Source organism: Schistocerca gregaria, chromosome 1, assembly GCF_023897955.1.
Source record: "Schistocerca gregaria isolate iqSchGreg1 chromosome 1, iqSchGreg1.2, whole genome shotgun sequence".
In the NCBI taxonomy this organism is placed as follows: domain Eukaryota; kingdom Metazoa; phylum Arthropoda; class Insecta; order Orthoptera; family Acrididae; genus Schistocerca; species Schistocerca gregaria.
Window position 1 is genome coordinate 47,953,174 of NC_064920.1, and position 71,906 is coordinate 48,025,079.

The 71,906-nt window shown below is 48.8% G+C and overlaps 7 non-coding genes across 7 annotated transcripts; all 7 read left to right on the plus strand.

Annotated features, from left to right (window-relative positions):
- The first annotated feature begins 8,759 nt into the window (after positions 1 to 8,759).
- Trnan-auu (transfer RNA asparagine (anticodon AUU)) lies at positions 8,760 to 8,831 on the plus strand. Its single transcript has one exon. It is a non-coding gene; the product is annotated as a tRNA-Asn (tRNA).
- A 1,443-nt stretch (positions 8,832 to 10,274) lies between these two features.
- Trnak-cuu (transfer RNA lysine (anticodon CUU)) lies at positions 10,275 to 10,346 on the plus strand. The gene has a single exon. It is a non-coding gene; the product is annotated as a tRNA-Lys (tRNA).
- A 21,370-nt stretch (positions 10,347 to 31,716) lies between these two features.
- Positions 31,717 to 31,789, plus strand: Trnak-cuu (transfer RNA lysine (anticodon CUU)). Its single transcript has one exon. It is a non-coding gene; the product is annotated as a tRNA-Lys (tRNA).
- A 1,453-nt stretch (positions 31,790 to 33,242) lies between these two features.
- Positions 33,243 to 33,315, plus strand: Trnak-cuu (transfer RNA lysine (anticodon CUU)). Its single transcript has one exon. It is a non-coding gene; the product is annotated as a tRNA-Lys (tRNA).
- Positions 33,316 to 37,812: 4,497 nt separating this feature from the next.
- On the plus strand, positions 37,813 to 37,885 carry Trnak-cuu (transfer RNA lysine (anticodon CUU)). The gene has a single exon. It is a non-coding gene; the product is annotated as a tRNA-Lys (tRNA).
- A 9,453-nt stretch (positions 37,886 to 47,338) lies between these two features.
- On the plus strand, positions 47,339 to 47,408 carry Trnak-cuu (transfer RNA lysine (anticodon CUU)). Its single transcript has one exon. It is a non-coding gene; the product is annotated as a tRNA-Lys (tRNA).
- Positions 47,409 to 60,878: 13,470 nt separating this feature from the next.
- Positions 60,879 to 60,951, plus strand: Trnak-cuu (transfer RNA lysine (anticodon CUU)). The gene has a single exon. It is a non-coding gene; the product is annotated as a tRNA-Lys (tRNA).
- The last annotated feature ends 10,955 nt before the right edge of the window (positions 60,952 to 71,906 follow it).

Genomic DNA, 71,906 nt, shown 5'->3' on the forward strand with positions numbered 1-71,906 from the left:
ATCGTCACACCGCTCTGGGTGTCACCTTTTACCGATGTCCGCTTCAGACCATGACCTACAATTGGAAGAAAGTACTGGATACAATCAGAGGAGCCACAATACTCAATCAGACCAGACATCTGAACATTAAACAACGAATCAGAATAATTAATTGGTCCATTTTATCAAAAGCTATATATATAGGTCAAATATTGCCAGTTTCGAAACCCATTGCCAAACGTATAATGAGTATCATTTGCCGATTTATATGGACAGGGAATATTTTTAGAGTAGCAGTCGGTACAGTTACGTTACCTTCCGCTGAAGGTGGCCTAGGTTTAACAGATATATGGCGGAAGACTACGGCGTTATATATAAAGAGGACCCTACAAATTATCGAAAAACATCCACATAGTATTACAGCCAGGCTGTATCGACTCCTACAGCCAGAAAATTTACGTCCACCCATAAATATAGGCGGAATTAATTATAAATTGAAATATATTCGCCAGTTCTTTTTAGAGATTAGCTACATGGACAGTATTGTCACGAATCCACAATCAAGGAATTGCAGGAAATTAATGGAACTCTTAACAACGAAAGAACATGTCAACAAAATGGAGTGCAGATATCCCGACAAAGACTGGAAAAGAATTTGGAAAAATATTAGTAATCGTGAACTGTCTTCCGACATTCAGGCAACCTGGTACCGAGTTGTTAATAACGTAGTTTCCACTAACGAAAAGTTGCACTCCATTGGTCTTAGTGACACGATTGTGTGCATCCGATGTGACGCAGTTGACACATTGATCCACCGCTTTCTCTGTGGCGGATACGCCGAAATATGGAGGGGACTCCAACGGCGGGTAGCCTTTATCACCAGAACTGTTAGTACTGAGATCAATGTTGAAAAATTACTCTTCCCCGATGGTGTTTTCTTCCCTGTCCAGAAAACCAATGCTGTGTTGTGGTTGTTTGGCAATTATGTACATTACGTTATATCTGAACACGGCAATGACCGTGTTTTAGAATACGAACTATACGAACGAGCAAAATATTATCAGATATGTACGCGCAGGGACCACAAAAAAACTTTTGGTAACATGTTACACATTCTGTTTCAGAGACAAGGGATTGGATAAACATCTTAATAGCCCTCGTCTACGAAAAATGTAGTCACAGGCCAAAGTAGGGGATCGCTGTTGAGGGTGAAGTACGGTGGGGACTTCGTGTGCCCCAGGGCCGCTACGGTAGCCGTGAAGGCCTCGGACAGAACCCCGAAACGGCACTGCGACTTCACACTTACTGCTGGATGAACCCCATATCTCCAGCAACTACATTCATCTATGATGATTTTCCAGGATCTCGGTAATATCGGAAGGTGGTTTCGTTGCACACAATGCAGTGGAAGCTTCTTGCACATGTTCCTCAGTTACAATCTTTCTATTTTTGTTTAATTTTTTTCAGTATGAAGCAAGAGTGACAATTTATTAATTCCCAAGAAGCCTTAATTTTTCAATTTTCAGTTCTACGGAGGAGAAGCCTCACATGGCGAAGAAGCGAAACATCATTTCATTTCCCTAACTGTCACAGTAAATTTGAAAAAAAAAATCAGTCGATATAGCATAGAAGCTCGCCGAAGAAGGCACAAAAGGAGAGCGAATGGATGGGCTGTGTGGGGAGAAGGGAGGCCCAACAAAAAAAAAAAAAAAAAAAAAAAAAAAAAAAAAAGTGGTAGAGCACTGGTGTAGTAAACCAGGGGTGGTAAGTTCCATCCTCAGAGGAGGAAGACGAATTTTGGAAATCAGTTTCGCGTCGTGGCCGTATATCACACAGTATCTGTGATGACGAACAGTTAGCGACAGGCGTTTTATTAAGAATTACTCTCAGATGTGATTAAGGCGAATGGCGCAGATAAAGCATTTGCCAAAGCGGTACAGCATAAGGTGGGACGAAGCAGTCTGAATTACATTTTATAGATGTATTTCTCACATATCTCAGAGCCTCTCGCGGTCGTCGTCGTCGTCGTCGTCGTCGTCGTCGCCGTCGTCGTCGCCGCCGCCGCCCCTTCTGCAGAAGTAGCAAATGGCCATCGTAGGAAATGCGGCGAGGGTCGCCCTGCCTTCGATTCCGAATGCACAAAGTGTGTGGTCTTGTTTCCCAGTCTATATTTGGTCGATCTCGTAAGAGGTTGAATGTAACGAATGGGTGGGAAAGAGCAAGGGGCAGCGGCTGTGCAGAACGAAAACACAATTCCTCAGAGTTTGAGCGTTTCGAGATGACTCGTATACAAGTTATAGTTGGTCGTCAGTGACCTTGTGGCCTAATGGATCAGGCGCCAGACTTCGGATCTGAAGATTATAGGCTCGAATCCTGTCACGCTCGTGTAATTCCAATTCTGAAAAAGAAACATACCGTTTTGATGTAGCAATTGAGCAGTACGAAACCGTCTGAATGTTGCTGTTGACAATTTTTTGCTTGGAGTTGCTCTTGAGCTTGAAACACACACAACAAGACCGGTGTTAACTCGCGAAATGGTCGGCAGGGTGCCGTCACTGCGAGTTTGGAATGGCACTTGCACATCTAAAACAACGTCGGAGAGTAACTCGTTCGGCTTTTGAGTCACATCAAGTATGTATGTTAATTTTGACGCCACTAGCTCTACATGTTATCATGCAATTCCTTTACCTCTCAGAAATGATTATGAAATAAAAGTGAAGTACGTGACGAGTGTGACGTTAGGAAAACATTAGGCAGCATGGAGAGATTCTGTATGGGACCACCCAACCCAATCGAGTACTGTGTGACGTGCTACCTGGCAGGTATTATCCGAGGCAGCTGGCTACCTCAGTCGGTAGAGCGTGAGACTCTTAATACCAGGGTCGTGGGTTCGAGCCCCACACTGAGCCAAACGGAATTTTGTTCCGCTGCAGATGTAAATTACCGTTTTTCTGATTAACTTGATGTAATGTAAATAGCAACTTTAAACTTTGCCTACGTCTCTGTCAGTCGCAAGGAAACTGTATTTGAAGGTGAAGGTGATTTTGTAGACATGTGTGAAAGACATGTTCTGAAATGCAAGTGTTGTTGTTTGGAGAGCACATCGGTTACGTGTCAGATGTGTATCCAAGCAGTAATGGGTCGCCATAGCTGCAAATATTAGAAGCAAATATGAAGTGTTGTCAGCTGAAGTCTGATGATGCAGGCGACCGTAATGCTGAAGTACGTAAGATTACCGCTAGGCCGGTCCTTCTTTAGCTCAGTGGTAGTGCACTGGTGTAGTAAACCGGGGGTCGTAAGTTCCATCCTCAGAGGAGGAAGACGAATTTTGGAAATCAGTTTCGCGTTGTGGCCATATAGCAAACAGTACCTGTGATGACGAACGATTAGCCACAGGCGTTTTATTAAGAATTACTCTCAGATGTGATTAAGGCGAATGGCGCAGATAAAGCATTTGCCAAAGCGGTACAGCATAAGGTGGGACGAAGCAGTCTGAATTACATTTTATACATGTATTTCTCACATACCTCAGAGCCTCTCGCGGTCGTCGTCGTTGTCGTCGTCGTCGCCGCCGCCGCCGCTTCTGCAGAAGTAGCAAATGGCCATCGTAGGAAATGCGGCGAGGGTCGCCCTGCCTTCGATTCCGAATGCACAAAGTGTGTGTTCTTGTTTCCCAGTCTATATTTTGTCGGTCTCGTAAGAGGTTGAATGTAACGAATGGGTGGGAAAGAGCAAGGGGCAGCGGCTGTGCAGAACGAAAACACAAATCCTCAGGGGTGTGAGCGTTTCGAGATGAGTCGTATACAAGTTATAGTTGGTCGTCAGTGACCGTGTGGCCTAATGGATCTTCATGCCCTAGCCCTGTATCTGAAACGCTCATGGCAGATACTGACCGCCAGCGAGGACACCGTCACGAAGCAGCTCTATCAACTGTCCCGCCCCCGCAATATATCTCCGCCAGTGGACATTGGCCACGTCGGCCCGCACTTTCAGCATATAGCACTGTATTACCTTGAAAGTAGCTATCTCGACGACGAGCTTTCCAAGAAGCCGACGGTAAAACTGTACCGCCACTTACTTCGGCCGTCACTGCCTGGCCCCTTGGAAAAGAAGTATCCGGCTTGCAATTGGTCCCTCGTTTGGGCTAACATCCATAATCCAACGCTTCCGACAGATGTCCGCTCCAAATGGTATGACGTGGTCGCTGACACTATTCCGACGAAAGAAAAGCGGCACAGGATTAATCTTGCACCCAGTCCCTACTGCGACTTGTGCCACATGGTTGAGACTATTGCACATCTGTTTGTCTGCAAGGATCAAGTGCACATCTGGAATTGGACGCGCAAAAAACTTGCTGTGCTCAACCGGACTGCACCTCATGCGATTCAGATCCACGACATTCTGCGCCCGGAATACCGACTCTTCCCTGCAGCCAAACATAACAGATACCTATGGCTTATGGGACATTTTATCCACTATATTCTGTCCGGCAGTGCGCCTAATGTCTTAGATTTTCAAGTATATCTCTCACACCAACACTATCGCACAACCAACCAATATGGGCACCGGTATCAGTCAACATTTCAAAATTTTCTTCACATCGTCCTTGAGATGAAGTAGGACGTGGATAACATGAATATCGGTTATAACAATTCGTTTTTCCTGAACTATAGTCAAGGTTATACTCACTGCAAAGACTTCCATTTGTCTCATTGTGATTCTGAATAAAGCAACGTATGAGATCAAGAATATGTCCTTTCCAGGAGCAGTTATTTCTACGACATATTAAATTTGGTGTATTTTGCATGAAACAAAAGCGCAAAACAGACAGCAGAAACGCGCAAAGAAGATGGATAGAAAACAAACGAATATACAAATTACAACGAACAAAAAAAAACTAAAACAAAAACAAAAAACAAAAAAATGGATAAGGCGTCGGACTCCAAAAAAAAATTGATAAGAAAAAAAAAAGTGGTTAAGGCGTTGGACTGCTAATCCAATTTTAAAAAAAAAAGTGGTAGAGCACTGCTCTAATAAACCAGGCATCGTAAGTTCCATCCTCACAGGAGAAAGATGAATTAAAAAAAAAAAAAATGATCAGGCGCCGGACTTCAGATCTGAAGATTACAGCCTCGAATCCTGTCACGTTCGTGTTTTTCCAATTCTGAAAAAGAAACATACCGTTTTGATGTAGCAATTGAGCAGTACGAAACCGTCTGAATGTTGCTGTTGACAATTTTTTGCTTGGAGTTGCTCTTGAGCTTGAAACACACACACAACAAGACCGGTGTTAACTAGCGTAATGGTCGGCAGGGTGCCGTCACCGCGAGTTTTGACTGGCACTTGCACATCTAAAACAACGTCGGAGAGTAACTCGTTCGGCATTTGAGTCACATCAAGTATGTGTGTTAATTTTGACGCCACTAGCTCTGCATGTTTTCATGCAATTCCTTTACCTCTCAGAAATGATTATGAAATAAAAGTGAAGTACGTGACGAGTGTGACGATAGGAAAGCATTAGGCAGCATGGAGAGATTCTGTATGGGACCACCCAACCCAAACGAGTCCTGTGTGACGTGCTACCTGGCAAGTTATAACAGAGGAAGCCGGCTAGCTCAGTCGGTAGAGCGTGAGGCTCTTAATCCCAGGGTCGTGGGTTCGAGCCCCACACTGAGACAAACGGAATTTTGTTCCGCTGTAGATGTAAATTACCGTTTTTTCTGATTAACGTGATGTAATGTAAATAGCAACTTTAAACTTTGCCTACGTCTCTGTCAGTAGCAAGGAAACTGTATTTGAAGGTGAAGGTGATTTTGTAGACATGTGTGAAAGACATGTTCTGAAATGCAAGTGTTGTTGTTTGGAGAGCACATCGGTTACGTGTCAGAGGTGTAGCCAAGCAGTAATGGGTCGCCATAGCTGCAAATATTAGAAGCTAATATGAAGTGTTGTCAGCTGAAGTCTGATGATGCAGGCGACCGTAAGGCCGAAGTACGCAAGAGTACCGCTAGGCCGCGCCTCTTTAGCTCAGTGGTAGAGCACTGGTGTAGTAAACCAGGGGTCGTAAGTTCCATCCTCAGAGGAGGAAGACGAATTTTGGAAATCAGTTTCGCGTCGTGGCCGTATAGGAAACAGTATCTGTGATGACGAACAATTAGCGACAGGCGTTGTATTAAGAACTACTCTCAGATGTGATTAAGGCGAATGGCGCAGATAAAGCATTTGCCAAAGCGGTACAGCATAAGGTGGGACGAGGCAGTCTGAATTACATTTTATACATGTATTTCTCACATATCTCAGAGCCTCTCGCGGTCGTCGTCGTCGTCGTCGTCGTCGTCGTCGTCGTCGTCGCCGCCGCTTCTGCAGAAGTAGCAAATGGCCATCGTAGGAAATGCGGCGAGGGTCGCCCTGCCTTCGATTCCGAATGCGCAAAGTGTGTGGTCTTGTTTCCCAGTCTATATTTGGTCGGTCTCGTAAGAGGTTGAATGTAACGAATGGGTGGGAAAGAGCAAGGGGCAGCGGCTGTGCAGAACGAAAACACAATTCCTCAGAGTTTGAGCGTTTCGAGATGACTCGTATACAAGTTATAGTTGGTCGTCAGTGACCTTGTGGCCTAATGGATCAGGCGCCAGACTTCGGATCTGAAGATTATAGGCTCGAATCCTGTCACGCTCGTGTAATTCCAATTCTGAAAAAGAAACATACCGTTTTGATGTAGCAATTGAGCAGTACGAAACCGTCTGAATGTTGCTGTTGACAATTTTTTGCTTGGAGTTGCTCTTGAGCTTGAAACACACACAACAAGACCGGTGTTAACTCGCGAAATGGTCGGCAGGGTGCCGTCACTGCGAGTTTGGAATGGCACTTGCACATCTAAAACAACGTCGGAAAGTAACTCGTTCGGCTTTTGAGTCACATCAAGTATGTATGTTAATTTTGACGCCACTAGCTCTACATGTTATCATGCAATTCCTTTACCTCTCAGAAATGATTATGAAATAAAAGTGAAGTACGTGACGAGTGTGACGTTAGGAAAACATTAGGCAGCATGGAGAGATTCTGTATGGGACCACCCAACCCAATCGAGTACTGTGTGACGTGCTACCTGGCAGGTATTATCCGAGGCAGCTGGCTACCTCAGTCGGTAGAGCGTGAGACTCTTAATACCAGGGTCGTGGGTTCGAGCCCCACACTGAGCCAAACGGAATTTTGTTCCGCTGCAGATGTAAATTACCGTTTTTCTGATTAACTTGATGTAATGTAAATAGCAACTTTAAACTTTGCCTACGTCTCTGTCAGTCGCAAGGAAACTGTATTTGAAGGTGAAGGTGATTTTGTAGACATGTGTGAAAGACATGTTCTGAAATGCAAGTGTTGTTGTTTGGAGAGCACATCGGTTACGTGTCAGATGTGTATCCAAGCAGTAATGGGTCGCCATAGCTGCAAATATTAGAAGCAAATATGAAGTGTTGTCAGCTGAAGTCTGATGATGCAGGCGACCGTAATGCTGAAGTACGTAAGATTGCCGCTAGCCCGGTCCTTCTTTAGCTCAGTGGTAGTGCACTGGTGTAGTAAACCGGGGGTCGTAAGTTCCATCCTCAGAGGAGGAAGACGAATTTTGGAAATCAGTTTCGCGTTGTGGCCATATAGCCCGGTCCTTCTTTAGCTCAGTGGTAGTGCACTGGTGTAGTAAACCGGGGGTCGTAAGTTCCATCCTCAGAGGAGGAAGACGAATTTTGGAAATCAGTTTCGCGTTGTGGCCATATAGCAAACAGTACCTGTGATGACGAACGATTAGCCACAGGCGTTTTATTAAGAATTACTCTCAGATGTGATTAAGGCGAATGGCGCAGATAAAGCATTTGCCAAAGCGGTACAGCATAAGGTGGGACGAAGCAGTCTGAATTACATTTTATACATGTATTTCTCACATACCTCAGAGCCTCTCGCGGTCGTCGTCGTCGTCGTCGTCGTCGTCGTCGTTCGTCGTCGTCGTCGTCGCCGCCGCCGCTTCTGCAGAAGTAGCAAATGGCCATCGTAGGAAATGCGGCGAGGGTCGCCCTGCCTTAGATTCCGAATGCACAAAGTGTGTGGTCTTGTTTCCCAGTCTATATTTTGTCGGTCTCGTAAGAGGTTGAATGTAACGAATGGGTGGGAAAGAGCAAGGGGCAGCGGCTGTGCAGAACGAAAACACAATTCCTCAGAGTGTGAGCGTTTCGAGATGAGTCGTATACAAGTTATAGTTGGTCGTCAGTGACCTTGTGGCCTAATGGATCAGGCGCCAGACTTCGGATCTGAAGATTATAGGCTCGAATCCTGTCACGCTCGTGTAATTCCAATTCTGAAAAAGAAACATACCGTTTTGATGTAGCAATTGAGCAGTACGAAACCGTCTGAATGTTGCTGTTGACAATTTTTTGCTTGGAGTTGCTCTTGAGCTTGAAACACACACAACAAGACCGGTGTTAACTCGCGAAATGGTCGGCAGGGTGCCGTCACTGCGAGTTTGGAATGGCACTTGCACATCTAAAACAACGTCGGGAAGTAACTCGTTCGGCTTTTGAGTCACATCAAGTATGTATGTTAATTTTGACGCCACTAGCTCTGCATGTTATCATACAATTCCTTTACCTCTCAGAAATGATTATGAAATAAAAGTGAAGTACGTGACGAGTGTGACGTTAGGAAAACATTAGGCAGCATGGAGAGATTCTGTATGGGACCACCCAACCCAAGCGAGTACTGTGTGGCGTTCTACCTGGCAGGTATTAACCGCGGCAGCCGGCTAGCTCAGTCGGTAGAGCGTGAGACTATTAATGCCATGGTCGTGGGTTCGAGCCCCACACTGAGCCAAACGGAATTTTGTTCCGCTGTAGATGTAAATTACCGTTTTTCTGATTAACGTGATGTAATGTAAATAGCAACTTTAATCTTTGCCTACGTCTCTGTCAGTAGCAAGGAAACTGTAATTGAAGGTGAAGGTGATTTTGTAGACATGTGTGAAACACATGTTCTGAAATGCAAGTGTTGTTGTTTGGAGAGCACATCGGTTACGTGTCAGAGGTGTAGCCAAGCAGTAATGGGTCGCCATAGCTGCAAATATTAGAAGCTAATATGAAGTGTTGTCAGCTGAAGGCTGATGATGCAGACGACCGTAAGGCCGAAGTACGCAATAGTACCGCTAGCCCGCGCCTCTTTAGCTCAGTGGTAGAGCACTGGTGTAGTAAACCAGGGGTCGTAAGTTCCATCCTCAGAGGAGGAAGACGAATTTTGGAAATCAGTTTCGCGTCGTGGCCGTATAGCAAACACTATCCGTGATGACGAACAATTAGCGACAGGCGTTCTATTAAGAACTACTCTCAGATGTGATTAAGGCGAATGGCGCAGATAAAGCAATTGCCAAAGCGGTACAGCATAAGGTGGGACGAGGCAGTCTGAATTACATTTTATACATGTATTTCTCACATATCTCAGAGCCTCTCGCGGTCGTCGTCGTCGTCGTCGTCGTCGTCGTCGTCGCCGCCGCTTCTGCAGAAGTAGCAAATGGCCATCGTAGGAAATGCGGCGAGGGTCGCCCTGCCTTCGATTCCGAATGCACAAAGTGTGTGGTCTTGTTTCCCAGTCTATATTTGGTCGGTCTCGTAAGAGGTTGAATGTAACGAATGGGTGGGAAAGAGCAAGGGGCAGCGGCTGTGCAGAACGAAAACACAATTCCTCAGAGTGTGAGCGTTTCGAGATGAGTCGTATACAAGTTATAGTTTGTCGTCAGTGACCGTGTGGCCTAATGGATCAGGCGCCGGACTTCGGATCTGAAGATTACAGGCTCGAATCCTGTCACGCTCGTGTTTTTCCAATTCTGAAAAAGAAACATACCGTTTTGATGTAGCAATTGAGCAGTACGAAACCGTCTGAATGTTGCTGTTGACAATTTTTTGCTTGGAGTTGCTCTTGAGCTTGAAACACACACAACAAGACCGGTGTTAACTAGCGAAATGGTCGGCAGGGTACCGTCACCGCGAGTTTTGACTGGCACTTGCACATCTAAAACAACTTCGGAAAGTAACTCGTTCGGCTTTTGAGTCACATCAAGTATGTGTGTTAATTTTGACGCCACTAGCTCTGCATGTTGTCATGCAATTCCTTTACCTCTCAGAAATGATTATGAAATAAAAGTGAAGTACGTGACGAGTGTGACGTTAGGAAAACATTAGGCAGCATGGAGAGATTCTGTATGGGACCACCCAACCCAAACGAGTACTGTGTGGCGTTCTACCTGGCAGGTATTAACCGCGGCAGCCGGCTAGCTCAGTAGGTAGAGCGTGAGACTCTTAATCCCAGGGTCGTGGGTTCGAGCCCCACACTGAGCCAAACGGAATTTTGTTCCGCTGCAGATGTAAATTACCGTTTTTCTGATTAACGTGATGTAATGTAAATAGCAACTTTAAACTTTGCCTACGTCTCTGTCAGTAGCAAGGAAACTGTAATTGAAGGTGAAGGTGATTTTGTAGACATGTGTGAAAGACATGTTCTGAAATGCAAGTGTTGTTGTTTGGAGAGCACATCGGTTACGTGTCAGATGTGTAGCCAAGCAGTAATGGGTCGCCATAGCTGCAAATATTAGAAGGAAAAATGAAGTGTTGTCAGCTGAAGTCTGATGATGCAGACGACCGTAAGGCCGAAGTACGCAAGAGTACTGCTAGGCCGCCCCTCTTTAGCTCAGTGGTAGAGCACTGGTGTAGTAAACCAGGGGACTTAAGTTCCATCCCCAGAGGAGGAAGACGAATTTTGGAAATCAGTTTCGCGTCGTGGCCGTATAGCTAACAGTATCTGTGATGACGAACAATTAGCGACAGGCGTTTTATTAAGAACTACTCTCAGATGTGATTAAGGCGAATGGCGCAGATAAAGCATTTGCCAAAGCGGTACAGCATAAGGTGGGAGAAGGCAGTCTGAATTACATTTTATAGATGTATTTCTCACATATCTCAGAGCCTCTCGCGGTCGTCGTCGTCGTCGTCGTCGCCGCCACCGCTTCTGCAGAAGTAGCAAATGGCCATCGTAGGAAATGCGGCGATGGACGCCCTGCCTTCGATTCCGAATGCACAAAGTGTGTGGTCTTGTTCCCCAGTCTTAATTTGGTCGGTCTCGTAAGAGGTTGAATGTAACGAATGGGTGGGAAAGAGCAAGGGGCAGCGGCTGTGCAGAACGAAAAACAATTCCTCAGAGTGTGAGCGTTTCGAGATGAGTCGTACACAAGTTATAGTTGGTCGTCAGTGACCATGTGGCCTAATGGATCAGGTGTCGGACTTCGGATCTGAAGATTACAGGCTCGAATCATGTCACGCTCGTGTTTTTCCAATTCTGAAAAAGAAACATACCGTTTTGATGTAGCAATTGAGCAGTACGAAACCGTCTGAATGTTGCTGTTGACAATTTTTTGCTTGGAGTTTCTCTTGAGCTTGAAACACACACAACAAGACCGGTGTTAACTAGTGAAATGGTCGGCAGGGTGCCGTCACCGCGAGTTTTGACTGGCACTTGCACATCTAAAACAACGTCGGAAAGTAACTCGTTCGGCTTTTGAGTCACATCAAGTATGTGTGTTAATTTTGACGCCACTAGCTCTGCATGTTATCATGCAATTCCTTTACCTCTCAGAAATGATTATGAAATAAAAGTGAAGTACGTGACGAGTGTGACGTTAGGAAAACATTAGGCAGCATGGAGAGATTCTGTATGGGACCACCCAACCCAAACGAGTACTGTGTGGCGTTCTACCTGGCAGGTATTAACCGCGGCAGCCGGCTAGCTCAGTAGGGCGCAGTCTGCCTGCGGCAGCGGTGGTGAGCGGACCTCCAGGGCCAGCGCGCTGCGGCAGGAAGTGTTTACGTCAGGCGGTGAGTCGCGTGCTTACCGCGTCTGCTTATTAGTATTCGTTCCGTTCTGTAGGATCTGATATGGAATTATGAATCCGACTAACAGGAAAGATACCTTGAAGTTTACCTTTGATAGGAACTTTTCGAAACCAAATTCGTTTGAAGTTGAAGCATGGGTAGAGGAAACAGCTAAGATTACTTTTGATGACATTGTATGGATAAATTTCTCTATCGTGACTAGTGTTGTTTATGTGAAATTAACGTCCTCTGAACTGTGTGATAGAATTGTGGAGTCCAGTGGAGGTGTACTGAAGTTTAAACATAGCGATGGTACCGTCAGTGACGTCAGCATTACGCATGCTGGACTGGGCATCCGAACGGCACGTATTTTCGAACTCCCGTTTGAAATAACAGCCGCGCAAATAAATTCTGCATTGACACCTTACGGGAGGGTCATTAACAATTTTGCGGAGCGTTGGTCCAAAGCCCACAAATTTCCGGTGCTTAACGGCGTCAGGCAGGTTAAGATCGATATACAGAAGCACATACCTTCATATATTTACGTAGGTGGACATCGCGGAATTGTCATATATGATGGGCAGCCAAAAACGTGTGCCGGCTGTGGTGCGCCCGGCCACGTGCGCTCTGAATGTATACAAAGACGGGTGACGCAGATACCTGTCGGTGAAGCCGCTAGCCCCCCTGTGACGACGGCACTGCCACTGACATACGCTGTCGCGGCTTCTGGTCTTCCACCCGCGACCCCGCCTGTAGATGCCCCTCGTTTGAATGATGTTTTGGCCGATAACGTCAAAGAACCGAGTGCTGACGCGGCACCGCCGCTACCACACTCAGAGATGGAGGTAACGACGGATGACTCCCCAGTGGTTGATGCCACTGGTACTGAGGATGAAGCAGACGCTGTGTTCCCGGCGGATCAACCCCAGAGTCAACAGTCCACTTCGGATGTTGATGATACTGCGAACCCTAACAGGAAGCCTTCCAAAAAGAAGCGGAGACTTGCACATCAACGAGCCAATCAGCTCGCCCCACAGCTCCGCGACAAAGCGAAACGAATAAGCAGCCAAATGTGTCAGAACACTTCTGAACCCTCTGAAGTTGGTCTCCCTGCGTCTGGTCGAATGGACATTGATCCTGTAGTGTCTCCCCCTGTGAATCCACGACGGGTGGAAGATAGTGATACCTCGAGTAGAGTCGTTTTGCCGGATACCCACGCTCAAGGAAACGCAGGATCGCTTTTGTCAGAGGCCACTCTCACTGGGAATTGGGCACAGGAAATGGAAGTATTGGATGCGAGCAATGATGCGGCTGTCATGCGGACCATTGAGACGGAATCTTCGGCACCCCCCACAGAGCAGCATACACCAACCGTACCGGGAACTACAGGAACTCCGACTGACGCGCTTGGCCTCAATTTCGTTAGCCATCCTTCTAAGACTGTTTAATTAATAGTATGTGCCTTCTCCCATGAACGAGCCCCAAGCCTATAAAATTGCCACGTTAAACATCAATAAGATACAGTCGTACTGGCGGCTCCGTAATTTACAAGATTTTGTATACGCAGCGGATATCGATATTCTGTTACTTCAAGAAGTCGCTGCGATTGAACTTGACCGAATAACTGGTTATACTACTCTCTCCAATTCCGGGAGCGGTGCGAATTTAGGGACAGCGATTCTGTTAAAAGAAGGGATTGTAGCGACCGACGCAGAAAAACTGCCTGATCATAGAGGGATCGCTGTCACTTTCCATCGGACACGCATAATCAATGTTTACGCCCCGTCCGGCAGTAGCAATAGGCGTGCTAGGGCTGAGTTCTTCACAAGCGCCATAGTCCCACTTTTTAGGGGAACCTACGATCGTATAATTTTTGCGGGTGACTTCAATTGTGTCTTAAGTCCAAAAGACCAGACGCCTAATTTTAACAAATCTGGAGAACTAGAACGTATCGTCCAAGAAATGAACCTCATTGACACATGGGAGCATACGCACGGAGCGGCACCTGGGTTCACTCATGTCACGAACCACTCTGCAAGCCGGCTAGACAGAATCTATGTATCGGCGTGTATGAAGACTCAAGTCCTCCAATCCGAAGTTTGGCCCACAATTTTTTCCGATCATGCCGCATATATTTGTACTGTTAACATGGTCAAGCAAGGCACATTTCGCGGCAGAGGTTTCTGGAAACTTAACAATGCTCTCCTTAACGATGTTGACTGTCACCGTGTCTTTAACGAAACATGGGAGGCATGTGAACGACGGGTTGCACAGTATGCCTTCGTTACTGAATGGTGGATAACACATGCCAAACCAACTTTATCAAAAATGTTTAAACGCTACGCTCGGGACAAATCCTGGTGGCAACGGCAAACGTCTGAGTTTTATTTTACTTGTCTCAGGGAGCTTTACCAGTCCGATGTGACTGTACCTGAAAATTTTATGCAGATTAAAAAAATTAAGGCAAAATTATTAAAACTTCAGCGGCAGCAGGCAGAAGGCTTTCAAATAAGGTCCAGGCCCCAGAATGTGATAGACGACGAAATGACATCCATGTTTCACGTCATTCGTGAAAATAAGAGGGGGCGGCGGAGATTAATAACTCGTCTTCAGTTGAGTGAAGGCGTTGCGCTCACGCGGCAACAAGACATACGGAACGCACTTCACAATCACTTGGCAGGTCTCCTGACAACGACACATACCGACGATGGAACTCACGATGAATTACTCAATAACTTGCAAAGGACTTTGGGTGCTGCTGAAGTCGAAACTCTCATGCGAGAAATTGATGAAGACGAATTGGATTCTGCGCTATCACGAAGTCCGAAAAATAAATCGCCGGGACCCGACGGTCTCACTGCCGAATTTTATCTTACTTTCTGCGACAAATTAAAGCCCAAGTTGTTGAGTATGTTTAATGAAATTTTACGGCCAGATTTTAATGTTCCTCAGGCTCTCGTGGAAGGCATCGTGGTTTTAATCCCTAAACGCCCAATGTGCAGTTCTGTTGACGATTTTCGGCCGCTTACTTTACTGAACAGTGACTACAAAATTTTAGCACGTATTATTTCTAATAGATTGAAAATGTTGATGAATACTGTCATTGGTCAGTACCAGACCAGTGTAGGTGTCGGTAGGACGATCTTCCAAAATTTGTCTCAATACAGGGACGTTATAGCCATTGCAGATGCGTGTAAGATACGGTGTGCGCTAGTTTCCCTTGACTTTTCAAAGGCATTCGACAGAGTAAACCATCAGTTTCTCATCCGGACGATGCATGCCATGGGATTTCCACTACGTTTTATCAATCTTATACATGAGCTCCTTCGTAAAGGAGTAACTCGACTCATGGTGAATGGCCAGCTGAGCGCATCAATTAATATTACTAATTCAGTGCGACAGGGATGCCCTATGTCGATGGCCTTGTTTGCCATTGCCATTGAGCCTTTGCTTGTCACCTTGACACAGCGTCTACAAGGATTAACCATCCACGGCATTAAGATTGTTTGTACTGCATATGCGGATGACGTCGGATTTTTGGTCATGGACGAAGGTGAAGTCGAGGAAGCCCTTCAGATCGTCAAAAACTACGAACTTGTTGCGGGTGCGAAGTTGAATGCCAGGAAATCTGGCATTATGAACATAGGACGCGGCATCTCGCTGCACCATCACGGTCAGTTGCAACTAATTTCTAAAATGAAATGCCTTGGTATTGAGTACAGAAGCAACATACAGCACACAATTGCGGTGAACTATAGGAATCTCCTGGCAAGTATGCGTGCTTGCATGCAGACCCACTACCTAAGAAGCCTTGATGAACTGCAGAAAGTCACCTTCGCTAATGTCTACCTCACCTCAAAGATTAACTACGTTGCACAAGTACTGCCCATGCCACAGGAGACAGCGAAGCGTATGATGTCCGCTCTAGGACATTTTGTCACACGTGGACACATTTTTAAAGTCAAGTACGATACGCTCACTCTCTCCACGACCGATGGAGGCTTAAATTTAACAGATGTTCGTTCCAAGTCACGAGCTTTGTACGTATGCACCACCTACAAACGGTGGAGGTCGTTACCGAACAGTCTAACGGCTCACTTGTTAACCGAAATAGCGCCGGCCTGCCTGCAGCCTCCTGTCTCTGTTCAACATATTCCGCCTGCGCTGACTCACTTTAAGAGCTTTTTCATTGAGTTCAGTTACGTACGGTCAACTCTCCCAGAAAATGAGCTTTCCGTGGTGAAGTTAGTTTATAATAAACTACTGGCAACCAAGAACAGGAACAACATCGAACACAAATACCCCAATCATCGCTGGCCAGTGATATGGAAAAACATACATAGCCGTGATTTACCAACGTCAGTGAAAGCCTCTTGGTACAGGGTCGTGAACCGTAAAATAAGTACCAATTCACGACTTCATGCTCTACATTTGGCTGACTCACCTTTGTGCCTAACGTGCAACTTGCCTGATACTGATGAACATCGTTTTCTGTGCACCACTGTCCAAGCAGTTTGGCCATGCATTCGCCGAAAACTGGCTACGATTATGAGGACTTCCCAGCTTTGTATTAAACCTGAAGATTTCCTGTATCCGGATTCAGTGCCGTACCCGAACACCAAACGGAACTCTGTCAATTGGTTGAAGGGTCATTATGTTCATTATTTACAGACGCAAGAACCCAAGAGTGAGGCGGCGTTCTGTCTTTACCTGGCATTACAGTTTCACATACTTTCACAGACGAGACATTACAGGAAACGATATGCGAATTTTTTAGAAGTCGTTCTTCGATGAAAGAAGTATTTTTTTCTTTCCTTCATTCTACATTGCTTTGTTTTTTCTCTTTTCTTCTTCAAATGTCACAGTGACGTATACTGAACAGTGTTACGACAAGGACTATTTTATTTTCTTCTGTTTTTCTAGCGGACCAGAGTTCCTTTTTCATTTTCTATTAAAAAAAAAAAAAATATTCTACTTTGTCACCATTGCGGGACTATGCAATAGGTTTAGAAGTATCTTTGGTTTGGAAATCGGAATAGTTCAGAAGAATAAGTAATTCAGAAATCATGGCAGATGAAGCCGACGCCGACGAAGGCGATTTATGGCGAGCGCAAGGCGGGGCTGAAGGGCTGAAGGGGAGGAAGGAGGCACTAAAAAAAAAAAAAAAAAAAAAAAAAAAAAAAAAAAAAAAAAAAAAAAGTAGGTAGAGCGCGAGACTCTTAATCCCAGGGTCGTGGGTTCGAGCCCCACACTGAGCCAAACGGAATTTTGTTCCGCTGCAGATGTAAATTACCGTTTTTCTGATTAACGTGATGTAATGTAAATAGCAACTTTAAACTTTGCCTACGTCTCTGTCAGTAGCAAGGAAACTGTATTTGAAGGTGAAGGTGATTTTGTAGACATGTGTGAAAGACATGTTCTGAAATGCAAGTGTTGTTGTTTGGAGAGCACATCGGTTACGTGTCAGATGTGTAGCCAAGCAGTAATGGGTCGCCATAGCTGCAAATATTAGAAGCTAATATGAAGTGTTGTCAGCTGAAGTCTGATGATGCAGACGACCGTAAGGCCGAAGTACGCAAGAGTAACGCTAGGCCGCGCCTCTTTAGCCCAGTGGTAGAGCACTGGTGTAGTAAACCAGGGCTCGTAAGTTCCATCCTCAGAGGAGGAAGACGAATTTTGGAAATCAGTTTCGCGTCGTGGCCGTATAGCAAACAGTATCTGTGATGACGAACAATTAGCGACAGGCGTTTTATTAAGAACTACTCTCAGATGTGATTAAGGCGAATGGCGCAGATAAAGCATTTGCCAAAGCGGTACAGCATAAGGTGGGACGAGGCAGTCTGAATTACATTTTATAGATGTATTTCTCACATATCTCAGAGCCTCTCGCGGTCGTCGTCGTCGTCGTCGTCGTCGTCGTCGTCGTCGCCGCTTCTGCAAAAGTAGCAAATGGCCATCGTAGGAAATGCGGCGAGGGACGCCCTGCCTTCGATTCCGAATGCATAAAGTGTGTGGTCTTGTTTCCCAGTCTTAATTTGGTCGGTCTCGTAAGAGGTTGAATGTAACGAATGGGTGGGAAAGAGCAAGGGGCAGCGGCTGTGCAGAACGAAAACACAATTCCTCAGAGTGTGAGCGTTTCGAGATGAGTCGTATACAAGTTGTAGTTGGTCGTCAGTGACCGTGTGGCCTAATGGATCAGGTGTCGGACTTCGGATCTGAAGATTACTGGCTCGAGTCCTGTCACGCTCGTGTTTTTCCAATTCTGAAAAAGAAACATACCGTTTTGATGTAGCCATTGAGCAGTACGAAAGCGTCTGAATGTTGCTGTTGACAATTTTTTGCTTGGAGTTGCTCTTGAGCTTGAAACACACACAACAAGACCGGTGTTAGCTATCGAAATGGTCGGCAGGGTGCCGTCACCGCGAGTTTTGACTGGCACTTGCACATCTAAAACAACGTCGGAAAGTAACTCGTTCGGCTTTTGAGTCACATCAAGTATGTGTGTTAATTTTGACGCCACTAGCTCTGCATGTTGTCATGCAATTCCTTTACCTCTCAGAAATGATTATGAAATAAAAGTGAAGTACGTGACGAGTGTGACGTTAGGAAAACAGTAGGCAGCATGGAGAGATTCTGTATGGGACCACCCAACCCAAACGAGTACTGTGTGGCGTTCTACCTGGCAGGTGTTAACCGAGGCAGCCGGCTAGCTCGGTAGGTAGAGCGCGAGACTCATAATCCCAGGGTCGTGGGTTCGAGCCCCACACTGAGACAAACGGAATTTTGTTCCGCTGCAGATGTAAATTACCGTTTTTCTGATTAACGTGATGTAATGTAAATAGCAACTTTAAACAGTAGCAAGGAAACTGTATTTGAAGGTGAAGGTGATTTTGTAGACATGTGTGAAAGACATGTTCTGAAATGCAAGTGTTGTTGTTTGGAGAGCACATCGGTTACGTGTCAGATGTGTAGCCAAGCAGTAATGGGTCGCCATAGCTGCAAATATTAGAAGCTAATATGAAGTGTTGTCAGCTGAAGTCTGATGATGCAGACGACCGTAAGGCCGAAGTACGCAAGAGTACCGCTAGGCCGCGCCTCTTTAGCCCAGTGATAGTCGGCCTTTGGCTGTGGAGCGGTGCGGTACGTCCCGGCCGCTCCGTGTCGCGTTTCCGGGTGTGTTGTTGTTTACCGCGCCGGCGCGCTAGTGTTACGTATTGCCGTCACGTTCCTGACACACGATGGCTCTTTCGTATCGGAAAGCCACGATCAAGCTGCAGTTCGACACTACGTACTCTAGACCCAAGGCCCACGAAGTAGAGCGTTTTTTACGCGATGTGGTACATGTTGATCCTAACGAGCTGATCGGTATCCACTTATCTATTGTCTCCAGCGTCGTATATCTTAAGTTCACTGACGACGAAGCATGTGACAAACTTCTCAGACGCTCGACGGCAGGTTATCGGTTCTGCCACTCAGACGGAAACGTGGGTGTGGTGACGCTTGAACGCGCTGGATTGGGAATCCAAAATGTGCGCGTGTTTGAGCTCCCTTTTGAAGTTCCAGCGGATTTGGTCACCCTTGCTCTTCGACCCTATGGAACAGTTCTCGGCCACACGGCCGAAAAATGGAAGACCTTCGACACCTACCCTGTCCTTAACGGGGTGCGACAAGTCCGTATTGACCTGCATCGCCATATTCCTTCGTATCTCACGATCGCTGGTTGCAGAGCAATAATTATTTACGACGGTCAGCCGAGAACCTGCTCCGGTTGTGGCCAGACGGGACACATGCGTACCGAATGCCTGCAACGCCGTCTCGCGCAGACACCCTCGACCGACCAAATTCGTCCGTCGATACCGACCTCTCTTCCGATTACGTATGTTGCGGCGGCGAGACGGGAGACGCCAGCTGTATATGACGACCCCACTGTATTGGTGCGAGCTTTGGAGGACCCTGCAGTAGCTTCCACGGAGCCCCAAGCGTCTTTCAGTGCTGATGCTACTGATGTCCTTTCGTCGGACCACGGCGCACCGTCACAACGGCTCGCCGACGGTGCGATGGAAGTTGAAGCACAGGATGTAGCGTCCTCCCCTTGCCCTACGTCGGAAACAGAGGCGCGCCAGCGTAAGCAGAAATCACCCAAGCGTCATAAGAAGCGGCGCAAGACAACCGACGACGTAGAACAGCCCGAGGCGACACCGCTGGATGACGAGGTGCCTCAACCGCTCCACCCCGCCGACACAGGCGACCCTACCGTCTCTCACGGTTCGACGTCTTCTCCCACTACCGTTGGGTCTGGACCACATGGGGATGCGGGAGATCACCGCAGCTCCGACACCGGGGATGCACCCTTGCCTCCGTCTGCCTCTCGAGATCCAGTGGTGTCAACGTCCCTGGGCGACTGGGCGCAGGAGATGGAGTTGCAGGATGCGTTTCAGAACCAAGACGATGCACCGATGCCGATGGCAGCGTCTACGCGGCCGGCGACAGACGCCTAGAACGGCATGAGCACCTCTCGTCGCTGCCTAGCACTTCGCAAGACCGGCGCTCCACGTCACGACTACTGCCCTCCTGTCATACCATGGTCACCTCCCGAGACTTGATGGACCAGGCATACCGCCTCGCCACGATCAACGTCAATGGCATTACATCTGATGTCAAGACCCGTATGCTGAAGGATACGTTACGCGCTGCGGATCTGGACGTTGTTTTCCTTCAAGAAGTCCGATCAGGACTCTGTCTCGATGCCTACGGATATGACGCCTACACTATGCCTGCAGATGTGGGCGGCGGAGGTACGGCGATTCTACTGCGGGAAGGGATAACGGCCACTGATGTCTCCTATTTACCGTCGGCCCGGGGGGTCGCACTCACGATTGGTACAGTACGTCTGGTGAACTTATATGCTCCTTCAGGCACCGGCAAAAGGAGAGAACGGCGCACCTTTTTTGCCGAAGATATAGCCACGCTCTTCCAGGGCAATACCGACCACTTGGTAGTAGGCGGCGATTTTAATTGTGTGCTCCGCCCATCCGACCAGGAGCCACACTATACCACCTGCCCGGCACTCCAGGCACTTGTACAGGACTTGGCCTTGTTGGACACCTGGATCATCCAACACGGCGACCGTCGAGCACACACCTACTTTACTAGTCACTCCGCGAGCCGTTTGGATCGAGTCTACGTCACCCGCGGCCTACGATCGGCCGTTGTCGACGCTGAGATGTGGCCGACAGCGTTCACGGATCACCTCGCATATGTGTGTACTCTCACCCTTCCCCGCCAGCGCGTCCGCCGAAGTAGGGGTCCGTGGCGACTCAATGTGGCCCTTCTTGATGAGATAAATTGCAGACGCGCAGTCGAGTCCACATGGAGCAATTGCCACCGGCGTTTACCCGCCTACCGTTCTGTACTTCAATGGTGGTTACGGTGTGCAAAACCCGCACTGTGCCGAACATTAGTCAGCTATGGACGCGACCGAGCGCGCTGGTATACTGCGACTACTGATTTTTACTATACTGCGCTCCGCGAACTGGCTGTACAACCGCCGTCGCCAGAGCGACAATCAGCAGTACAACGCGTCAAGGCACAATTGCTTCGTATCAACGCCGTAGGTCTTGCGGGTGTGCGGGTGCGAGCGAGGACGACTGATGATGTTCGTGGTGAACGACCTTCCCTCCACCATATCATTCAAGAACGCCGAAGACGCAAGAGGCAGCTCATTACCGAGGTCGAGACGGAGGACGGGCGACGCGTTGACGCACAAATGGATATCGTCCGAGCGTTCACACAGTCATATAAACTTCTTTACGAGAGGGAGTCCCACATGAATGTAGGGGTCAGGGAAGTCCTATCTGACCTACCAGTCTCTCGGAACCTACAAGATGATGCTACGCTCTTGTCGGCGGTGACTTTGGAAGAACTGCGAGAGGCTCTGTTGCGTGGCTCTCCCAACAAAACGCCTGGCCCTGACGGCCTCCCTCTTGAATTTTACAAGCGGTTCTTTGATCTCATGGGCCCAATGTGGGTCAGGATGTACAGTGAACTCCTGGACGCCGATTTTCAGGTACCATCTGACTTTACTGAGGGTCTCTTGATCCCTGTGCCCAAACCCGGCGGAGGCCGTCGCCCTCTTGATTTTCGCCCGTTGACAATGCTAAACACTGACTATAAGCTGTTGACACGCATGCTCCGTGAGAGGCTCAAACCTACGGTAATGGCGGCCATTCACACTGATCAAACCTGCCTCGGGGGCGACACTAATGTGTTTACGACTTTAAGCACCTATAGAGACGTGGTGGCGCTCATGCAAACTTGCCGCCTCCAAGGCGCTCTTGTTGCGCTGGACTTCGACCATGCTTTCGATCGCGTTAACCATGGTTTCCTGCGTGCTGTTATGGAACACATCAGTGTCCCGCGTCTGACGACGTCTGTTGTGCTTCGATTGATCCATGGGGCTGTCACGAGGATTATGATCAACGGCTGTCGGTCCGCCCCCGTCCGTGTCAACAGGTCAGTCCGGCAGGGTTGTCCTCTTTCTGCCATGCTCTTCGCCGTTGCCCTCGAACCAGCTCTTCACGGACTACGGCGACGCTTAGAAGGACTTACCCTCCGTTCCGTAACCTTTCGATGTGGTGCATACGCCGACGATGTGATGTTCTTAGCACGGTCTGGTGACGAAATACACACGGCGTTTTCCTGGCTCCACCAGTATGGGGCGGTGGCAGGCAGTGTGCTCAACCTTCGGAAATCACGCTACATGGAGGTAGGACGAGGAATGCCTGCAGGTCTGGCCGTACCTCTGACAAAGGTCCCGATGCTCAAGTGTTTAGGGATATCACTCCATCGACAAATACAACGCACGGCGGCCTTTACGTATCGTATGGTCTTACGACGACTCCGTTTAGAGGCTCGTCTCAATAAATTCAGATCATTGAACATTTTGCAACGCGCCCAATACGTCAATGTGTACATGGCTTCTCACCTTAACCATTACGCCCATGTACTGCCGATAACGGACACGATGGCTTCCAGGATACAGGCAGTGTTTGGACACATGGTGAACGATGGTGCTGTTTTCAAGATCCGTTTTGTTACGCTTACTTTACCCTTCGACAAAGGCGGTGTTGGACTCACTCACGTCAAGCACAGAGCGCTGGCACTGTATCTCCGTTCCATGAGGCGACTCTGGCTTTCACCAACAGCCAGTCTCCCAGGCCTACTGATTGAAGAAGTGGCCCCACGTACGCTGTACCCACCGGTACCAGTTGGACATTTATCGCCCTCGCTGTCACACATTAGAACGTTTTTCGTAGAGCATAGGTATGTGTTGCGGGTTATATCGGAGACACGGAATCCGACAGCGAAGACTTGTTATAGTGCTCTCCAGCACTGGACTCCGGATAACGACATTGTACGGCGCCACCCTACGGTCGACTGGCCACGAGTATGGCGAGCCATCCACGCGCCGTTCCTGTTTACTTTCGTGCGGTCGACGTGGTATGTGGTCGTTAACGAGAAACTTCCAACCCGACAACGGCTGCATGCCATTCACCTAATTGACGACCCTGTGTGCCCCCGTTGCACGACGTTAGACACGGACGAACATAGACTGAACTGTGGCCCCGCGCGTGAGTGCTGGAAACTGATCCGCCAGATCCTGGCTTTCCTGCTCCGCCGCCCCTACGTTTCGATTTTACCCCAAGAACTCTTTCATCCCGACGCTGTCTATTTCCCTATGACCCGGATGAATGCGGTTAATTGGGTACGAGGAATGGCGATACACTACATATACCGCGATGGAGACAAAGACGTCCTCGATTTATGGTACTATATGATCGACGAGTTTCTGGTCTTAACGAACAGACAGGATTACCGGAACCTTTTTGCGAACTATTTGGGTTCGTCGTTCATGGACCCACCACCCAGCTGGGGTGTGCCGGGTGTGAGAAGACATTAACTTGTAGATGTGATCTTTCCACGATTCCCCTATGGTAACAGAAACAGTCTCTGACTGTGTGCAGCGGCCCCGGGCGCTCCAACGATTGGTGGCTGGTGATGTCCAATGCAATGACGACCGCCCGTTCCTGGCCGCCCGCCTAGCAATGTGACCGCGGCGAGCAAGATGGCCCTTTTTAGTTCACTTTATTGGCAACTTTTTGCGCATGACTGCCTTGTTTTCTTTTATGCATTCTCAAAAAAAAAAAATGTAGTTAGTAGTTTGTGAAATAAGCATTGTAGGCTGTGATTATATTTTTGTTGAGCTTAATAATTAGTGTGTGTAGAAACACCATTTTCTTTAAGTATTCATTGACATATTTCTGTACATGTTATTTGCATAAGTGCCTTAGTACAACTTCAGTTTTGTGGCTTTGTCATCGCATTTCCATGAAAGTAACCAAAAAGATGGGAGGTTATTTTATGCACAGACAGATTTTTTCTTTTCTTTTTTTGTAATATTTTTATTTTCCATTTGAAGTGTAAAATTTGAGCTTAATTGTTATGTTCTGCACCACAAAGGTGAAGCTTTGTAAGACTTTTCCCAATAAGTTGTTTTCTTGTGTACTATTTTGTAATTGAATCTCATTTGTATTTAAAAAAATAAATTTTGTACTATGAAAAAAAAAAAAAAGTGGTAGAGCACTGGTGTAGTAAACCAGGGATCGTAAGTTCCATCCTCAGAGGAGGAAGACGAATTTTGGAAATCAGTTTCGCGTCGTGGCCGTATAGCAAACAGTATCTGTGATGACGAACAATTAGCGACAGGCGTTTTATTAAGAACTACTCTCAGATGTGATTAAGGCGAATGGCGCAGATAAAGCATTTGCCAAAGCGGTACAGCATAAGGTGGGACGAGGCAGTCTGAATTACATTTTATAGATGTATTTCTCACATATCTCAGAGCCTCTCGCGGTCGTCGTCGTCGTCGTCGTCGTCGTCGTCGTCGCCGCCGCCGCCGCCGCCGCCGCCGCCGCCGCCGCCGCTTCTGCAGAAGTAGCAAATGGCCATCGTAGGAAATGCGGCGAGGGTCGCCCTGCCTTAGATTACGAATGCCCAAAGTGTGTGGTCTTGTTTCCCAGTCTATATTTGGTCGGTCTCGTAAGAGGTTGAATGTAACGAATGGGTGGGAAAGAGCAAGGGGCAGCGGCTGTGCAGAACGAAAAACAATTCCTCAGAGTGTGAGCGTATCGAGATGAGTCGTATACAAGTTATAGTTGGTCGTCAGTGACCGTGTGGCCTAATGAATCAGGCGCCGGACTTCGGATCTGAAGATTACAGGCTCGAATCCTGTCACGCTCGTGTTTTTCCAATTCTGAAAAAGAAACATACCGTTTTGATGTAGCAATTGAGCAGTACGAAACCGTCTGAATGTTGCTGTTGACAATTTTTTGCTTGGAGTTTCTCTTGAGCTTGAAACACACACAACAAGACCGGTGTTAACTAGCGAAATGGTCGGCAGGGTGCCGTCACCGCGAGTTTTGACTGGCACTTGCACATCTAAAACAACGTCGGAAAGTAACTCGTTCGGCTTTTGAGTCACATCAAGTATGTGTGTTAATTTTGACGCCACTAGCTCTGCATGTTATCATGCAATTCCTTTACCTCTCAGAAATGATTATGAAATAAAAGTGAAGTACGTGACGAGTGTGACGTTAGGAAAACATTAGGCAGCATGGAGAGATTCTGTATGGGACCACCCAACCCAAACGAGTACTGTGTGGCGTTCTACCTGGCAGGTATTAACCGCGGCAGCCGGATAGCTCAGTAGGTAGAGCACGAGACTCTTAATCCCAGGGTCGTGGGTTCGAGCCCCACACTGAGCCAAACGGAATTTTGTTCCGCTGCAGATGTAAATTACCGTTTTTCTGATTAACGTGATGTAATGTAAATACCAACTTTAAACATTGCTTACGTCTCTATTAGTCGCAAGGAAACTGTATTTGAAGGTGAAGGTGATTTTGTAGACATGTGTGAAAGACATGTTCTGAAATGCAAGTGTTGTTGTTTGGAGAGCACATCGGTTACGTGTCAGATGTGTAGCCAAGCAGTAATGGGTCGCCATAGCTGCAAATATTAGAAGCAAATATGAAGTGTTGTCAGCTGAAGTCTGATGATGCAGACGACCGTAAGGCCGAAGTACGCAAGAGTACCGCTAGGCCGCGCCTCTTTAGCTCAGTGGTAGAGCACTGGTGTAGTAAACCTGGGGTCCTAAGTTCCATCCTCAGAGGAGGAAGACGAATTTTGGAAATCAGTTTCGCGTCGTGGCCGTATAGCAAACAGTATCTGTGATGACGAACAATTAGCGACAGGCGTTTTATTAAGAACTACTCTCAGATGTGATTAAGGCGAATGGCGCAGATAAAGCATTTGCCAAAGCGGTACAGCATAAGGTGGGACAAGGCAGTCTGAATTACATTTTATACATGTATTTCTCACATATCTCAGAGCCTCTCGCGGTCGTCGTCGTCGTCGTCGTCGTCGTCGTCGTCGTCGCCGCCGCCGCCGCTTCTGCAGAAGTAGCAAATGGCCATCGTAGGAAATGCGGCGAGGGTCGCCCTGCCTTAGATTACGAATGCACAAAGTGTGTGGTGTTGTTTCCCAGTCTATATTTGGTCGGTCTCGTAAGAGGTTGAATGTAACGAATGGGTGGGAAAGAGCAAGGGGCAGCGGCTGTGCAGAACGAAAACACAATTCCTGAGTGTGTGAGCGTTTTGAGATGAGTCGTATACAAGTTATAGTTGGTCGTCAGTGACCGTGTGGCCTAATGGATCAGGCGCCGGACTTCGGATCTGAAGATTACTCTCTCGAATCCTGTCACGCTCGTGTTTTTCCAAATCTGAAAAAGAAACATACCGTTTTGATGTAGCAATTGAGCAGTACGAAACCGTCTGAATGTTGCTGTTGACTATTTTTTGCTTGGAGATGCTCTTGAGCTTGAAACACTCACAACAAGGCTTGTGTTAAATAGCGAAATGGTCGGCAGGGTGCCGTCACCGCGAGTTTTGACTGGCACTTGCACGTCTAAATCAACGTCGGAAAGTAACTCGTTCGGCTTTTGAGTCACATTAAGTAGGTGTGTTAATTTTGACGCCACTAGCTCTGCATGTTATCATGCAATTCCTTTACCTCTCAGAAATGATTATGAAATAAAAGTGAAGTACGTGACGAGTGTGACGTTAGGAAAACATTAGGCAGAATGGACAGATTCTGTATGGGACCACCCAACCCAAACGAGTACTGTGTGGCGTTCTACCTGGCAGGTATTAACCGCGGCAGCCGGCTGGCTCAGTAGGTAGAGCGCGAGACTCATAATCCCAGGGTCGTGGGTTCGAGCCCCACACTGAGCCAAACGGAATTTTGTTCCGCTGCAGATGTAAATTACCGTTTTTCTGATTAACGTGATGTAATGTAAATAGAACTCTTTAAACTTTGCCTACGTCTCTATTAGTCGCAAGGAAACTGTATTTGAAGGTGAAGGTGATTTTGTAGACATGTGTGAAAGACATGTTCTGAAATGCAAGTGTTGTTGTTTGGAGAGCACATCGGTTACGTGTCAGATGTGTAGCCAAGCAGTAATGGGTCGCCATAGCTGCAAATATTAGAAGCAAATATGAAGTGTTGTCAGCTGAAGTCTGATGATGCAGACGACCGTAAGGCCGAAGTACGCAAGAGTACCGCTAGGCCGCGCCTCTTTAGCTCAGTGGTAGAGCACTGGTGTAGTAAACCTGGGGTCCTAAGTTCCATCCTCAGAGGAGGGAGACGAATTTTGGAAATCAGTTTCGCGTCGTGGCCGTATAGCAAACAGTATCTGTGATGACGAACAATTAGCGACAGGCGTTTTATTAAGAACTACTCTCAGATGTGATTAAGGCGAATGGCGCAGATAAAGCATTTGCCAAAGCGGTACAGCATAAGGTGGGACAAGGCAGTCTGAATTACATTTTATACATGTATTTCTCACATATCTCAGAGCCTCTCGCGGTCGTCGTCGTCGTCGTCGTCGTCGTCGTCGTCGTCGTCGTCGTCGCCGCCGCTTCTGCAGAAGTAGCAAATGGCCATCGTAGGAAATGCGGCGAGGGTCGCCCTGCCTTCGATTCCGAATGCATAAAGTGTGTGGTGTTGTTTCCCAGTCTATATTTGGTCGGTCTCGTAAGAGGTTGAATGTAACGAATGGGTGGGAAAGAGCAAGGGGCAGCGGCTGTGCAGAACGAAAACACAATTCCTCAGAGTGTGAGCGTTTCGAGATGAGTCGTATACAAGTTATAGTTGGTCGTCAGTGACCGTGTGGCCTAATGGATCAGGCGCCGGACTTCGGATCTGAAGATTACACTCTCGAATCTTGTCACGCTCGTGTTTTTCCAAATCTGAAAAAGAAACATACCGTTTTGATGTAGCAATTGAGCAGTACGAAACCGTCTGAATGTTGCTGTTGACTATTTTTTGCTTGGAGATGCTCTTGAGCTTGAAACACTCACAACAAGGCTTGTGTTAAATAGCGAAATGGTCGGCAGGGTGCCGTCACCGCGAGTTTTGACTGGCACTTGCACGTCTAAATCAACGTCGGAAAGTAACTCGTTCGGCTTTTGAGTCACATTAAGTAGGTGTGTTAATTTTGACGCCACTAGCTCTGCATGTAGTCATGCATTTCCTTTACCTCTCAGAAATGATTATGAAATAAAAGTGAAGTACGTGACGAGTGTGATGTTAGGAAAACATTAGGCAGCATGGACAGATTCTGTATGGGACCACCCAACCCAAACGAGTACTGTGTGGCGTTCTACTTGGCAGGTATTAACCGCGGCAGCCGGCTAGCTCAGTAGGTAGAGCGCGAGACTCTTAATCCAAGGGTCGTGGGTTCGAGCCCCACACTGAGCCAAACGGAATTTTGTTCCGCTGCAGATGTAAATTACCGTTTTTCTGATTAACGTGATGTAATGTAAATAGCAACTTTAAACTTTGCCTACGTCTCTGTCAGTAGCAAGGAAACTGTAATTGAAGGTGAAGGTGATTTTGTAGACATGTGTGAAAGACATGTTCTGAAATGCAAGTGTTGTTGTTTGGAGAGCACATCGGTTACGTGTCAGATGTGTAGCCAAGCAGTAATGGGTCGCCATAGCTGCAAATATTAGAAGGAAAAATGAAGTGTTGTCAGCTGAAGTCTGATGATGCAGACGACCGTAAGGCCGAAGTACGCAACAGTACCGCTAGGCCGCGCCTCTTTAGCTCAGTGGTAGAGCACTGGTGTAGTAAACCAGTTGTCGTAAGTTCCATCCTCAGAGGAGGAAGACGAATTTTACAAATCAGTTTCGCGTCGTGGCCGTATTGCAAACAGTATCTGTGATGACGAACAATTAGCGACAGGCGTTTTATTAAGAACTACTCTCAGATGTGATTAAGGCGAATGGCGCAGATAAAGCATTTGCCAAAGCGGTACAGCATAAGGTGGGACAAGGCAGTCTGAATTACATTTTATACATGTATTTCTCACATATCTCAGAGCCTCTCGCGGTCGTCGTCGTCGTCGTCGTCGTCGTCGTCGTCGCCGCCGCCGCTTCTGCAGAAGTAGCAAATGGCCATCGTAGGAAATGCGGCGAGGGTCGCCCTGCCTTCGATTCCGAATGCATAAAGTGTGTGGTGTTGTTTCCCAGTCTATATTTGGTCGGTCTCGTAAGAGGTTGAATGTAACGAATGGGTGGGAAAGAGCAAGGGGCAGCGGCTGTGCAGAACGAAAACACAATTCCTCAGAGTGTGAGCGTTTCGAGATGAGTCGTATACAAGTTATAGTTGGTCGTCAGTGACCGTGTGGCGTAATGGATCAGGCGCCGGACTTCGGATCAGAAGATTACAGGCTCGAATCCTGTCACGCTCGTGTTTTTCCAATTCTGAAAAAGAGACATACCGTTTTGATGTAGCAATTGAGCAGTACGAAACCGTCTGAATGTTGCTGTTGACAATTTTTTGCTTGGAGTTGCTCTTGAGCTTGAAACACACACAACAAGACCGGTGTTAACTAGCGAAATGGTCGGCAGGGTGCGGTCATCGCGAGTTTTGACTGGCACTTGCACATCTAAAACAACGTCGGAAAGTAACTCGTTCGGCTTTTGAGTCACATCAAGTATGTGTGTTAATTTTGACGCCACTAGCTCTGCATGTTATCATGCAATTCCTTTACCTCTCAGAAATGATTATGAAATAAAAGTGAAGTACGTGACGAGTGTGACGTTAGGAAAACATTAGGCAGAATGGACAGATTCTGTATGGGACCACCCAACCCAAACGAGTACTGTGTGGCGTTCTACCTGGCAGGTATTAACCGCGGCAGCCGGCTGGCTCAGTAGGTAGAGCGCGAGACTCTTAATCCCAGGGTCGTGGGTTCGAGCCCCACACTGAGCCAAACGGAATTTTGTTCCGCTGCAGATGTAAATTACCGTTTTTCTGATTAACGTGATGTAATGTAAATAGAACTCTTTAAACTTTGCCTACGTCTCTATTAGTCGCAAGGAAACTGTATTTGAAGGTGAAGGTGATTTTGTAGACATGTGTGAAAGACATGTTCTGAAATGCAAGTGTTGTTGTTTGGAGAGCACATCGGTTACGTGTCAGATGTGTACCCAAGCAGTAATGGGTCGCCATAGCTGCAAATATTAGAAGCAAATATGAAGTGTTGTCAGCTGAAGTCTGATGATGCAGACGACCGTAAGGCCGAAGTACGCAAGAGTACCGCTAGGCCGCGCCTCTTGAGCTCAGTGGTAGAGCACTGGTGTAGTAAACCTGGGGTCCTAAGTTCCATCCTCAGAGGAGGAAGACGAATTTTGGAAATCAGTTTCGCGTCGTGGCCGTATAGCAAACAGTATCTGTGATGACGAACAATTAGCGACAGGCGTTTTATTAAGAACTACTCTCAGATGTGATTAAGGCGAATGGCGCAGATAAAGCATTTGCCAAAGCGGTACAGCATAAGGTGGGACAAGGCAGTCTGAATTACATTTTATACATGTATTTCTCACATATCTCAGAGCCTCTCGCGGTCGTCGTCGTCGTCGTCGTCGTCGTCGTCGTCGTCGCCGCCGCCGCTTCTGCAGAAGTAGCAAATGGCCATCGTAGCAAATGCGGCGAGGGACACCCTGCCTTCGATTGCGAATGCACAAAGTGTGTGGTCTTGTTTCCCAGTCTATATTTGATCGGTCTCGTAAGAGGTTGAATGTAACGAATGGGTGAAAAACAGCAAGGGGCAACGGATGTGCAGAACGAAAACACAATTCCTCAGAGTGTGAGCGTTTCGAGATGAGTCGTATACAAGTTATAGTTGGTCGTCAGTGACCGTGTGGCCTAATGGATCAGTCGCCGGACTTCGGATCAGAAGATTACAGGCTCGAATCCTGTCACGCTCGTGATTTTCCAATTCTGAAAAAGAAACATACCGTTTTGATGTAGCAATTGAGCAGTACAAAACCGTCTGAATGTTGCTGTTGACAATTTTTTGCTTGGAGTTGCTCTTGAGCTTGAAACACACACAACAAGACCGGTGTTAACTAGCGAAATGGTCGGCAGGGTGCCGTCACCGCGAGTTTTGCCTGGCACTTGCTCATCTAAAACAACGTCGGAAAGTAACTCGTTCGGCTTTTGAGTCACATCAGGTATGAGTGTTAATTTTGACGCCACTAGCTCTGCATGTTGTCATGCAATTCCTTTACCTCTCATAAATGATTATGAAATAAAAGTGAAATACGTGACGAGTGTGACGTTAGGAAAACATTAGGCAGCATGGAGAGATTCTGTATGGGACCACCCAACCCAATCGAGTACTGTGTGACGTGCTACGTGGCAGGTATTATCCGAGGCAGCCGGCTAGCTCAGTCGGTAGAGCGTGAGACTCTTAATCCCAGGGTCGTGGGTTCGAGCCCCACACTGAGACAAACGGAATTTTGTTCCGCTGCAGATGTAAATTAAAGTTTTTCTGATTAACGTGATGTAATGTAAATAGCAACTTTAAACTTTGCCTACGTCTCTGTCAGTCGCAAGGAAACTGTATTTGAAGGTGAAGGTGATTTTGTAGACATGTGTGAAAGACATGTTCTGAAATGCAAGTGTTGTTGTTTGGAGAGCACATCGGTTACGTGTCAGATGTGTAGCCAAGCAGTAATGGGTCGCCATAGCTGCAAATATTAGTAGCTAATATGAAGTGTTGTCAGCTGAAGTCTGATGAAGCAGGCGACCGTAAGGCCGAAGTACGCAAAAGTATCGCTAGGCCGCGCCTCTTTAGCTCAGTGGTAGAGCTCTGGTGTAGTAAACCAGGGGTCGTAAGTTCCATCCTCAGAGTAGGTAGACGAATTTTGGAAATCAGTTGCGCGTCGTGGCAGTATAGCAAACATTGCTTTGATGACGAACAATTAGCGACAGGCGTTTTATTAAGAATTACTCTCAGATGTGATTAAGGCGAATGGCGCAGATAAAGCATTTGCCAAAGCGGTACAGCATAAGGTGGGACGAGGCAGTCTGAATTACATTTTATACATGTATTTCTCACATATCTCAGAGCCTCTCGCGGTCGTCGTCGTCGTCGTCGTCGTCGTCGTCGTCGTCGTCGTCGCCGCCACCGCTTCTGCAGAAGTAGCAAATGGCCATCGTAGGAAATGCGGCGAGGGACGCCCTGCCTTCGATTGCGAATGCACAAAGTGTGTGATCTTGTTTCTCAGTCTATATTTGGTCGGTCTCGTAAGAGGTTGAATGTAACGAATGGGTGGGAAAGAGCAAAGGGCAGCGGCTGTGCAGAACGAAAACACAATTCCTCAGAGTGTGAGCGTTTCGCGATGAGTCGTATACAAGTTATAGTTGGTCGTCAGTGACCGTGTGGCCTAATGGATCAGTCGCCGGACTTCGGATCTGAAGATTACAGGCTCGAATCCTGTCACGCTCGTGTTTTTCCAATTCTGAAAAAGAAACATACCGTTTTGATGCAGCAATTGAGCAGTACAAAACCGTCTGAATGTTGCTGTTGACAATTTTTTGCTTGGAGTTGCTCTTGAGCTTGAAACACACACAACAAGACCGGTGTTAACTAGCGAAATGGTCGGCAGGGTGCCGTCACCGCGAGTTTTGACTGGCACTTGCACATCTAAAACAACGTCGGAAGGTAACTCTTTCGGCTTTTGAGTCACATCAAGTATGTGTGTTAATTTTGACGCCACTAGCTCTGCATGTTGTCATGCAATTCCTTTACCTCTCAGAAATGATTATGAAATAAAAGTGAAGTACGTGTCGAGTGTGACGTTAGGAAAACATTAGGCAGCATGGAGAGATTCTGTATGGGACCACCCAACCCAATCGAGTACTGTGTAACGTGCTACGTGCCAGGTATTATCCGAGGCAGCCGGCTAGCTCAGTCGGTAGAGCGTGAGACTCTTATTCCCAGGGTCGTGGGTTCGAGCCCCACACTGAGACAAACGGAATTTTGTTCCGCTGCAGATGTAAATTACCGTTTTTCTGATTAACGTGATGTAATGTAAATAGCAACTTTAAACTTTGCCTACGTCTCTGTCAGTCGCAAGGAAACTGTATTTGAAGGTGAAGGTGATTTTGTAGACATGTGTGAAAGACATGTTCTGAAATGCAAGTGTTGTTGTTTGGAGAGCACATCGGTTACGTGTCAGATGTGTAGCCAAGCAGTAATGGGTCGCAATAGCTGCCAATATTAGAAGCTAATATGAAGTGTTGTCAGCTGAAGTCTGATGAGGCAGGCGACCGTAAGGCCGAAGTTGGCAAGAGTACCGCTAGGCCGCGCCTCTTTAGCACAGTGGTAGAGCACTGCTGTAGTAAACCAGGCTTCGTGAGTTCCATCCTCAGAGGAGGAAGAAGAATTTTGGAAATCAGTTTCGCGTCGTGGCCGTATAGCAAACAGTATCTGTGATGACGAACAATTAGCGACAGGCGTTTTATTAAGAATTACTCTCAGATGTGATTAAGGCGAATGGCGCTGATAAAGCATTTGCCAAAGCGGTACAGCATAAGGTGGGACGAGGCAGTCTGAATTAGATTTTATACATGTATTTCTCACATATCTCAGAGCCTCTCGCGGTCGTCGTCGTCGTCGTCGTCGTCGTCGTCGTCGTCGTCGTCGCCGCTTCTGCAGAAGTAGCAAATGGCCATCGTAGGAAATGCGGCGAGGGTCGCCCTGCCTTCGATTCCGAATGCATAAAGTGTGTGGTGTTGTTTCCCAGTCTATATTTGGTCGGTCTCGTAAGAGGTTGAATGTAACGAATGGGTGGGAAAGAGCAAGGGGCAGCGGCTGTGCAGAACGAAAACACAATTCCTCAGAGTGTGAGCGTTTCGAGATGAGTCGTATACAAGTTATAGTTGGTCGTCAGTGACCGTGTGGCCTAATGGATCAGGCGCCGGACTTCGGATATGAAGATTACAGGCTCGAATCCTGTCACGCTCGTGTTTTTCCAATTCTGAAAAAGAGACATACCGTTTTGATGTAGCAATTGAGCAGTACGAAACCGTCTGAATGTTGCTGTTGACAATTTTTTGCTTGGAGTTGCTCTTGAGCTTGAAACACACACAACAAGACCGATGTTAACTATCGAAATGGTCGGCAGGGTGCCGTCACCGCGAGTTTTGACTGGCACTTGCACATCTAAAACAACGTCGGAAAGTAACTCGTTCGGCTTTTGAGTCACATCAAGTATGTGTGTTAATTTTGACGCCACTAGCTCTGCATGTTATCATGCAATTCATTTACCTCTCAGAAATGATTATGAAATAAAAGTGAAGTACGTGACGAGTGTGACGTTAGGAAAACATTAGGCAGCATGGACAGATTCTGTATGGGACCACCCAACCCAAACGAGTACTGTGAGGCGTTCTACCTGGCAGGTATTAACTGCGGCAGCCGGCTAGCTCAGTAGATAGAGCGCGAGACTCTTAATCGCAGGGTCGTGGGTTCGAGCCCCACACTGAGCCAGACGGAATTTTTTTCCGCTGCAGATGTAAATTACCGTTTTTCTGATTAACGTGATGTAGTGTAAATAGCAACTTTAAACTTTGCCTACGTCTCTGTCAGTAGCAAGGAAACTGTAATTGAAGGTGAAGGTGATTTTGTAGACATGTGTGAAAGACATGTTCTGAAATGCAAGTGTTGTTGTTTGGAGAGCACATCGGATACGTGTCAGATGTGTAGCCAAGCAGTAATGGGTCGCCATAGCTGCAAATATTAGAAGCAAATATGAAGTGTTGTCAGCTGAAGTCTGATGATGCAGGCGACCGTAAGGCCGAAGTATGCAAGAGTACCGCTAGGCCGCGCCTCTTTAGCTCAGTGGTAGAGCTCTGGTGTAGTAAACCAGGGGTGGTAAGTTCCATCCTCAGAGTAGGTAGAGGAATTTTGGAAATCAGTTGCGCGTCGTGGCCGTATAGCAAACATTGCTTTGATGACGAACAATTAGCGACAGGCGTTTTATTAAGAATTACTCTCAGATGTGATTAAGGCGAATGGCGCAGATAAAGCATTTGCCAAAGCGGTACAGCATAAGGTTGTACGAGGCAGTCTGAATTACATTTTATACATGTATTTCTCACATATCTCAGAGCCTCTCGCGGTCGTCGTCGTCGTCGTCGTCGCCGCAGCCGCCGCCGCCGCCGCCGCCGCTTCTGCAGACGTAGCAAATGGCCATCGTAGCAAATGCGGCGAGGGACGCCCTGCCTTCGATTCCGAATGCACAAAGTGTGTGGTCTTGTTTCCCGGTCTATATTTGGTCGGTCTCGTAAGAGGTTGAATGTAACGAATGGGTGGGAAAGAGCAAGGGGCAGCGGCTGTGCAGAACGAAAACACAATTCCTCAGAGTGTGAGCGTTTCGAGATGAGTCGTATACAAGTTATAGTTGGTCGTCAGTGACCATGTGGCCTAATGGATCAGGCGTCGGACTTCGGATCTGAAGATTACAGACTCGAATCCTGTCACGCTCGTGTTTTTCCAATTCTGAAAAAGAAACATACCGTTTTGATGTAGCAATTGAGCAGTACGAAACCGTCTGAATGTTGCTGTTGACAATTTTTTGCTTGGAGTTGCTCTCGAGCTTGAAACACACACAACAAGACCGGTGTTAACTAGCGAAACGGTCGGCAGGGTGGCGTCACCGCGAGTTTTGACTGGCACTTGCACATCCAAAACAACGTCGGAAAGTAACTCGTTCGGCTTTTGAGTCACATCAAGTGTGTGTGATAATTTTGACGCCACTAGCTCTGCATGTTGTCATGCAATTCCTTTACCTCTAAGAAATGATTATGAAATAAAAGTGAAGTACGTGACGAGTGTGACGTGAGGAAAGCATTAGGCAGCATGGAGAGATTCTGTATGGGACCACCCAACCCAAACGAGTACTGTGTGACGTGCTACCTGGCAGGTATTAACAGAGGCAGCCGGCTAGATCAGTCGGTAGAGTGTGAGACTCTTAATCGCAGGGTCGTGGGTTCGAGCCCCACACTGAGACAAACGGAATTTTGTTCCGCTGCAGATGTAAATTACCGTTTTTCTGATTAACGTGATGTAATGTAAATAGCAACTTTAAACTTTGCCTACGTCTCTGTCAGTCGCAAGGAAACTGTATTTGAAGGTGAAGGTGATTTTGTAGACATGTGTGAAAGACATGTTCTGAAATGCAAGTGTTGTTGTTTGGAGAGCACATCGGTTACGTGTCAGATGTGTAGCCAAGCAGTAATGGGTCGCCATAGCTGCAAATATTAGCCAGTAATATGAAGTGTTGTCAGCTGAAGTCTGATGATGCAGGCGACCGTAAGGCCGAAGTAAGCAAGAGTACCGCTAGGCCGCGCCTCTTTAGCTCAGTGGTATAGCTCTGGTGTAGTAAACCATGGGTGGTAAGTTCCATCCTCAGAGTAGGTAGAGGAATTTTGGAAATCAGTTGCGCGTCGTGGCCGTATAGCAAACATTGCTTTGATGACGAACAATTAGCGACAGGCGTTTTATTAAGAATTACTCTCAGATGTGATTAAGGCGAATGGCGCAGATAATGCATTTGCCAAAGCGGTACAGCATAAGGTGGGACGAGGCAGTCTGAATTAGATTTTATACATGTATTTCTCACATATCTCAGAGCCTCTCGCGGTCGTCGTCGTCGTCGTCCTCGTCGTCGTCGTCGTCGTCGTCGTCGCCGCCGCTTCTGCAGAAGTAGCAAATGGCCATCGTAGCAAATGCGGCGAGGGACGCCCTGCCTTCGATTCCGAATGCACAAAGTGTGTGGTCTTGTTTCCCAGTCTATATTTGATCGGTCTCGTAAGAGGTTGAATGTAACGAATGGGTGGGAAAGAGCAAGGGGCAGCGGCTTTGCAGAACGAAAACACAATTCCTCAGAGTGTGAGCGTTTCGAGATGAGTCGTATACAAGGTATAGTTGGTCGTCAGTGACCGTGTGGCCTAATGGATCAGGCGTCGGACTTCGGATCTGAAGATTACAGACTCGAATTCTGTCACGCTCGTGTTTTTCCAATTCTGAAAAAGAAACATACTGTTTTGATGTAGCAATTGAGCAGTACGAAACCGTCTGAATGTTGCTGTTGACAATTTTTTGCTTGGAGTCGCTCTTGAGTTTGAAACACACACAACAAGACCGGTGTTAACTAGCGAAATGGTCGGCAGGGTGGCGTGGCCGCGAGTTTTGACTGGCACTTGCACATCTAAAACAACTTCGGAAAGTAACTCGTTCGGCTTTTGAGTCACATCAAGTATGTGTGTTAATTTTGACGCCACTAGCTCTGCATGTTGTCATGCAATTCCTTTACCTCTCAGAAATGATTATGAAATAAAAGTGAAGTACGTGACGAGTGTGACGTTAGGAAAACATTAGGCAGCATGGAGAGATTCTGTATGGGACCACCCAACCCAAACGAGTACTGTGTGACGTGCTACCTGGCAGGTATTAACAGAGGCAGCCGGCTAGCTCAGTCGGTAGAGTGTGAGACTCTTAATCGCAGGGTCGTGGGTTCGAGCCCCACACTGAGACAACCGTTTTTCTGATTAACGTGATGTAATGTAAATAGCAACTTTAAACTTTGCCTACGTCTCTGTCAGTCGCAAGGAAACTGTATTTGAAGGTGAAGGTGATTTTGTAGACATGTCTGAAAGACATGTTCTGAAATGCAAGTGTTGTTGTCTGGAGAGCACATCGGTTACGTGTCAGATGTGTAGCCAAGCAGTAATGGGTCGCCATAGCTGCAAATATTAGCCGGTAATATGAAGTGTTGTCAGCTGAAGTCTGATGATGCAGGCGACCGTAAGGCCGAAGTACGCAAGAGTACCGCTAGGCCGCGTCTCTTTAGCTCAGTGGTAGAGCTCTGGTGTAGTAAACCAGGGGAGGTAAGTTCCATCCTCAGAGTAGGTAGACGAATTTTGGAAATCAGTTGCGCGTCGTGGCCGTATAGCAAACATTGCTTTGATGACGAACAATTAGCGACAGGCGTTTTATTAAGAATTACTCTCAGATGTGATTAAGGCGAATGGCGCAGATAATGCATTTGCCAAAGCGGTACAGCATAAGGTGGGACGAGGCAGTCTGAAATACATTTTATACATGTATTTCTCACATATCTCAGAGCCTCTCGCGGTCGTCGTCGTCGTCGTCGTCGTCGTCGTCGTCGTCGCCGCCGCCGCCGCTTCTGCCGAAGTAGCAAATGGCCATCGTAGCAAATGCGGCGAGGGACGCCCTGCCTTCGATTCCGAATGCACAAAGTGTGTGGTCTTGTTTCCCAGTCTATATTTGGTCTGTCTCGTAAGAGGTTGAATGTAACGAATGGGTGGGAAACAGCAAGGGGCAGCGGCTGTGCAGAACGATAACACAATTCCTCAGAGTGTGAGCGTTTCGAGATGAGTCGAATACAAGTTATAATTGGTCGTCAGTGACCGTGTGCCCTAATGGATCTGAAGATTACAGACTCGAATCCTGTCACGCTCGTGTTTTTCCAATTCTGAAAAAGAAACATACCGTTTTGATGTAGCAATTGAGCAGTACGAAACCGTCTGAATGTTGCTGTTGACAATTTTTTGCTTGGAGTTGCTCTTGAGCTTGAAACACACACAACAAGACCGGTGTTAACTAGCGAAATGGTCGGCAGGGTGGCGTCACCGCGAGTTTTGACTGGCACTTGCACATCTAAAACAACGTCGGAAAGTAACTCGTTCGGCTTTTGAGTCACATCAAGTATGTGTGTTAATTTTGACGCCACTAGCTCTGCATGTTGTCATGCGATTCCATTACCTCTCTGAAATTATTATGAAATAAAAGTGAAGTACGTGACGAGTGTGACGTTAGGAAAGCATTAGGCAGCACGGAGAGATTCTGTATGGGACCACCCAACCCAAACAAGTACTGTGTGACGTGCTACCTTGCAGCTATTAACCGAGGCAGCCGGTTAGCTCAGTCGGTAGAGTGTGAGGCTCTTAATCGCAGTGTCGTGGGTTCGAGCCCCACACTGAGACACACGGAATTTTGTTCCGCTGCAGATGTAAATTACCGTTTTTCTGATTAACGTGATGTAATGTAAATAGCAACTTTAAACTTTGCCTACGTCTCTGTCAGTCGCAAGGAAACTGTATTTGAAGGTGAAGGTGATTTTGTAGACATGTGTGAAAGACATGTTCTGAAATGCAAGTGTTGTTGTTTGGAGAGCACATCGGTTACGTGTCAGATGTGTAGCCAAGCAGTAATGGGTCGCCATAGCTGCAAATATTAGCCGGTAATATGAAGTGTTGTCAGCTGAAGTCTGATGATGCAGGCGACCGTAAGGCCGAAGTAAGCAAAAGTACCGCTTGGCCGCGCCTCTTTAGCTCTGTGGTAGAGCTCTGGTGCAGTCGTCGTCGTCGTCGTCGTCGTCGCCGCCGCCGCCGCCCCTTCTGCAGAAGTAGCAAATGGCCATCGTAGCAAATGCGGCGAGGGACGCCCTGCCTTCGATTCCGAATGCACAAAGTGTGTGGTCTTGTTTCCCAGTCTATATTTGGTCGGTCTCGTTAGAGGTTGAATGTAACGAATGGGTGGGAAATAGCAAGGGGCAGCGGCTGTGCAGAACGAAAACACAATTCCTCAGAGTGTGAGCGTTTCGAGATGAGTCGTATACAAGTTATAGTTGGTCGTCAGTGACCGTGTGGCCAATGGATCAGGCGTCGGACTTCGGATCTGAAGATTACAGACTCGAATCCTGTCACGCTCGTGTTTTTCCAATTCTGATAAAGAAACATACCGTTTTGATGTAGCAATTGAGCAGTACGAAACCGTCTGAATGTTGCTGTTGACAATTTTTTGCTTGGAGTTGCTCTTGAGCTTGAAACACACACAACAAGACCGGTGGTAACTAGCGAAATGGTCGGCAGGATGGCGTGACCGCGAGTTTTGACTGGCACTTGCACATCTAAAACAACGTCGGAAAGTAACTCGTTCGGCTTTTGAGTCACATCAAGTATGTGTGTTAATTTTGACGCCACTAGCTCTGCATGTTGTCATGCAATTCCTTTACCTCTCAGAAATGATTATGAAATAAAAGTGAAGTACGTGACGAGTGTGACGTTAGGAAAGCATTAGGCAGCATGGAGAGATTCTGTATGGGACCACCCAACCCAAACGAGTACTGTGTGACGTGCTACCTGGCAGCTATTAACCGAGGCAGCCGGGTAGCTCAGTCAGTCTGCCGCCGGCAGTGCTGCGAGGCGGTCACGCGCCAGAGCGCTGCGGGCGAGGCGCGCACGGTGTGTTTGTGTTTACTTCGGCCGCTGTAAGTGCCGTTTTCCCTTCTAGACCACCATGGCGCACAACTATCGGAAGAAGACATTACGTTTCAACTTTTGTTCTGACTTCGCCCGACCCAAGGCCCTGGAGGTAGAACGATTTATTCGCGATGAAGTTAAGATACCACCAACGGATCTAATTGGAATCCACTTGTCGATAGTTAGCAGTACCGTCTACGTCAAAATGATCAACGATGCGGCGTGCGACAAGGTGCTTCAAGAGGCAAAACGTGGACTGCGCTTCTGCCATTCCGACGGCAACGTCGGACCCGTTACCGTCGATCACGCAGGTCTCGGCACACGGACGATAAGGATATTCGAACTGCCGTTCGAACTACCTGCAGACGTCGTCATAGAGGCGCTCCGTCCCTATGGCAACGTTCTGGAACATGTTGCCGAACGATGGGTACAATTTCAGACCTATCCCGTTTTAAACGGTGTTAGACAGGTCCGCATCGAGTTGCAGAAACACGTGCCTTCTTATCTACGTATCGGAGGCTGCCGTGCCATTATAATGTACGACGGCCAACCTCGAACCTGTTCCGGTTGCGGGAAAGAAGGTCACCTACGGTCTGAATGCATTCAACGACGTGTCGCGCAGCTCCCGTTGTCGGAAGCGTCCGTCACACCCACTATGACCGCCCTACCGGTCACTTACGCAGCGGCTCTTGCCACGTCTACAGTTTCGTCCAGTCCGTCGCCCGTTCCTTCCGATCGGCACGTCCCACCGTCCCAGTCACCTATGGACGGTGCGGACGTCCCACCTGACAACCTTGCCGCCGAACAGGCTCCCGCACAGGACGCTGAGGAGAACAGTACTTCTTCACAACACCTGTTTGACAATTTCATTGTACCCACCGACGCATTCGAACTAGGTCGACGCTCTTCCTTGCCGTCGTCCGACACTGAGGAACACATGCGCAAACAACGCTCGCCACGTAGGCGCAAACGCCGTCGCCGTTCACCCACGGGCTCTCAAAGCGTCGCCACCCGCGACGACGAAGACGACACCCAACCAACCGACATTTCCATGCAGAGGTCGGCAGACAACTTTCATGATGATCAAGACATTTCGCAGGACGGGACCTCTATGGAGGTCGCCACGCACAATGTAACGATCGGTGCGCCGGTTGAGACGCCTGTCTCCCCGCCGACAACTCCAGAATTCTCTCACCACGACGCAATTCCCATGGACATTGGACGCACCCATGGCATAGGAGCATGGGCCGACGAGATTGAGGAAGATACGCCCCCTCCTCCGGATGAGTTGCCTCCGCCGGACAAGGCTGCCTGTTAACATCAAAAGCGAGGCCGTGCACCTGATGGGACGGGACTTCCTGTCGGTGCCCTCCTTTTACTTGCCTTGGTGATGGTAGATGCGTGTCCACCACCACTGAAACAAACGTATCGGTTTGCCACTCTGAACATCAACATGATCGGCACTGTACCCAAGCTGCAACTCCTATGTGACACGCTTCGGGCCTCTGACGTCGACGTCGCCCTTCTTCAGGAAGTGCGCGTTGCCACACTACCACCTGTCTACGGCTACGACTCATACACGTCCACATGTGATCAATCAGGGCGCGGAGTGGCTTTCTACATACGCGAAGGAATCCCACTCAAGGACACGACAATCCTTCCCTGTGGAAGAGGCATGGCTGTTACCCTCTTCGACACGCGCGTCATCAATATCTACGCTCCGTCTGGCTCCACGAACCGTCGGCAGCGGTCCACTTTCTTCGGACATGACGTGGCGCCCCTGTTTTCTGGAAGCTATGATCGCCTTATCATGGGAGGCGATTTCAACTGTGTCCTCCATCCGCAGGACCAAATGCCTGATTATTCGCCATGCCCGGCGCTTCTCACCTTAATCGAAGATTTTCACCTAGTGGACGTTTGGGAGAAAATTCATGGCAATACCCCCGGTTTCACCCATTATACAGCACATTCTGCGAGCAGACTGGACCGGTTATATGTCTCTGCCCACCTTGGCAATGACGTCGCCCAAGCTGAACGGTGGCCCCTTGCATTCTCGGACCATTGCGCCGTCATTTGCTCCCTGGCTCTGCCACCTCAGTCAGTGTGGCGCAGCAGAGGTTACTGGAAGCTTAATACCTCCCTCCTTAATGATCCACACTGCCGACAATGTATTGCCACTACGTGGGCGTCTTGCGAAAGACGCCTTCCGCAGTACACATCCACGTTCCATTGGTGGCTCAAATGTGCCAAACCTGCGATCAGAAAGGCCTTCATACAATGTGGCAAGGACGCAGCAGCATGGCATCGAGACACCACAAATTTTTACTACGCCGTCCTCCGTGAGCTCGATGCACTCCCTCCATCACCTGACACCCATAGGGAACGACAACGTACCAAAGCTCGTCTCCTCTCTCTTCAACGTGCACGACTGCATGGTGTCGTGGTGCGTTCCCGACGACAAGACCTCCTCCACGACGAAACCCCATCCACAATCCATGCCGCATCCGACCACAGTCGTCGACGTCGACTCTTCGTCTCCCACATCACGACCTCCGATGGTGTTCACCACACAACACAGGCGGCGGTGGTGTCTGCCTTTGCTGAACATTATCGCCAATTTTATGATGATGAACAGATGGCGACGCCCATTCCTGATGATCTCCGTCCTTCCCCTGACCGGACACTCACCGTAGCGGAGTCAACGTCCATGATGTCTGCAATCACCGCAGAAGAGGTAGTAGATTCGATCAACAGAGGGGCCAAAAACAAATCACCAGGACCAGATGGTCTCCCACTGGAGTTTTACCGGGCGTTTACCACGTTGATGCTTCCTCGCTGGACGGAAATGATTCAGGAACTCTTTACTCCATCCTTCCCAATTCCCCCTGAATTCGTCACTGGCATTCTTCTACCTGTGCCTAAACCGAAGGGAGGGTCTCATGTCTCTGAATATCGCCCCCTTACACTCCTGAATGCAGACTATAAAATCTATGCACGCCTCTTAGCAGCGCGCATGCGCACCGTCTTACCTACGGTCCTTTCACCTGAGCAGACTGCACGTGGTTGTGGGGCCACCTTACAAACAGCCCTAGGAGAATGCCGTGACCTCATTGCACTGGCGTCGGTTTGTCGCCTTCGTGCAGCACTGGTATCCGTCGATTTCACGAGTGCCTTTGATCGCGTTCGACACCCATTCCTCCTCATGGTGGCGACACGCATGGGATTCCCATTACTTTTTGTCGATGCCATTCGCCGGTTACTACTTCCCGCCGTCTCGATGGTACAAGTCAATGGGAGGCTTGTAGGACCGATTCCTATACGCCGCTCTGTACGTCAAGGATGCCCTATGTCTACTTTACTATATGCCATTGCACTTGAGCCCCTCATCACTGGACTTACCTCTAGACTGCAGGGCCTCACTTTGCGTGACTACACTTTTCACTGTAGGGCTTATGCGGACGATTTCTCCTTCTCACCTGATCCTCCACGGAACTCAGTGACGCCATCCAATGGATCCACCAGTATGGACATCTTTCTGGTAGCATTCTTAATGTCCGTAAATCGACTATGATGCACATTGGGCGCGGCCTCCCGGCTATGGTGCCGAACCCACTCCCAGTCAGTACCACCCTTCGTTACTTGGGTATCGAATTTACGAGCTCCACACACCGCACAGTGGCCCTGGCTTACCGGCGGCTTTTGCAGTCGATTCGGCACCATGTCCGCGGTCAAGTGCACCGTAACTTAAACCTACTCCAACGTGTGTCCTATGTCAACATGTATGTAGCCCCTAAACTGGTACACGTCGCCCAGATCCTCCCAATGCCGTTACTCCTTAGCCGCCGCATCCAATCAGCCTTTGGATATTTCGTGTCAGCAGGGGCACTTTTCAAAGTCCGCTACAGCACTTTAACATTGCCTCCTGCAAAAGGTGGCCTCGGACTCGTCAACGTGCGGGCACGATCTTCTGCACTCTTTGTCCACACTCTGTTGCGGCACTGGCAGGGGACGGTTCCGTCCTTAACACGCAGTCTCTTAGATATCCTCCGACCAGCTTCTCTTGATCCACCGATCAATGTGGCACCTATTTCTCCATTATTGTACCACGTCGCCAATTGTTTCATAGAACTCAGCTACGTTCGGGCCGATCTTCCAGTCGCACATCCTCCCCGTACAAAAGATTATTATCGTTTGTTTATGCTGTCCAACCCTTGTGACCCCATGGTGCTACAGCATCCTGACATTAACTGGCGCACAGTTTGGGGGTGTGTGCATGCACCCTTTTTACCGTCGTCTGTGTCTGCACTCTGGTATGTTTTAGTTTATGGAAAGTTCCCGACTAACAGTCGACTTTATCGCATAGGACTGGCCACCTCCCCACTCTGCCCTGACTGTCAGCTCGAAGACACCGACGAGCACCATCTTACGTGCCCCCTGAAACAAAACGTATGGCTCCTCATCCAACGAATCATGGGCTTTTACCTCCGTGCCCCGCCAACGACGGTAACCCCGGATTTCCTGTTGTTGCCCCAGACATTTCACTACCCTCTTGCTAAGCACCATACTCTCATCTGGTTTCGAGGACTGGCTTTAGAATACCTCTTTCAAAATGGTCCACATACAGTCCTTGACTTCTGGTACAAAGTTGTGACCTCGCATAGCACCCTCACCCGAAAACCATCTTACCGACAAACTTTTGCCGGTTATCTCCGCAGTGTCTTCCTTGACCCCCCTCAAAGCTGGGGTGTACCATGCATACCTGTCACATGATGCAACACCCTTATCCACGTTCCCATGCATCGACAAAAAAAAAAAAAAAAAAAAAAAAAGCAAAAAGACAGAATATGTTATACTTTGTTGTATTTAATGTTTTTTCTTTTTAATGTATTTATTTATTTTTTTGCTTAACTAACAGTTATTTGTATATGTTTAAATGGAATGGTACCTTGAAGAACTCTTGCATAGTGAATATATATGTACTTTTAGTTTCTTCAATACAAATTATTACAAAAAAAAAAGAAACAAAAAAAAGGATGTTATATTTTGTTGTATTTAATGTTATTCTAATAATTTGTTTACCTAACACTCATTTGTATATGTTTAACTGGTACCTTGAAGAACTGTTGCTTTGTGTATATATATATATATATATATATATAAAAAATTAAAAAAAAAAAGAGAAAAAAAAAGTCGGTAGAGTGTGAGACTCTTAATCGCAGGGTCGTGGGTTCGAGCCCCACACTGAGACAAACGGAATTTTGTTCCGCTGCAGATGTAAATTACCGTTTTTCTGATTAACGTGATGTAATGTAAATAGCAACTTTAAACTTTGCCTACGTCTCTGTCAGTCGCAAGGAAACTGTATTTGAAGGTGAAGGTGATTTTGTAGACATGTGTGAAAGACATGTTCTGAAATGCAAGTGTTGTTGTTTGGAGAGCACATCGGTTACGTGTCAGATGTGTAGCCAAGCAGTAATGGGTCGCCATAGCTGCAAATATTAGCCGGTAATATGAAGTGTTGTCAGCTGAAGTCTGATGATGCAGGCGACCGTAAGGCCGAGGTAAGCAAACGTACCGCTAGGCCGCGCCTCTTTAGCTCAGTGGTAGAGCTCTGGTGTAGTAAACCAGGGGTGGTAAGTTCCATCCTCAGAGTAGGTAGAGGAATTTTGGAAATCAGTTGCGCGTCGTGGCCGTATAGCAAACATTGCTTTGATGACGAACAATCAGCGACAGGCGTTTTATTAAGAATTACTCTCAGATGTGATTAAGGCGAATGGCGCAGATAATGCATTTGCCAAAGCGGTACAGCATAAGGTGGGACAAGGCAGTCTGAATTACATTTTATACATGTATTTCTCACATATCTCAGAGCCTCTCGCGGTCGTCGTCGTCGTCGTCGTCGTCGTCGTCGTCGTCGCCGCCGCCGCCGCCGCTTCTGCAGAAGTAGCAAATGGCCATCGTAGGAAATGCCTCGAGGGACGCCCTGCCTTCGATTCCGAATGCACAAAGTGTGTGGTCTTGTTTGCCAGTCTATATTTGGCCGGTCTCGTAAGAGGTTGAATGTAACGAATGGCTGGGAAAGAGCAAGGGGCAACGGCTGTGCAGAACGAAAACACAATTCCTCAGAGTGTGAGCGTTTCGAGACGAGTCGTATACAAGTTATAGTTGGTCGTCAGTGACCGTGTGCCCTAATGGATCAGGCGTCGGACTTCGGATCTGAAGATTACAGACTCGAATCCTGTCACGCTCGTGTTTTTCCAATTCTGAAAAAGAAACATACCGTTTTGATGTAGCAATTGAGCAGTACGAAACCGTCTGAATGTTGCTGTTGACAATTTTTGCTTGGAGTTGCTCTTGAGCTTGAAACACACACAACAAGACCGGTGTTAACTAGCGAAATGGTCGGCAGGGTGGCGTCACCGCGAGTTTTGACTGGCACTTGCACATCCAAAACAACGTCGGAAAGTAACTCGTTCGGCTTTTGAGTCACATCAAGTATGTGTGTTAATTTTGACGCCACTAGCTCTGCATGTTGTCATGCAATTCCTTTACCTCTCAGAAATGATTATGAAATAAAAGTGAAGTACGTGACGAGTGTGACGTTAGGAAAGCATTAGGCAGCATGGAGAGATTCTGTATGGGACCACCCAACCCAAACGAGTACTGTGTGACGTGCTACATGGCAGCTATTAACCGAGGCAGCCGGGTAGCTCAGTCGGTAGAGTGTGAGACTCTTAATCCCAGGGTCGTGGGTTCGAGCCCCACACTGAGACAAACGGAATTTTGTTCCGCTGCAGATGTAAATTACCGTTTCTCTGATTAACGTGATGTAATGTAAATAGCAACTTTAAACTTTGCCTACGTCTCTGTCAGTCACAAGGAAACTGTATTTGAAGGTGAAGGTGATTTTGTAGGCATGTGTGAAAGACATGTTCTGAAATGCAAGTGTTGTTGTTTGGAGAGCACATCGGTTACGTGTCAGATGTGTAGCCAAGCAGTAATGGGTCGCCATAGCTGCAAATATTAGCCGGTAATATAAAGTGTTGTCAGCTGAAGTCTGATGATGCAGGCGACCGTAAGGCCGAAGTAAGCAAACGTACCGCTAGGCCGCGCCTCTTTAGCTCAGTGGTAGAGCTCTGGTGTAGTAAACCAGGGGTGGTAAGTTCCATCCTCAGAGTAGGTAGAAGAATTTTGGAAATCAGTTGCGCGTCGTGGCCGTATAGCAAACATTTCTTTGATGACGAACAATTAGCGACAGGCGTTTTATTAAGAATTACTCTCAGATGTGATTAAGGCGAATGGCGCAGATAAAGCATTTGCCAAAGCGGTACAGCATAAGGTGGGACGAGTCAGTTTGAATTACATTTTATACATGTATTTCTCACATATCTCAGAGCCTCTCGCGGTCGTCGTCGTCGTCGTCGTCGTCGTCGTCGCCGCCGCCGCCGCCGCCGCCGCCCCTTCTACAGAAGTAGCAAATGGCCATCGTAGCAAATGCGGCGAGGGACGCCCTGCCTTCGATTCCGAATGCACAAAGTGTGTGGTCTTGTTTCCCAGTCTATATTTGGCCGGTCTCGTAAGAGGTTGAATGTAACGAATGGCTGGGAAACAGCAAGGGGCAACGGCTGTGCAGAACGAAAACACAATTCCTCAGAGTGTGAGCGTTTCGAGATGAGTCGAATACAAGTTATAGTTGGTCGTCAGTGACCGTGTGGCCTAATGGATCAGGCGTCGGACTTCGGATCTGAAGATTACAGACTCGAATCCTGTCACGCTCGTGTTTTTCCAATTCTGAAAAAGAAACATACCGTTTTGATGTAGCAATTGAGTAGTACGAAACCGTCTGAATGTTGCTGTTGACAATTTTTTGCTTGGAGTTGCTCTTGAGCTTGAAACACACACAACAAGACCGGTGTTAACTAGCGAAATGGTCGGCAGGGTGGCGTCAGCGCGAGTTGTGACTGGCACTTGCACATCGAAAACAACGTCGGAAAGTAACTCGTTCGGCTTTTGAGTCACATCAAGTATGTGTGTTACTTTTGACGCCACTAGCTCTGCATGTTGTCATGCAATTCCTTTACCTCTCAGAAATGATTATGAAATAAAAGTGAAGTACGTGACGAGTGTGACGTTAGGAAAGCATTAGGCAGCATGGAGAGTTTCTGTATGGGACCACCCAACCCAAACGAGTAGTGTGTGACGTGCTACCTGGGAGCTGTTAACCGAGGCAGCCGGGTAGCTCAGTCGGTAGAGTGTGAGGCTCTTAATCGCAGGGTCGTGCGTTCGAGCCCCACACTGAGACGAACGGAATTTTGTTCCGCTGCAGATGTAAATTACCGTTTTTCTGATTAACGTGATGTAATGTAAATAGCAACTTTAAACTTTGCCTACGTCTCTGTAAGTCGCAAGGAAACAGTATTTGAAGGTGAAGGTGATTTTGTAGACATGTGTGAAAGACATGTTCTGAAATGAAAAATGTTGTTGTTTGGAGAGCACATCGGTTACGTGTCAGATGTGTAGCCAAGCAGTAATGGGTCGCCATAGCTGCAAATATTAGCCGGTAATATGGAGTGTTGTCAGCTGAAGTCTGATGATGCAGGCGACCGTAAGGCCGAAGTAAGCAAGAGTACCGCTAGCCCGCGCCTCTTTAGCTCAGTGGTAGAGCTCTGGTGTAGTAAACCAGGGGTGGAAAGTTCCATCCTCAGAGTAGGTAGAGGAATTATGGAAATCAGTTGCGCGTCGTGGCCGTATAGCAAACATTTCTTTGATGACGAACAATTAGCGACCGGCGTTTTATTAAGAATTACTCTCAGATGTGATTAAGGCGAATGGCGCAGATAAAGCATTTGCCAAAGCGGTACAGCATAAGGTGGGACGAGGCAGTCTGAATTACATTTTATACATGTATTTCTCACATATCTCAGAGCCTCTCGCGGTCGTCGTCGTCGTCGTCGTCGTCGTCGTCGTCGTCGTCGCCGCCGCCGCCGCCCCTTCTGCAGAAGTAGCAAATGGCCATCGTAGCAAATGCGGCGAGGGACGCCCAGCCTTCGATTCCGAATGCACAAAGTGTGTGGTCTTGTTTCCCAGTCTATATTTGGTCGGTCCCGTTAGAGGTTGAATGTAACGAATGGGTGGGAAAGAGCAAGGGGCAGCGGCTGTGCAGAACGAAAACACAATTCCTCAGAGTGTGAGCGTTTCGAGATGAGTCGTATACAAGTTATAGTTGGTCGTCAGTGACCGTGTGGCCTAATGGACAAGTCAGCCAGCGGCTGCGCTGGAGGTCGGACGTGCCGTGCTGTGTGCTGTGCTGCGTTAGCTCCGCGTGGTAAGTCTCTGCTCTTGCTGCACCGCGTCGCTGTCTATAGTATTTGTGTAGACATGAAAAAGAATTAAGAGATGTCGCAACCGCAACGAAAAGATACTTTGAAATTCACGTTTGATCGCAACTTTGTCCGACCGAGGTCATTTGATGTTGAACAGTGGTTAGAGGATGATGTTAAAATAGGACTTGATGATATTATCGGCATACATTTCTCGATTATGAACAGTGTGGTTTTCGTGAAACTTGCCAGTCCAGAATTGTGTGAAAGGATAGTTCGATCTTGTGGTGGCATTCTGAAATTTAAACATGCTGACGGAAATGTTGGGGAGGTTACCGTTGCCCATGCTGGTCTAGGTATTCGGACCGTGCGAGTCTTTGAACTTCCCTTTGAAATTACAAGTGACCAGATAAATGCTGTTATTGCACCATACGGGAAAGTTTTGAGTAATATTGCCGAACGGTGGTCTGCTGCACACAAATTCCCTGTTTTGAATGGTGTGCGCCAATTAAAAGTCGAATTGCAGAAGCACATTCCGTCGTTTATAAACGTCTGCGGATATAGAGCTGTTGTGATGTATGATGACCAACCGAAAACGTGTGCTGTCTGCAATTTACCAGGCCACGTTCGTGCAGACTGTGTTCAAAGGCGAGTGGCGCAACTGCCTGCCGGCGATGCCGTCAGGCCCCCTGCTATGTCAACGCTGCCCGTGACGTATGTCGCCGTAGCGCGCGGTTTTGCAAGTGCCACTGCGCCCCCCGAAGTTACTACGAATACCGACCCACAAGCGACCGACCAACCGACCGACTCAGGTGTAGCATCTGTAGACACTCAACCCTCCTGCGAAGACATATCTGCTCCTGCCCTTGTCGCCGTGGAATCGCCCAATGAGGCAATGGATACGGACGCGACCTCAGTCGCTTCGGGTAGTGCTCCTCTGCATCCTGGAGCTTCTTTAGGAGGTATCAAAAGCGTATCAGGTGCACAGAAAACGGACTCGCAACCAGCCGTTTCTAGTGGTGCTCTTCCGAATCCTGCAGCTGCCTTAGGCACTGACCACAGCCCGTCAAGTGCAATGAAATCAGACCTGGCGTCAGTCACTTCGAGTAGTGCTACTTTGCAACCTGAGGCTTCTTCAGGTACCGTCCAAAGTCCACCACGAGACGCATCTCCCAAGAAATCTAAAAAACGGAGGATCGCGCGTCAAGGTGCAGAGCAGACTGCACCACAACTGCGTGAACAGGCGAAGCAAATAGGGGGCAAAATACGTCAATCTGCATCTGAGAACTTGCAGTGCAATCAGCAGTCATCTAACGAAGACCCTGTGTCCTTGGATAGTACCTCCGGTTCTGCCAGTTTGCCCTTCGATGACGTAGCAAGTACCCGAACCGAAGATAAAAATCACCAGCAAACACCTGAATATAGTGCACCACTTAATGACGAACCGATGACAGGGCTGTCGAATCCGTGGGCAGACGATGTCGACGACACTACAAAGGAGGACGAAATTATGGACACCACAGGAACCGTTACAGTCACCACGATGGCCACACCACGCGATGACGTCGTCTTGAATGTCATCGCCGCGACGGATACTGTCCCAGACACGGAGAAGCCGACTGATCCCTTCCCAAGTCATGAATATTTCTAGTCTGAACGGTTTTACTGACTTGTGTCCACATGTCTCTCGGGTCAGATTTCTTAATGTTTTTTCGAAATGATATGTTGCCAGAGTTTTTCCTAATTACACTCCCGTCTTGGCTAACGTAGTTCCGTTGCAGGCCTATAAGATCGCTACGCTGAACATCAATAAAATTTGTAGCCCATTTAATTTACAAAATTTAAAAGATATCCTGTATGCAGCTGATGTGGACATTTTGTTTTTACAAGAAGTAACAAACATCGAACTTGACTTCATACAGGGGTATAATGCTATAGTCAATCCTGGAATTGGATGTGATTTGGGTACCGCATTTCTTTTCAAAGAGGGCGTCGTCATTACAGACGTAACAAAACTGCCTAACGGCAGAGGCATTGCCAGCACGCTTTATAACACCAGGATTATTAATGTCTATGCCCCATCTGGTTCTACCAATCGGTGCCAACGAGCACAGTTTTTTAAGGAGGGAATTGTTCCTTTGTTTGGTGTACACTGCACCCATACCATCCTTGGAGGCGACTTTAACAGTGTCATACATGCCAAAGACCAAACTCCGAACTACAACAAATCGCCGGACCTGGAACGTATCGTCACCGACCTCCGTTTAACTGATTCGTGGGAGCAAAAGCACGGCGCGGCACCCGGCTTTACCCACCTCACGAATCATTCAGCGAGCCGGTTGGATCGAATATATGTCTCGCCCAATCTGAAACACCGCATCCTGCAGTCTGAAGTTTGGCCAACCGTTTTTTCGGACCACGCTGCATATATATGCACATTAAATTTGGAACGACAAGGAACCTGTCGATATAAAGGGCCATGGAAACTTAATGTTTCACACTTAAAAGATCCTGCCTGTCGAGAAGCCTTTCTCACCACTTGGAGAGCCTGCGAGACCAAACTCAGCTCTTACCACTCGACCTTGGATTGGTGGCTCAAATACGCCAAACCTCAGATCCGGAGATGTTTCATCAACTACTCCCGGGAGAAGAGCTTTTGGCGGAAAAGAACGATAGAATTTTATTTTCATTGTCTCCGAGAACTCTACCTGCAAGGTGCTACAGCTATTGGGAACCATGGGAGAATTAAAAAATTCCAGGCAAAAATACTGACATTAAGGCGACAACAGCTTGAAGGATACCAAATAAGGTCAAGAGCAGAGACTGTGGGGCAAAAAGAAGCCACTTCGATATATCATGTGATTCGTGAAACTAAACGAGGATTCCGCAAAATACTGACGGAGCTTAAAACTGATAATGGAACCACCTTGACAATGCACAACGACATAAAAGCAGAAATACTAACCCATTTCGACAACTTGTTTTCACATAAAGAGGTAGACGAAAAAGCACAGGACGATTTACTGACCCACCTGCAAGGACGCGTTGGTAACGCGTACGCGGAAGCTCTAATAGCGGAGGCGACCGAAGACGATGTACACTATGCTGTCTATCAAAGTGCAAAAAATAAATCCCCTGGAGCTGACGGCATACCAGCAGAATTTTATCAAGTCTTCTGGGAACATATAAAACATAGAATAACATGCATCTGTAATGAACTTCTGAACCTCAATAAGGAGATACCGAAAGATTTTCGTGAAGGTATGATAGTGTTAATCGCAAAAAAATCGGCTGGCAAGAAAATTGGAAATTTGAGACCAATCACTCTGCTGAACAGTGACTATAAAATTTTTTCGCGGCTCTTAGCCCACAGACTTAAAAATGTAATGGCCAGCGTCACCGGCCCATATCAGTCTAGCGTGGGCAAAGATAGGAAAATTCAGCAGACGCTGTCCGACTACTGCGACATAATTTCAATAGCAGAAGTATGTCGACTAAAATGTGCCATCGTGTCGTTAGATTTCGATAAAGCCTTCGACAGGATCAGCCACTCCTACCTCCTGAAAACGATGGGCGCAATGGGTTTTCCGCCGAGATTCGTCGACCTCATACGACGTTTGGTAACGAATAACTCCTCCAGAATCATCATAAATGGACAGCCGAGCCGGCCAGTCGAGATCGCATGTTCCGTCAGGCAAGGTTGTCCGTTGTCCATGGCACTTTTTGCCATGGCCATCGAACCTTTGCTCGCTACCTTGACTCGGCGGTTACAAGGATTGCAAATACGAGGAAACAAAATAATATGTAAACCTTATGCGGACGATGTTGGGTTTCTCGTTATGAATGTAGCGGAAGTCGAGACGGCAATGCACATAATAGAAAAATACGAACGAGCGTCAGCCGCGAGGTTAAACAAAACCAAGTCCGGCATATTCAATATCGGATGTGGCATTGGCATGCGCACACACGGTCACTTACGTGAGCTAACAGCCTTGAAGTGTCTCGGCATTGATTTCCGAAAAAATATACGTCAAACTATTGCGGCCAACTATAGACAAGTACTAACTACCATACGAGCTAGTGTACGGACACATAGTATTCGACAATTAAATGAAATTCAGAGAGTGTCTTTAGCGAACGTCTCTATTACTTCCAAAGTCAATTATGTCGCCCAGATACTGCCAATACCCGCCGGCATCGCCAAACAAATTATGTCAGCAATAGGCTATTTTGTGAGCCGTGGCCACATATTTAAAATCCAGTATGACACTCTGACGCTCGCCACTAATAATGGCGGCTTAAACTTAACGAATGTTACTAAAAAGTCGCAGGCTCTGTACATCTCCAATACATTTCAACAATGGAGACAATCCGGCAGCTGTATCGCCGCGCACTTGCTATCTGAAATAGCTCCAGATGACCTCTCTCCACCCATTAATGTGCAGCACATACCGAGCGGACTTTACCATTTACGATGGTTTTTAATAGAATATAGCTACCTACATTCAAGAATTCCGGAAAAAGACATGACAAACGTAAAAGAAATATATGGCAAATTGATGGGAGAAAAGAAGAACAACAAAATAGAACAAAACTATCCATGTTCTAACTGGAAAGTGATATGGGCAAATATTCATAACCGTAACTTAGCTACTCATCTGAAAGCAACATGGTACTTTGTTGTAAATAGGAAAGTTGCAACAAACTCGAAACTTCATTCGATCCACTTAGCGGATTCGCCTTTGTGTGCAACGTGTAGTTTAATTGATAACGAAGAACATCGTTTCGTGTGCGACAAGGTTAAAGATATCTGGCTGAATGTCCGACGAAAGCTGGCACTCATCCTTCGAACGTCACCTAACGCTATAACGCCTGCGGACTTTTTGACACCGGATGATGTACCCTTTCCTAACACGAAACGCAACGCAGTCACTTGGCTGAAAGCGGCAACGGTCCATTACCTCTTCACGAAGGAAGAGAAAAGCCAAGAGGATTTTTGGATCTCTCTGCTAACTGAGCATCACATGTTACTGAAGACTAGTAAATATAAAGAAACATACGCAAATTTTTTAATCAAGACCTTGATGTAAAAGAATTAACAAGAAATATCTGCGGACACAGAAGACAAACGTAAGAGAGTGTTCACCACTACTAACTTACTTAACAATAGTGAAAAAAAAAAATTATTTTAGTTTTTACCGGAATTGCAGTTCTTTGAGTTCAACGTTTATTAATTTATTTTTCAAGAAGCCGTTATAAATAGTTGCTTCTCACCGAATATGGTTTGTTTTTTAAGCATTTTCAGAGAGAAGAGGCAGTTTCGAAATGCCCTCTGACGTTTCTTTTTCAAGGAAGACTATTTGCTTTAAGTGTGACAACAAAAAACAGCGATGAAGAAGGAAACAAACTGAACATAACTTCTGTTTCTACCTACTGAAGACTTCATTCTTTTTTCACATTATCAATAAGCCCAAAGAAGGGGTACATTAGTTTCTCCACGATAAAGGGATTAACTTCGTCTCATCAGTTTATGGTAATGTACATGGCGTGAGAAGCCGACGCCGATGAAGGCGAATTATGGAGAGCGCAAGGATGGGCTAAAAGGGCTGATGGGAGGCCCCAAAAAAAAAAAAAAAAAAAAAATGGATCAGGCGTCGGACTTCGGATCTGAAGATTACAGACTCGAATCCTGTCACGCTCGTGTTTTTCCAATTCTGAAAAAGAAACATACCGTTTTGATGTAGCAATTGAGCAGTACGAAACCGCCTGAATGTTGCTGTTGACAATTTTTTGCTTGGAGTTGCTCTTGAGCTTGAAACACACACAACAAGACCGGTGTTAACTAGCGAAATGGTCGGCAGGGTGGCGTGACCGCGAGTTTTGACTGGCACTTGCACATCCACAACAACGTCGGAAAGTAACTCGTTCGGCTTTTGAGTCACATCGAGTATGTGTGTTAATTTTGACGCCACTAGCTCTGCATGTTGTCATGCAATTCCTTTACCTCTCAGAAATGATTATGAAATAAAAGTGAAGTACGTGACGAGTGTGACGTTAGGAAAGCATTAGGCAGCATGGAGAGATTCTGTACGGGACCACCCAACCCAAACGAGTACTGTGTGACGTGCTACATGGCAGCTATTAACCGAGGCAGCCGGGTAGCTCAGTCGGTAGAGTGTGAGTCTTTTAATCGCAGGGTCGTGGGTTCGAGCCCCACACTGAGACAAACGGAATTTTGTTCCGCTGCAGATGTAAATTACCGTTTTTCTGATTAACGTGATGTAATGTAAATAGCAACTTTAAACTTTGCCTACGTCTCTGTCAGTCGCAAGGAAACTGTATTTGAAGGTGAAGGTGATTTTGTAGACATGTGTGAAAGACATGTTCTGAAATGCAAGTGTTGTTGTTTGGAGAGCACATCGGTTACGTGTCAGATGTGTAGCCAAGCAGTAATGGGTCGCCATAGCTGCAAATATTAGCCGGTAATATGAAGTGTTGTCAGCTGAAGTCTGATGATGCAGGCGACCGTAAGGCCGAAGTAAGCAGAAGTACCGCTAGGCCGCGCCTCTTTAGCTCAGTGGTTGAGCTCTGGTGTAGTAAACCAGGGGTGGTAAGTTCCATCCTCAGAGTAGGTAGAGGAATTTTGGAAATCAGTTGCGCGTCGTGGCCGTATAGCAAACATTGCTTTGATGACGAACAATTAGCGACAGGCGTTTTATTAAGAATTACTCTCAGATGTGATTAAGGCGAATGGCGCAGATGAAGCATTTGCCAAAGCGGTACAGCATAAGGTGGGACGAGGCAGTCTGAATTACATTTTATACATGTATTTCTCACATATCTCAGAGCCTCTCGCGGTCGTCGTCGTCGTCGTCGTCGTCGTCGTCGTCGTCGTCGTCGTCGTCGTCGCCGCCGCCGCCCCTTCTGCAGAAGTAGCAAATGGCCATCGTAGCAAATGCGGCGAGGGACGCCCTGCCTTCGATTCCGAATGCACAAAGTGTGTGGTCTTGTTTCCCAGTCTATATTTGGCCGGTCTCGTAAGAGGTTGAATGTAACGAATGGCTGGGAAAGAGCAAGGGGCAACGGCTGTGCAGAACGAAAACACAATTCCTCAGAGTGTGAGCGTTTCGAGATGAGTCGTATACAAGTTACAGTTGGTCGTCAATGACCGTGTGCCCTAATGGATCAGGCGTCGGACTTCGGATCTGAAGATTACAGACTCGAATCCTGTCACGCTCGTGTTTTTCCAATTCTGAAAAAGAAACATACCGTTTTGATGTAGCAATTGAGCAGTACGAAACCGTCTGAATGTTGCTGTTGACAATTTTTTGCTTGGAGTTGCTCTTGAGCGTGAAACACACACAACAAGACCGGTGTTAACTAGCGAAATGGTCGGCAGGGTGGCGTCACCGCGAGTTTTGACTGGCACTTGCACATCCACAACAACGTCGGAAAGTAACTCGTTCGGCTTTTGAGTCACATCGAGTATGTGTGTTAATTTTGACGCCACTAGCTCTGCATGTTGTCATGCAATTCCTTTACCTCTCAGAAATGATTATGAAATAAAAGTGAAGTACGTGACGAGTGTGACGTTAGGAAAGCATTAGGCAGCATGGAGAGATTCTGTACGGGACCACCCAACCCAAACGAGTACTGTGTGACGTGCTACATGGCAGCTATTAACCGAGGCAGCCGGGTAGCTCAGTCGGTAGAGTGTGAGTCTTTTAATCGCAGGGTCGTGGGTTCGAGCCCCACACTGAGACAAACGGAATTTTGTTCCGCTGCAGATGTAAATTACCGTTTTTCTGATTAACGTGATGTAATGTAAATAGCAACTTTAAACTTTGCCTACGTCTCTGTCAGTCGCAAGGAAACTGTATTTGAAGGTGAAGGTGATTTTGTAGACATGTGTGAAAGACATGTTCTGAAATGCAAGTGTTGTTGTTTGGAGAGCACATCGGTTACGTGTCAGATGTGTAGCCAAGCAGTAATGGGTCGCCATAGCTGCAAATATTAGCCGGTAATATGAAGTGTTGTCAGCTGAAGTCTGATGATGCAGGCGACCGTAAGGCCGAAGTAAGCAGAAGTACCGCTAGGCCGCGCCTCTTTAGCTCAGTGGTTGAGCTCTGGTGTAGTAAACCAGGGGTGGTAAGTTCCATCCTCAGAGTAGGTAGAGGAATTTTGGAAATCAGTTGCGCGTCGTGGCCGTATAGCAAACATTGCTTTGATGACGAACAATTAGCGACAGGCGTTTTATTAAGAATTACTCTCAGACGTGATTAAGGCGAATGGCGCAGATAAAGCATTTGCCAAAGCGGTACAGCATAAGGTGGGACGAGGCAGTCTGAATTACATTTTATACATGTATTTCTCACATATCTCAGAGCCTCTCGCGGTCGTCATCGTCGTCGTCGTCGTCGTCGTCGTCGTCGTCGTCGCCGCTGCCGCCCCTTCTGCAGAAGTAGCAAATGGCCATCGTAGCAAATGCGGCGAGGGACGCCCTGCCTTCGATTCCGAATGCACAAAGTGTGTGGTCTTGTTTCCCAGTCTATATTTGGCCGGTCTCGTAAGAGGTTGAATGTAACGAATGGGTGGGAAAGAGCAAGGGGCAACGGCTGTGCAGAACGAAAACACAATTCCTCAGAGTGTGAGCGTTTCGAGATGAGTCGTATACAAGTTATAGTTGGTCGTCAGTGACCGTGTGGCCTAATGGATCAGGCGTCGGACTTCGGATCTGAAGATTACAGACTCGAATCCTGACACGCTCGTGTTTTTCCAATTCTGAAAAAGAAACATACCGCTCTGATGTAGCAATTGAGCCGGCCGCGGTGGTCTCGCGGTTCTAGGCACGGAGTCCGGAACCGTGCGACTGCTACGGTCGCAGGTTCGAATCCTGCCTCGGGCATTAATGTGTGTGATGTCCTTAGGTTAGTTAGGTTTAAGTAGTTCTAAGTTCTAGGGGACTAATGACCACAGCAGTTGAGTCCCATAGTGCTCAGAGCCATTTGAACCATTTTGTAGCAAATGAGCAGTACGAAACCGTCTGAATGTTGCTGTTGACAATTTTTTGCTTGGAGTTGCTCTTGAGCTTGAAACACACACAACAAGACCGGTGTTAACTAGCGAAATGGTCGGCAGGGTGGCGTCACCGCGAGTTTTGACTGGCACTTGCACATCCACAACAACGTCGGAAAGTAACTCGTTCGGCTTTTGAGTCACATCAAGTATGTGTGTTAATTTTGACGCCACTAGCTCTGCATGTTGTCATGCAATTCCAACCTCTCAGAAATGATTATGAAATAAAAGTGAAGTACGTGACGAGTGTGACGTTAGGAAAGCATTAGGCAGCATGGAGAGATTCTGTACGGGACCACCCAACCCAAACGAGTACTGTGTGACGTGCTACATGGCAGCTATTAACCGAGGCAGCCGGGTAGCTCAGTCGGTAGAGTGTGAGTCTTTTAATCGCAGGGTCGTGGGTTCGAGCCCCACACTGAGACAAACGGAATTTTGTTCCGCTGCAGATGTAAATTACCGTTTTTCTGATTAACGTGATGTAATGTAAATAGCAACTTTAAACTTTGCCTACGTCTCTGTCAGTCGCAAGGAAACTGTATTTGAAGGTGAAGGTGATTTTGTAGACATGTGTGAAAGACATGTTCTGAAATGCAAGTGTTGTTGTTTGGAGAGCACATCGGTTACGTGTCAGATGTGTAGCCAAGCAGTAATGGGTCGCCATAGCTGCAAATATTAGTCGGTAATATGAAGTGTTGTCAGCTGAAGTCTGATGATCCAGACGACCGTAAGGACGAAATACGCAAAAGTGCCGCTAGGCCGCGCCTCTTTAGCTCAGTGGCAAAGCACTGATCTAGTAAACCAAGGGTCGTGAGTTCCATCCTCAAAGGAGGAAGTCGAATTTTGGAAATCAGTTGCGCGTCGTGGCCGTGTAGCAAACAGTATCTGTGATGACGAACAATTAGCGACAGGCCTTTTATTAAGAATTACTCTCAGATGTGATTAAGGCGAATGGCGCAGATAAAGCCTTTGCCAAAGCGGTACAGCATAAGGTGGGACGAGGCAGTCTGAATTCCATTTCATAGATGTATTTCTCACATATGTCAGAGCCTCTCGTCGTCGTCGTCGTCGTCGTCGTTTCCGCCGCCGCCGCTAATGCAGAAGTAGCAAATGGCCAACGTAGCAAATGCGGCGAGGGACGCCCTGCCTTCGATTCCGAATGCACAAAGTGTGTGGTCTTGTTTCCCAGTCTATATTTGGTCGGTCTCGTAAGAGGTTGAATGTAACGATTGGGTGGAAAAGAGCAAGGGGCAGCGGCTGTGTAGAACGAAAACACAAATCATCAGGGGTGTGAGCGTTTCGAGATGAGTCGTATACAAGTTATACTTCTGCGTCAGTGACCGTGTGGCCTAATGGATAAGGCGTCGGACGTCGGATCTGAAGATTACAGCTTTGAATGTTGTCACGCTCGTGTTTTTCCAGCTCTGAAAAAGAAACATACCGTTTTAATGTAGCAATTGAGCAGTACGAAACCGTCTGAATGTTGCTGTTGACCATTTTCTGCTTGGAGATGCTCTTGAGCTTGAAACACACACAACAAGGCCGGTGTTATCTAGCGAAATGGTCGGCAGAGTGCCGTCACCGCGAGTTTTCACTGGCACTTGCACATCTAAAACAACGTCGGAGAGTAACTCGTTCGGCTTTTGAGTCATATCAAGTATGGGTGTTAATTTTGACGCCACTAGCTCTGCATGTTGTCGTGCAATTCCTTTACCTCTCAGAAATTATTATGAAATAAAAGTGAAGTACGTGACGAGTGTGACGTTAGGAAAACATTAGGCAGCATGGAGAGATTCTGTATGGGACCACCCAACCCAAACGAGTACTGTGTGACGTGCTACCCGAGGCAGCCCGGCTGGCGCAGTCGGTACAGCATGAAACTCTTAATCTCAAGGTCGTGGGTTCGAACCCAACGCTGGGCGGTACGGAATTTTGTTCCGCTGCAGATGTTAATTACCGTTTTTCTTATTAACGTGATGTAATGGAAATAGCAACTTTAAACTTTACCTACGTCTCTGTCAGTTGCAAGGAAACTGTATTTGAAGGTGAAGGTGATTTTGTAGACATGTGTGAAAAGCATGTTCTGAAATGCAAGTGTTGTTTGTTAGGAGAGCACGTCGGTTACGTGTCAGATGTGTAGCCAAGCAGTAATGGGTAGCCATAGCTGCAAATATTAGTCGGTAATATGAAGTGTTGTCAGCTGAAGTCTGATGATCCAGACGACCGTAAGGGCGAAGTACGCTAAAGTACCGCTATGCCGCGCCTCTTTATCTCAGTGGTAGAGCACTGGTCTAGTATACCAAGGTCTTGAGTTCCATCCTCAAAGGAGGAAGTCGAATTTTGGTAATCAGTTACGCGTCGTGGCCGTGTAGCAAACAGTATCTGTGATGACGAACAATTAGCGACAGGCCTTTTATTAAGAATTACTCTCAGATGTGATTAAGGCGAATGGCGCAGTTAAAGCCTTTGCCAAAGCGGTAGAGCATAGGCACGTTCTTCGGCGTAACTCGAGAGGGTTGCGCCCTTCGATATTATTGTCGTTAATTTCGAAGTGCTAGGAGTTTCAGTGATCGCTGCAGCTGCCGTTGTCCCGAGCCTTTGCCGCCGTTGGTCCCAGCCGCCGCTGCCGCCGCCGCCGGTTCCCACCACCGCCGCCGCCGCCGCCGCCGCCGCCGCCGCCGCCGCCGGTCTCCCGCCGACGCCGGTTGCCGCCATCGTATCCGGTTCCTGCCGCTGCTGCCGCTGCTGCTGTTGCCAACCGCCGCCGCCGCCGCCGCCGGTTCCCGCCGCCGCCGCCGCCGCCGCCGCCGCCGGTCTCCCGCCGACGTCGCCGCCGGTTGCCGCCACCGTATCCGGTTCCTGCCGCTGCTGCTGTTGCCGACCGCCGCTGCCGCCGCCGCCGCCGCCGCTCCCTGCCCGTCTTTCTTTCTGTCGTCTCTGCTTACGTCTTACCCTTCCTCTTCGTCAGTCTCTTGTCCTTGTCCTTTGACTGTCCCCTGTTATTTTTCCTCTTTTCCCCTCTCCCACTTATCCTCTCACCATGACAACCCCCACAACTACCGCCACTACCACTGCAATCGTGTACACGTCCCCCTCACTTGCTGCCACCACCATCACGTGGTGTGCTCATTCACCGCCTCCCCCATATATTCCCCCCCTCCTCACTCTTCCCACCCCCGCTCCTTTTGTTGCTCCCTCCCCTGTTCCTACCCCCCATGCCTCACGTGACCCATTCCCTCCCCTCCCACATGTGACTCATGCCACCCCCGCCAGGGTTGTTGCCCGTCGGGCCACCACCCACGCCACACCATCATCATCGTCATCACCATCACCATCACCATCACCATCGCCCTCGCCATCGCCAGTGCCAACCACTGCCACTGCATCTTCTGTGGCGCCAGCTCCAGCCCCAGCGCCAGCACCAGCACCACCACCAGTGCCTGCACCGCCGGTGGGACCTGCCGTCTCCCGCCATCTCCCGGTCGTCCCCATCCCCCACACCTCTTCCCGTCCCTCTCCCGCTGTGAAACGTCCCAGCGGCACCCCAGCCTCTTCTGCTCCCAAGAAGTCGCAGACTCTCCCCCCTCCAACCCCCCAGGATGCCATGGATACCACCTCACCTTCCCTATCTACTCCCTCCTCTACCTCCCCCTCCTACAGGTACCTCCTTTCTCACCCTGATCCCTCTCTCCTGGAGGCCCGCAATCTTACCCTTCTCCTCCGCCAGCACTTCCCCGGAGCCCCGATCTCCCTTCTCACCCCCCGTCGGGACTCCGTCCTGATCACATCCCCCAGCCCCACCCTCCACTCCGACATCCTCTCCCGCATTCCCCTCAAACGGTTTGGTCCCCATGCCTCCCTTGCCCCTGCTCCCCCCCCCTCCTCATCCCGACAACCCCAGCCGCCCCGTCGCCCACCGACCCTCACTGCCGTGATCACTCGGCTTAGCCCGATGATCACGGAGGAGGAGGTGTTGGCGGAGCTGAAGGCCCATCCCTATCTAGAGGTTCGAGCTGTCCGCCGGATTCACAATCCAGCCGGCCCCACCCGCCTCATGCGGGTGTTCTCCGAGCATGCTCCCTCCATAGACCTCCTCCTCAAGGAGGGTGCCCTCCTTTTCAACCGCCGTTATAAGGTCGACCCCTCCCGCTCCCCTCCACAGTCCATCCGCTGCCAGAGGTGCTTGCGCTATAATGCACATCCTACATCTGAGTGCCGCGAGGCCCCCGTCTGCCCGCACTGCAAAGAAGCGCACTTCCTCCGGCAGTGCCCCAACCTTCAGTCCCCCCCCTCCTGTAACACCTGTAACCTCCAACACCCAACCTACTCCCAAAAGTGCAAGGCCCGACCCCCTCCCTCCGCTCCTGAACTCACTGTCCCTGTCCGCCCCTTGGATGCCCCCACCCCTCCCGGCAATTCCCTCCATCCCCCCCCCCCCCCACAGCTGTGGACATCATCCGCTTTGTAACCGTTGTCCTTCAGAACATCCACCCCTTTCAGCGCCCCCACACCCTCCAGCAGGTATCCCTTGCCGCCCGTTCCGTCTTCCAGCTCAACACTTACGCCACCTACTCCCATAACCAGGCCCATTTTACCTTCTCCCGTCTCGACACCCTCGTCTAAATTCCCACTATGGCGCGACAGCAACGTATCCTGTTTAACAACATCCGTTCCCTTCCTGTCAACAAGAATCTCCTTATGCATACCCTCACCACCCACCGCGTGGATGCCTTCCTCCTAAACGAAACATTCCTCCAGCCCCACCATACTGTCCATACCTCGCCCTACCTCCTTCACCGCTCTGACAACCCCCTCCCGATAGCGCGTGGCGGAGTTGCCATTGGCCACCATCGCCAGATCCCTGTTCGGCTCCAACCCCTCCTTCCCAACCCCACGGAACACCTGATCCTTAGTCTATTCTTCCCCGGCCTCACCGTTACCTGCGCCACCATCTATGTCCGCCCCTCTGCCCCTATTCCTTTTGACTTCCTTTCCCACATCGACCGTACCTTCTCCTCCTACGTGATTGCCGCAGATCTCAATATCCATAGTCGCTCCGCCACCCAGTTACGGCGGTGGCATCGGTTCCTCGCCACCATCCAAGGAGATGTCCTTCCTCTTCCCCAACACACCCGCCCTAAATCCAATACCACACCCGATGTCGTCCTAGCCTCCCCCAATCTCCTTGGCCGCATAGCGGTGGACGTCCTCGACCCTATTGGCAGTGACCATCTCCCTGTCCTTCTTACCATATCAGACGGTCGTCGCCCCCGTCCCGATCCTCGCCTTGACCCTCCCCCCAAGTATGTCCATGATTACTCCCGTGCCGACTGGAATGCATACCGGGATACCCTTACTACCTGGGTCGATAGCCACCCCCTCACCTACCACCGCCCACATGACATAACCCATGCCGCATCCTTTCTCCAGCAGACCTTGTCTGAGGCCGTGGAGGCCCACATCCCTACCGTCGCCATCCACCCGCACCGTCCCACTTTACCCCCACAGGCCGTCCTCCTCCTTCGAGAATCCCGTCGTCTCTACCGTGCCTTCCTCCACACGCGTGACCGGGACATACTACAACGCCACCAGCAACTCCAGAGACACATCCGGAACTTGCTCGCGGCTAAGAAACGCCGGGACTGGCGACAGACATGCACCCGTCTTAATGCTACCCTACCTATTAACTCGTCCAAATACTGGTCAGCCTTCCGCCGCCTTACTGGATCAAAACCCCCCCCTTACTATCCTCTCCTTCATAATGACAATCCCTTTCCTGACAACCTTAGTAAGGCCAACCATTTTGCCTCCTACCTCACCGATGTCTTTACCATCCCTGACGATCCCCAGTTCGATTATTCCCTCTTCCCCGATGTCCGCGATCGAACTGACACCTCTATCCCTCCACTAGCTCCTGGTTTCCAGTACTTGGACAACATTACACACACTGAACTCAATACCCCTATAACTACTCAAGACATCATCGATATACTCCGCACCAAACGCAACACTGCTCCTGGTCACGACCGTGTTACTTACCGTCACCTCCGTGAAGCTCCCGCCCCCTTCCTCTCCACCCTGGCCAGGCTGTACAATGTGGTCTTGTCCACCGGCTTCTACCCCGACCTGTGGAAAACCTCCCGGATCCTGATGTTCCTCAAACCCGATAAACCACCTTCCGCTGTCTCCTCCTACCGTCCTATAAGCCTTACCTCGGTCTTCAGCAAGGTCCTGGAATCCATTCTAACCCGCCGCATCCACCAGCATCTCCACCGGCACCGCTTCCTTCCCTCCACCCAATGTGGCTTTCGACCATCCTTCTCTGCCGATGACCTTCTCCTTCACCTCACTCACCTCCTCTCCGAACAACTCAACTCCCGTCGCTCCGCCATATTCCTCTCCCTTGACCTTGAACGCGCCTATGACCGAGTGTGGCATTCTGGTCTCCTCTTCAAGCTCCAAACCTTTGCTCTTCCTATTAACTACGTCCGTCTGATCGCCTCCTTCATTTCCCACCGCCCTTCCTATGTCACTATCCACAACACTGATTCCTACACCTTCTACCCCTCTGCCGGTGTGCCCCAAGGTTCCGTCCTTTCCCCTCTTCTTTACCTTCTTTATACGGCGGACATGCCTCCACCTGCACCCCCCCTTCACCTTCTCCAGTACGCCGATGACACCGCCTTCCTTGCCCTTGCCCCCACCCTGCAACGCTCCCAACACCTTCTCCAATCCCATCTTGACCGGTTCACCTCTTGGTGTAACCAGTGGTTGCTCAAGGTCAATCCTTCCAAGACCCAGGCAATCATCGTAGGCAAAACCACCCCTTCCTTCCGTCTCCTTGATTTCTATCTTACCATTTATGGCCGTCCTATTAACCTCACACCCACCCTCAAGTACCTTGGCGTCACCCTTGACCGTCGCCTCTCCTGGACCCCTCATCTCCGGACGATCCAAGCCAAGGCACGCTCCCGACTCCACCTCCTGAAGCTCCTTTCTGGCCGCACATGGGGTCTGGACCCCTCCACCGTCCTCCACACCTATAAATCTCTCATCCGCCCTATCCTCTGTTATGCCCATCCCGCCTGGATCTCTGCCCCGCCTACCTTCTACAAATCCCTTCAAATCCTTGAACGGCATGCACTCCGCCTCGCCTATCGCATCCGCCTCCCTTCCCCCACGCGGCTCCTCTATGACCTCATCCCCTTCCCACACCTCCTTCTCTTCCTCCAACGGATACGGATCCTCTACACCTCCCGCAAGCTTGATCCTCCCCACCCGCTTGTCTCTTCCATCCTCTCCCACCCCAACCCACTGCCGCGCCTGTACTCCTGTATCCCACCTGCTCTCCATCTTCACACTCTCCACACCCTCTCCCAAGGTGGCTTCCGCCGACTCCCCCTCCCGGATGATGCCCTCCTCCCCTCCATCTACCCCTCCTACCAACTTTGAGCCTTGCCTTCCCCTCTCCTCTCATTTTCCTGTGGGCACCCTCTCTCCCTTCTCTCCCTCCCTCTCTCCCTCCTTTCATCCTTACCTCCCCTGCCCCTCTCCCTGGGCTTCCACCCCCTTTTTTCGTTTTCTCCCCTCCTCCTCCCTGGCATCCTATCTCCCCCTCCCTCCTTCCCTCCCCCTGTTTTTTCCCTTGGCAGGCCCCCAGCTTTTCGGTGTGGACAGTGCCCCTGCAAGCGCCGAAGCCCATCTCCGCAGTGTCCGTGTCTTTCGTCCCGTCTGTGCCTCGAGTGTTTCTTCGTTTTCTGCTCCACCGTTCACCTGTGCTAGTGTTCTCTGTTCCGTGCTGTGCTGCCCGTCTTTTTAAAACTGAAACAGTGCTGCGTCGGTGAACGACTTCATTTCTTTTTATTCTCTGTTGTCTTCTGATTTTTGTCCTCCATGTCTGTGTTTTGAGATTATGTCTTCCTGTTTTTATCTCTTGTATGTTTCTTGTGGCCGAAGAGCGGCATATTAGGCCGCTGCCGGCCTACCTTTGTAGGTATAAAATGACAATAAAGGAAAAAAAAAAAAAAAAAAGGTAGAGCATATTTCTTCGGCGGAACTCGAGAGAGTTGCGCCCTTCGAGGATTGATTTCCGCAATCGTCGAAGCGATAGGTTTAGCAGCAGCAGCAGCAGCAGCAGCAGCAGCAGTTCCAGCAGTTTCAGCAGCGCAGGCACCAGTGTCAGCAGCAGCCGCCGCCCCCGCAGCGCGACTCCTGTCGCCGGTGCAGCCCTTCCTGCTCGCCGTTCTCGTCGCCGGCTGACGCAGTCTGCCCCGTTCGTCGTCATCGCCGCCGCCTCCGCCAGCCCGCCGCCGAGCCCGTCCTCCTCCGCCGCCGCAGCAGCAGGGCGGGGCACCGGACCCCGCTCCCCGCCGTCGCAGCAGCAGCCGCCGCCGCCGTCTTTGCCTTCCTGGACTTGTGCAGTGTAGTATAGTGTTCGTCTTCATCTTCGTCTTCGTTGTCTGTCATCGTTAGTGTTTCTTTTTCCCTCATCCCGTTCAGTTGTTTCATTTCACCATGACCACCCCTACCACCACCGCCTCCATCACAGCCATAACTTACACCTCCCCCTCAGCAGCTACCACCACCATTACTTGGTGTGCTCAAACACCCCCCGCCCCCTACATCCCACCCCTCCTCACCCTTCCCTCCTCAGCTCCCTTTGTCACTCCTTCTCCCCCAACCACCTCACTTGACCCCTTCCCTCCACTCCCCCACGCCACTTCATCCGCTCATGCAGCCCCCGCCAGGGTTGTGGCTCGGAGAGCCACCACCCATACCGCAACTTCAGCAGCACCAGCACCAGCACCAGCACCTGCACCCGCACCTGCATCATCTGCAGCACCGGCCCCAGCACCACTGCCGGTACCTGCCTCCCCCCACCATCTCCTGGTTGCTCCTGTACCCCGCCCCTCTTCCCATCCTGTAAAACGTCCAAGTGGCACCCCTGCCCACTCCACTCCCAAGAAATCGCAGCCCCTTCTTCCTCCTTCCCCCAAAGATGCCATGGAAGTCTCCCCGCCGGCCCCTTCTACCGCTTCCTCTACCACCCCCTCCTACAGATACCTCCTTTCCCAATGCGGATCCCTCTTTCCTGGAGGCCCGCAACCTCACCTTGCTCCTCTGCCAACACCCGCACCGTCCCACTTTACCCCCACAGGCTGTCCTCCTCCTTCGAGAATCCCGTCGTCTTCAGTGTGCCTTCCTTCACACGTGTGACCGGGACACACTACGACGCCACCGGCAACTCCAGAGACACATCCGGAACTTGCTCGCGGCTAAGAAACGCCGGGACTGGCGACAGACATGCACCTGTCTTAATGCTACCCTACCTCTTAACTCGTCCAAGTACTGGTCTGCCTTCCGCCGCCTTTACCGGATCTAAACCGCCCCCCTTACTATCCTCTCCTCCATAATGACCGTCCCTTTCCTGACAACCTTAGTAAGGCCAACCATTTTGCCTCCTACCTCACGGATATCTTTACCGTCCCTGACGATCCCCAGTTCGATTATTCCCTCTTCCCCGATGTCCACGATCGAACTGACACCTCTGTCCCTCCACTCGCTCCTGTCTTCCAATACTTGGACAACATTACACACACCGAACTCAATACCCCTATCACTACTCAAGACATCCTAGCTATACTCCGCACCAAACGCAACACCGCTCCTGGTCACGACCGTGTTACTTACCGTCACCTCCGTGAAGCTCCCACATCCTTCCTCTCCACCCTGGCCAGACTGTACAATGTGGTCTTGTCCACCGGCTTCTACCCCGACCTGTGGAAAACCTCCTGGATCCTGATGTTCCTCAAACCTGATAAACCACCTTCCGCTGTCTCCTCCTACCGTCCTATAAGCCTTACCTCGGTCTTCAGCAAGGTCCTGGAATCCATTCTTACCCGCCGCATCCACCAGCACCTCCACCAGCACCGCTTCCTTCTCTCAACCCAATGTGGCTTTCGGCCATCCTTCTCTGCCGATGACCTTCTCTTTCACCTCACTCACCTCCTATCAGAACGACTCAACTCCCGTCGCTCTGCCATCTTCCTCTCCCTCAACCTTGAACGCGCATATGACCGTGTATGACATTCTGGTCTCCTCTTCAAGCTCCAAACCTTTGCCCTTCCCATAAACTACGTCCGTCTGGTCGCCTCTTTCATCTCCCACCGACCTTCCTATGTCACCATCCATAACATGGATTCCTACACCTTCTACCCCTCCGCCGTTGTGCCCCAAGGCTCCGTCCTTTCCCCTCTTCTTTACCTTCTTTATACGGCGGACATGCCTCCGCCTGCACCCCCCCTACACCTTCTCCAGTACGCCGATGACACCGCCTTCCTAGCCCTCGCCCCCACCCCGCAACGCTCCCAGCACCTTCTCCAATCCCATCTTGACAGGTTCACCTCTTGGTGTAACCAGTGGTTGCTCAAGGTCAATCCTTCCAAGACCCAGGCAATCATCGTAGGCAAAACTACCCCTTCCTTCCGTCTCCTTGATTTCTATCTTACCATTTATGGCCATCCTATTAACCTCATCCCCACCCTCAAGTACCTTGGCGTCACCCTTGATCGTCGCCTCTCCTGGACCCCTCATCTCCGGACAATCCAAGCCAAGGCACGCTCCCGCCTCCTCAAGCTCCTCTCTGGCCGCACATGGGGTCTGGACCCGTCCACCGTCCTCCACACCTATAAATTCCTCATCCGTCCTATCCTTTGTTATGCCCATCCCGTCTGGATCTCCGCCCCTCCTACCTTTTACCAATCCCTTCAAATCCTTGAACGCCATGTACTCCGCCTCGCCTATCGCATCCGCCTCCCTTCCCCCACGCGGATCCTCTATGACCTCATCCTCTTCCCACACCTCCTCCTTTTCCTCGAACGGATACGGATCCTCTACACCTCCCGCAACCTTGATCCTCCCCACCCGCTTGTCTCTCCCATCCTTTCCCACCCCAACCCGCTGCCGCGCCTGTACTCCTGTATCCCACCTGCTCTCCATCTTTACACTCTCCACACCCTCTCCCAAGGTGGCTTCCCCCAACTCACCCTCCCCTCCATCTACCCCTCCTACCAACTTTGAGCCTTGCCTTCCCTCTCCTCTCCTCTCCTTATCCTGTGGGCACCCTTTCTCCCTTCTCTCCCTCCATCCTTCCCTCCCCTCCCCCTCTTCCTTGGCTTCCACACACCACCCCTCCCTCTCCCATCCTCTCCCCATTGGCATCAAACCCTCCCCCATTCCCTCCTACCCTCGCCCCTTCCCTCTGGCAGGTCCCCGGCCTTACTCGTGTGACAAGTGCATCACCAACCGCCGGAGATTGTCGCCGCAGTGATTATGCGTTTTGTCGTCCTGTTAGTGCATCCGTGTCTCTTGTTCCGTGCTCCATCGTTCACGTGTGCTACTTTGTATCTCTCCGTTATCTGCTGTGTGACTTGCTTTTAACTTGACTGCTCCACAGTGAACGGCTTCTGTTATTTTACTCTGTTTGTCTACTGTTTTTTAACCTCCATGTCCCTTTGTATCTCTTACTGCTTGTACTATGTTCTTGTCTGTGGCCGAAGAGCGGCTTAGTTACGCCACTGCTGGCCTACCTATGTATAGGTATGAAATAACAATAAAGAAAAAAAAAGTACAGCATAAGGTGGGACGAGGCACTCTGAATTAAATTTTATAAATGTATTTCTCACATATCTCTAAGCCTCTCACGAACGTCGTAGTCGTCGTCGTCGTCGCCGTCGCCGCCGCCGCTGCCGCTTCTGCAGAAGTAGCAAATGGCCATCGTAGCAAATGCGGCGAGGGACGCCCTGCCTTCGATTCCGAATGCACAAAGTGTGTGGTCTTGTTTCCCAGTCTATATTTGGTCGGTCTCGTAAGAGGTTGAATGTAACGAATGGGGGGGAAAGAGCAAGGGGCAGCGGCAGTGTTGAACGAAAACACAATTCCTCAGGGGTGTGAGCGTTTCGAGATGAGTCGTATACAAGTTATAGTTGGTCGTCAGTGACCGTGTGGCCTAATGGATCAGGCGTCGGACTTCGGATCTGAAGATCCAACCCAAACGAGTACTCTGTGATATGCTACCCGTTAGCTATTCACCGAGGCAGCCGGCTATCTCAGTCGGTGTAGCGTGAGACTCTTAATCGCAGGGTTGTAGGTTCGAGCCCCACGCTGGGCGGAACGAAATTTTGTTTCGCTGCAGATGTAAATTACCGTTTTTCTGGTTAACGTGATGTAATGGAAATAGCAACATTAAACTTTGCCTGCGTCTCTGTCAGTCGCAAGGATATGGTATTTGAAGGTGAAGGTGATTTTGTAGACATGTGTGAAAGACATGTTCTGAAATGCAAGTGTTGTTGTTCGGAGAGCACATCGGTTACGTGTCAGATGTGTAGCCAAGCAGTAATGGGTCGCCATAGCTGCAAATATTAGCCGGTCATATGAAGTGTTGTCAGCTGATGTCTGATGATGCAGACGACTGTAAGGCCGAAGTACGCAAGAGTACCGCTAGGCCGCGCCTCTTTAGCTCAGTGGTAGAGCACTGGTCTAGTAAACCAGGGGTCATAAGTTCCATCCTCAGAGGAGGAAGACAAATTTTGGAAATCAGTTTCGCGTCGTGGCCGTATAGCAAACTGTATCTGTGATGACGAACAATTAGCGACAGGCGTTTTATTAAGAATTACTCTCAGATGTGATTAAGGCGAATGGCGCAGATAAAGCATTTGCCAAAGCGGTACAGCATAAGGTGGGACGAGGCAGTCTGAATTACATTTTTGCCGCGCCTCTTTAGCTCAGTGACAGAGCACTGGTCTAGTAAACCAGGGGTCTTAAGTTCCCTCCTCACAGGAGGAAGACGAATTTTGGGAATCAGTTGCGCGTCGTGGCC